This window comes from Echeneis naucrates, chromosome 21, assembly GCF_900963305.1.
Source record: "Echeneis naucrates chromosome 21, fEcheNa1.1, whole genome shotgun sequence".
NCBI classification, from domain to species: Eukaryota; Metazoa; Chordata; class Actinopteri; order Carangiformes; family Echeneidae; genus Echeneis; species Echeneis naucrates.
In genome coordinates this window covers 17,384,132-17,453,564 of record NC_042531.1, presented here as the reverse complement: position 1 = coordinate 17,453,564, position 69,433 = coordinate 17,384,132, and the positions used below count along the sequence as shown (strand labels likewise).

Below are 69,433 nucleotides of genomic sequence, written 5' to 3'. Positions count from 1 at the left end.
AATCTTAAGATGGTCATATTTGAGTTTTCAGATTTTTCTTAGTGGTCAGTAGAGCTTGCCAAGAGGCAAGGACTTCTTTTCACAGGTCAGATTAGGACATCTCAAAATGAGGCATGTTTGCTAAACCAGTGGAAACAAATAGTTTCTTTAAATCATTTGCAATTTGTTCATCACTGCCTAAATTACCAAAAGAGGGAATTTAAAGGTCTCATATATTACTTGAATATTTTATTTATTATAACAAATAAATAAATAAATAAATCTGAATATTTTATTTGAATCAAATGACTTATTTAGTTACTTGCCACAAAAAATATCACTTTTAAATTGCTGTTTTTCTTGTGTTTCTATAATCAGGGAAACAAGCCCTGAGCAAGCCTCAGCTGAAAGAGAATCTGTCCACGTAAACACCAGCTGGTAATAACACACCCGCACAAAGTGTCACACATACACCAAACAAACAGGAAATACCAGCTATGAAGTGAGTGCCAACAGTAAGTATTTCATGTGACTAATGTTTTTCTCTAGCATTAACACAAGAAGATTATTCATCTGCAGGGTGGGAGAGTGAAAAAGAAACTATGTTACAGCCTGATTTAACACTTCAGTGATAAACTCTGGTAAAATATTTTCTTCAATCTCAATCCACACATTCCTCCACAGAGGGAAGAGTTCTTCAAAAGAACTAAACGTGCTGAGCTTTATATGTAACAGAATACAAATGAAATCTCCATAGCACGTGTGGAATGCCCAGCAATAACGAACGAACAGGTTCTGTTAGGAGAGGGGCTGGATGACTGCATAACAAAGATCAAAGATCACAATCTGTCATTGCAAGGTCATTCCCAGGTTCCAATGACAGAAAGCAAACGATCATACCAATTTCTGTCTTCTTTTCTTTCAAAAGTGACATATGTTTTCATCCCAATTTCTTATCTTACCCGTGCTTCCTTTGAGTGTTTCCCATGTTTATGATGGTCTTGGATCTCTTTGTGGTCTTTCTGGAGTAAGGCACAAAAATACACAACACATTTATTAATCCACATTGCATCATCTGCTCTGAGGGGCAACAGCCCCTGATAGAAACAACTTACTGGTAGGTTTGAGGCGTTGTCCAAATACACCGCAAGCATGGCACAAGCAAGGCCATCTGCAGACTGGGTGGGAGTGAAGACAGAGGAATACAAGTCACACAACCGAGTAATAGCAACTCAGTCAGACACAAGAGTGAGCCACATTTAAGAATGCTGCCAAGGAGACTCAAGATGAGTAACGTTCTAATGTTGGAGCATAAAAAGTGGTGTGCAAAAATATGGAGTTAAGCAACATCGGGGCAAATGCACCTGTCTCAGTAAGCTGGGGTCAGCCTGAAGAGAAAACCACTGGAGCTTCAGATGAACTTCGCCATTCTGGACCCCTTCGAGAGGAAACCACTATAAAAGAGAGAGATTCCTCTATTAACACAAGTTTCATATGAAGACTATTTTGATGAAGAAATGGTGAAAATGGTTCCAAATATCTTAAAATCTTCAAGTTTTCTTTTCCCCATTCTTGAAATTTGACGTATGCAAAGTCTCTATTCATTTGAGACTGTGCATACATGATAACTTTATATGCACTGGATAAAACCTCACCTGATCAATCTCTTTCTCTCTCTTCACCTCGCCAAAATCAAGGTGATACCTAACACATAATGAAATGTGATGATTTTGGCAGTTTCTCAGCACTAACACAATAATATTATAAACCACCACCAGCAAATTACAGCAAATTTAGCAAACTCATAAATTCAAAGGTTCAATTTATTTTTTTTTTTATAACAAATGAGAAAAATACAGTTGCCCACATAGGTTAGAGAAGTAGGATGATTCTACAAAATACAAGAAATCTGAGATCATGTTGTTAGCACATATCTAGTCAGAAAATCAAATCTTTGTTGGATTTTGTTTTGTTTTTTTTTTCTACACAAAACATTCATGTTAAAAGAAACTGCTTTAACCACCATGCTGGACAAACTGTAAAATCACTATCACTTTGTTAAAATTTGCAGTTTAATTTTTATCACTTGCTTCTTAGGTAATAAAATCTAATAGTAGTTAAATAGGAATGAAGCCAGAAACTGTATTAATAAATTTTTGATGAAAAGGCTTTTGGTTTTGTTATAAAGTGCCAGGATGAGATATGTGTTTGAAGGTAGTAAGGATGAAATATGCTGTGATGGTATGGAATAAGTGATGGAATTATATTACTGAATATTATAGTATACTGAATACAAAATGCATTAATCCATTAATTTACTCACCCGCCAAGGAAATCATCTTTATCTGTGTCCTCATCATATAGTTCAACCTCCAACTCTTGCCCCGGAGCCTCATGAACAACAAACTGTAAACAGATAGATGCTTAGGTCCATGCTTAGGTCATGCCCATTCCCGATTTAGCAGACTGAATTTTAAAATTCAATGAATAGCTTTAGAAGATTTTACATAATAAACATGATTTGGGTGAGAATCGCACCTGAAATTGTAGGAAAGTGTCAACTACTGAATGACCTTAGCATTCAAACAATGTGTTGCAGTGATTTTCTGTGCAATCTGTGACAGAATGTATTTGCTTTTCATAAACAAGGAAAAGAGGCATTACATTTTAAGTATGTCTGTTTCCCAGAGAAGAACAGGCTTCATACTTGAACATGATGCATATTAAGTTAAGCCAGGAGGTTTAAGAAATTTAAATTCCCAAAGTGGGTTAAAGTCGTAATAATTAATTAAAGTAGTAATTATATTATTAAATCCAAAGCATAAAATGAGTATAAATGAGTATAAATAAATGCAGGAGTACCTCGTACACTTCATTCCATTTCGGATCCAAACTCTCTTTGATGGTCTTGCTTTTAACATTTCGGTTGCCAACTCTGAGTTTTGCATAGGGATCCGATTTGCCTTTCACCAATCCCATCATGTATGTGTCTTTAGCCAACAGGTCTTTGGCCTCCAGCAAGTGGACCCTGACCACACCCTGCCGATTTGAGAAGGGGAGTAGGATTTAAACTCTCACATGAAAAATAAATGTATGCAAGACAAAAGTTAATACAATCAAGGAAACTGCATAAAATGGAAACACTAAAGCATGTCTTGCTTACACGAGGCAGAGGAAACCTCATCTGGTCCACTTTGACCTGGTCTATGAGTGGGAAACACATGCGGTTGGGCAAGACCATGAGTGAGGAAATGATGTCTATGATGGTCTCCTCCGACAGCGAACTGGAGGGGACAAGAGAGTTTTACAGCATTTACAGATAAGTAAACAGCAAAAGGATCATTTAGACTGTTAATACCATCAAACAAAATAGTCAGGAGTTGTGGAGGATTTTTATGGAAACTAACCTGAAGGCAGGACTGTCCAAAAGGTTGGTCATGCCAGTCCAGTTAATTTCTAGGGTCTAGAAATTATTATTGACTATTTTTAGTTATTCATAGTGTATTAGCAAATAATGGCACAAGTTTCACAAAGAGATACTGCAAATATCCAAGGCACACTCACTGGGGGCCGAATGAAAAAAATGGTGACTCCTCCCACAAGCGGTACTTGACCAATGAGAGGCTCCAAAATGACCCTCAGCATGCCCTTGAGCTGGAAAATTCAACACAGTTTGCAAAAGAAGTGAACACACAAATGTGATGACGACGACAAGAGAGAACATAAAAACCCAGTCCTTACCTTAAGCCCTTTGACACCAGCTACGATTGGTGCGTTCACCTCGGCATCTATGTCTACATCACCATCATAACTGCAATGTAAAGAGTAATTGTAACAGAAGGATGACTATAGAGGGGAAGCACCCTCTGGGACATTGTTCACATCGCACTTGCAATAAAAAGACAAAAACGCATTTGACAATTGATCACAACTTCAGCTTTGAAGAGAAAAATGTAAAAAAAAAACAAAAAAAAAAAAAAACCAACCAGATGTTCATGTCCAGAATCACCTCCTTCTGATCCGCTTCTTGGGTGTAAGCTCTCATCCCAGTGATCCTAGGAGGCTGGGATTAGAGAAAAAAAAAAAATTTAAAAACTTTCTTAAATGAGACACTAAACATTAAATTTATGAGACCAAGTTGTCTACCAACAGTAGATCATATGTATGTGTTTTGTGAATGAATCATGCACACAGTCTAATAAATTGGCACCATTTTCGTAATCAGGAGGATTTAAATGGCCTCGTCAATAGATTGAGTGTGTAAATAAGTCATGGAGGACAAATGTAAATAGCAGGAAGTCCAACTAACTATGTGTCCAAAGTGGACTTTGGTGAAAGTGAACATCTTCAGTGCAGGGCTGGATTGTCTGACAGCTGGCTGGATGTTTTCTTTGAGGAGCTTTTCCATGAACATCCCAAAGAAAGGCCAGGCCTGCTGCAACACCTGAGCACATGGCAAAAAAAAGAGCGTGTAAGAGCAGCTCAGTCCCACACCTTGATCAAACAGCAAATAAATCCATTCAATTATTGCAAAGGATATAATCCTCCAAAAAAATAAAGGTCTCTGCACGCTGTTTTTTAAAGGCACAGTGCTAGTCAGACCCAGATAATATAATAAACAATCATAAGGGATTAAGGCCATGTGTATAAAGATATGATATCCACACCCAGCATCATCCCAAAAGAAATTAGGATGACATTTTTATTTTTATACAGAAAAACATCTTACCTTGTTAACCCAGTCAACTTTCTCAACATCAGGGAAATGGACCTGGGGGAGAAAGCATGACAGTTCAACTAAAAGTGAGTCTATTTTTGTTGGTGAGCAATAACCACAGAGCTTGACTTGTTTGTGTTTACATGGCACAGCTGGATTTTTGATTGCTAATCATCCTTCATGCATATTGTACAATGTCTTTGAAATTACTTACACACACACACACACCAGTTAAATTTACTCTGTTTCACTTCTACTGTATAAGTTGCATTCCTGCTCCCTGCTACTCCCTTCTGAATTCCCATGAGTCACTGAGTGGGTGTGGTGTAGACCAACAGCACATTTGGCTAGCTGGGCCCATTTCACTTCGGGTATAAGAGGTCCAGCCCAAGTCTGGCATGTCATGCAAATCAAGTACAGAGGTTGTCAAAGACCCTGTATGTGAGCAGATGCCCTGCAGGGCAAATATCTTTTCAGGATGTTTTGCACAATTTGTTTAGGTTAATCTGCAAACATTTGCAGGTTAACATATTATGTAAGGGGTCACATCAATATGTTGGATATTTATTAAAAAACAAAAAAACAAAAGTACAATCACTGGCACAGATTTTGTCAGGCCCAAAGTTGATGCTGTTGGCACAGCAGTCCAGCACATCACTAATACATTATGTTAGGGATCACACCCAGGGCTGGGTCCTCCTGTGGGGCTCAGCTGAAAGCCTGTCCTGAGCACCCAGCTGAAACGTAGGTGTCACCCATGAGCACAGCACTCACCCATGAAGCCATCTGAAGAGCGCTCTTCAGCTCCCGGTTGATCACGGTGTCCTCGTTGTCCACGAAGTCGATGGCGGTTCCGATCCGGTGGTCTTTAAACTGCCGGTTCTTCCTCCACCAGGTGACCATCACCAGGCACAGCAGCACCCAGCTGATACTGAGGCCCCAGTAGCCCGTCAGGTAGACGGGGTAGCAGAGGAAGGCGGCTCTCCCGCAGTAGATGACGAACTCCATGATGATGCGGTTGACAGCGGAGGAGCTCAGCTGCTCCGAGCTGCCCCCGAGCCCCGCTCCCTCCGCCGGCCCGCCGGGATGCGCTCGTCCGGTGAATGCCATTGGGTCGAACTATCCCCGGGACCCGGAACCCCCAAAAAAGAAAAGCCAACAAACAAAACGAAACGCGTGTTTGGAAAAAACAAACAAACAAACAAAAAAAAAAAGAATCTGTAAAAGACGGCCGCGGGAACAGATTTAGGTTTTGCTTATCGCAGCGCGCGGAGGCCTATCTCCCACAGCCGCGATAACTTCCGCGTTTAAAGCTTCCCAAACACAGGTAGACACACCTGCACCCTGCGGAATTCCACCCTAAACATGAATGCGATGGAAAGCCGCAGAGCTGTAAGCATGGCAGATACCAGGAAGAGCGCAGTTTGGTGGAACAGCAGCCATGCTACATGTTCTCCGGCAGTATTTATGAAAAAAGCTTCATTGTGATTGTGGATTCCCGCAACTTTGGGCCTGATATAATCTTGGTCAGTTGTTGTAGTTTTGTTTGTTTGCCTCTTTTATAAGTATAATGTTCACATTTATGAGCCACTGCCAGTGACCTACAACTGATGGAATAAATAAATAAATGAGCTTCATCCAAGACAGTAGACTTCATGCTGGCTGACTGACCACAAGATGGCAGCATTTTAACACTGTCTGCAGCTTAATTAAACGTGAAGTCAAACTTACAGATTTTATTACAGTGTGTCATGACAATGTTTTTATTTTTCAAGTGTTTTTGTTGCTTATTTATATCTTGGCTGGGGATAATTATGCGATTGAATGATAATGCAATGATTATATAACAGGGAGGACTTACCTACCTATCCAGATAGATGGATAGGAAGGACTCCTGTTTAGCTTTGTGGTGGCTGTTGCTCACTGTTAAAGTTAATGTTCCACAATGATAGAAAATATAAGTATCGTAACTTTAATGTTAACTTACCAAGCATTTGAAGAACTCCAAGTCTTTCATTGTTTACATATAGCAGGCATCAGAGCATTGCCTTTGTAAAAACAGTCTGCAGTATGGTGTTTAAGTCAATTTAGATGTCATGTTGGATTGTTGTAAAATACTTCTCCATCCACAAGGCCTCTTTTCAACAACCTGGTACTGAGAAAGGATATCATTTACATGGTTGAGGTGTTAGGAACCCTGGTTGAGCTATGCCGAGCATCAAAAAGTGCCCAGATGATCTGGTTTTGTTGCGGTCTGAAGCAAGAGGCAATTTGGGGTTGGCATTTTATCTCATTTGGTGCTGAATCAGCTTGAAATTAAATCCTTCTGTTATCTTTACCCAGAACTGCAACTCTTTTTAGTCTTGGAAACAGGAGGGAGACATACAGGATGTATGTACTTGTAATGCAGTACGACCTGCAGGCAAAGCCAGAGAAGCCAGCAAAGGTAACGTGACTGTATTTTCCTGTTGTTTCTGTTTTATTGTGTTTGGACATGTTGAGCAAAAATTCTCGCAAACAAATGAACACCAATATCACACTTTCATAAGTGCAAAGGGCTCAATGTTTATTATTTAACCAGCTCTGAGTTCTGAGGAAACAATAACACAAATCTCATCTTATATGTTATTTAAAATGAAATTGTAAAGGTATCGTACAAATAACTGTATTTATTTATTTTTGCCAACATTTAACTTAAAGTAAAGTTGAGAATCTTCCCTGTATTCATTCATGGAGAAAAAAAGGTTTTTTTATACATTAATCTGTTTATAGTATATTTTTGCACCTTCTTTTAGAAAAAACACAAGAAACTTGTGCGACAAGTTAAAACGTGATGTAAGGTGTTAAGATTTGTTCAAGAAAAAAATGTTATGTTACACAAACAAATTGCATATAAAGAAAACCGTTAACACATTATTGTGCTTGCATTAACTTTCATTTGTAAAGCCTTTGTAATTGCAGCATCAATTTACTTCCAATGCTCCTTTCAAAACTAAAAGTGTTTGACCGGATTGACAAGTGCATACTTTGACTATCACATGATTTCCTGGCAGAAAGCTGGTAATTTCCTCAGCCTCTAAAATCTGCGTTTAATGTTCCATAAATGTACAGGTAGAAAGCTCTGTTTTTTCTCTTCTTTGCACTGCTGAATTTGCTTCTGCATGACCATACCGTGGTCTTTCAACAACATTTTCAAGGCTCTATATAAGTCTGATTACTGACTCTTGTGATCATTACTAGTTGCTTTATTTATTTTTTATTTATTTATCTATTGCCCATTCTGACTATATGCTAAATATTAACTTGTTGATAAGCAATAAACATGAACTATTAAATTTGAGAAAGTGGCCTGAAATTTCGATTTTACCTCGATAGACAGTTTGATCACTTGAATGTTATCAGATATTCAGGACAAGCCTGGCTGTCATGGAAGATAACAAACATACTGGGTGCAGCCATCTTGTCCACGACACTATCGTACTTGTGCACGGACACAGCACCCTTAGCCGGGGGAACGATCATGTTTTGTTGTCCAGTGGTAAAATCTCCAGTTAACACCCGGCACAGATACATGAACTTCTCACCATTTGGATTTGGCTTGGAGTAGGTATTACTGGCAGAGTAGTTTGCATGGACAGCAAAGTATGTTCCATTACCATAACAAGCCGCTAGAAATGAAACAACAGCATAAAGTTATTTAGTTCATCTTAAATAAACATTTTAAAATATGCTTGATTGTGGTGTAAAAATCAACAATAAACATTCCAAGGAATGTGATGTGTCACTCAGGAGTTCAGGTCTCACCATTCTTTCCTGCATAACTCCTGTTGAAGCCATAATGATTGATGTCAGTCACAGTCGTGTGGCAAGTGCCATGGAAGAGACGTTTTTCGTTGTTTTGATGGCCATTTCTTTGATCCATCTCGCGCTTCTTGACTTGTAGGGTCTTCCATAAAGTTGGGTTCTGGATTCTCTCAATCTAAGAAGGGAAAGGACACATTTAACTGCAGTAGGAACAAAGCAGCTGAATCATTGCATGGAGGTGAAGGATGCTAGTGACTTCTTGGTCAACCTTCTAATCTAGTAACATGCAGTAACCGGACTTAAAACATCATGCATGATATACAGAGCATCTTATATGTGGACTACCTTAGTAATGGTCATTTTGCACGACTGCTGGAACAGATTCTGGACTTCAGTGTACTCTGCTGTTCCCGCCTGGATAGTAACGGGATGACAAATGGTTTTGGCTGGCATGGGTTCCCAATGCTCAGGGATATCTTCATCTAATAGCAAAATAACCAATTTAGTTTTTATGGTAACATTTTAGAAAAGGTTAGAAAAGCAGAACTTTTGAAAAGCAAAAAGTCTCCATCTAAAAGTAGAATACCTTTTAGCTTGTCAATTCTTTTTATCTGTAGGGTACGTCCTTGGCTGTCAGAGGCCGGACCACTTGGCATTGTGACGGTGTAGTGGTGACCCAGGACTTTGATTTTCACACTTGCTTCCCTCTGTTCCAGTGCTTGCTCTAGGTGGAAGTTGGTCATTGAATCAAAGGATTGAAACTGATGTCCTTGCTGTTGGTACTGCCATTCTGCCACCGTGTCTGTCAACTCCACTTTCTTCTTTAGTTCTTTCACTTCCCTCGCCTTTTTCAGCATGCCATGGATCTCCTTGGTGGCTTTCAGAACATCCTTGCTGATTCCTTCAATGGTAATTGAGGCTTTACTATTGATGTTCTCAGTCCTAATACTCACGCCTATGGTCTTCTGGATGTCAGCTATGCACTTGCGGTCAGCATCAGTTAAGCAAAGGATGGTGTCATCTGAAAGAATGTTGGTTTCTATCTCTTTAGATATCAGGTCATTAATCCACTGCTTGGCTGAGTCTACTTTAGCTTGTGTGTCACTACAGATGTAGAAGCAAGTTGGTTCTGTTTCCAGAGCCTCAATGACAAAATCTTCCACTTTCTGAGGCTTGTCATCAGTGTCACCACCGAAATAAAAGAGTGCTGCAAACACAAATTCCAATCTTTAAATTAGGATTTAAACATTCAAAGCTGATCATGGATATGTAAACCAAATTGAATTCTCTTTTAGTTACTTACATTTAATTTTGGTACCAAGGCCTCCCCAGAACCCAGCGTTAACCTTAGCCTCAGTTCTTTCTCTTCTCTGCATACTGTTGTAGAATTCTTTCAGCATTGGTGGTTGGAAAATAACTATCCGAACTTTCTTCAGGGGAGCTAAGGGGTACTGCCTAAGCACATCAATCACAGCATCCAACATAGCATCTGCCACCTGCCCTGCCTGAACGTTGCCTTGACCTATAATGGAAAAGCATACATTACAAATTTGCAATAACTGGCATCTATAGGAGGGAACAAAAGCATCAGAAAGTAAAAGCTTGTCAAAACACACCAAACAAGCTATCTGGGTAGTGATCATTATTTTTGAAACGAAGGGCTTGCAGATTATTGTGTGAGAAAGAAGATTTGACATATAATGAACTCACCTGTGCCAATGGCAGGGAATGAGACAGAAGTGAATGAGTTTTTCACACACATTTGGAGAGCCTCCTTTACTTCCTTATTGATTTTAATTGGATCTGTCTGCCCAGTCAGATGGAGGATCTTCTTACACTGCAGGTTACCTGGCTGGGTCATTATCATACCTGGGTGGGGCTGGGCACCTAAAGGTAAGACAGTAGATTTGAATGATTTTTAAGCACACGTTTATGCACACTGTGGTCACACATCTCATGGTTTACTAATCTAGTGTTATGGTGGGCATCACAAAACTTGGCTGATCGCTATACTGTGTTATACGCTTACAGAAGACGGGTTAATGAAAATAAAAACATTTTTAAATAACTAAGAAAAAAAGTTAAAATGTTTTCATACCAAGGGTTTGGCACTCTGTTTCAACAGCCTGACCAGCTGCATCCAGAATAGCCTTTGATACTCCTAGAGAGAGAAAGATGAAATATAGCATATATGGTATTGAATAACTAACACAATAACTGAAGGCCATGATTACCGGGGACAAATTTTTGTGTAAATATTGATGTTAAACAGATTCTATATGTTGAGTATATTGCCTTGTTGTTACTTTTTAAGTGTTAGGGTTAGTCCTATATATATATACATCCTCTATATAGCATAAGATTTATACCCACATCTAAATATAAAAATGATCTAGAATTAAAGCTTCAATTATAATCAAACTTCATAAATATTCTAGTTCTCACTATGACTTACCTGATTTCAGAGAAAAGCTTTCATTGGAGGAGTTGACAATAACATCAGTTGTCTCCTTTGTTATGTCCCCTGTGACCACCTGTATATCCACACTTCCCATTTTGGTTTCATGCATTCCTGAGCTAGAGACAACTTTGGAGAAGGGACCTTGTGGCAGCAGACAAAAGTAAAGGGTTAGCAGCAATCCTGCAATGCACTGAATAAAGCTTTTTTCCCCAAATGTTTGTTAAATTGCCAGGCAGCACAGTGGCATAGTGGTTAGTGCTGCCCCACAATTAGAAGGTTGCAGGTTCCCGGCCTGGGGCCTTTCTGTGTGGAGTCTGCATGTTCTCCCCGTGCCTGTGTGGGTACTCTGGTTCCCTCCCACCGTCCAAAGACATCATGTTTGGGTTAAATGGTGACTTTAAATTGTCTGTAGGTCTGAGTGTGAGTGTGAGTGGTTGTTGGTCTCTGTCTGTCTCTGTGTGTTGGCCCTGTGATGGACTGGTGACCTGTCCTGGGTGTACCCCGCCCTCACCCAGTGTGAGCTGGGATAGTATAATTTCATAATTGCTGAGACCTCTAATATTTAGCACACTACATTTTTTGGTTACGCTTTTTATGGTTAACATTTATTTAGTAATGTTTTGGGAGCAACTGTTTCAGAAACACAGCATTACATTGAAATTGAACAGAAAAATCCTGTGTACCTTGACTTTGTGGGGCTATTGCATCAACTGAGGCATTGGGGAACTTCTTCTTAAATTCATCAATGAAAACCTGTTGACAGAATTAAAAGGGATATCTTCTTCCAAAGCACATTCAACAAATAGGAATGTTACATAAATAAAAACAAACTGGTGGATTATCATGTTAATAATTGATACTGCCGGTTGATATTGCTGATTTGTCATTAAGTTCATTTCCACTCTGAAAAACAAAAACAGACAAGCTTCCTTAGTTGCCTTACCTGGATTGTCTGTGCATCTCCGGAGTAAAGGATGATAGCAACCGTTTTCAGGTTCTTAGGCAGTTTCTTACTGCTAAATGATGAGATTTCATTCAGCATCAATGAGGCCACCTGGTCTTTTGGAAATCCTAGGTTCCCAGTGCCGATAGCAGGGAAAGAAATGGAAGTCATACCGGTATCTTCTGCCTTATCCAAGCAGTCCTTGAAAATTGCACCCAAGATCTTTAAGGAAAAACATAAATGCTATTAATGTTAAGGTGTTAGATTAGGGATTTTTTTTCTGGAAGAAGGTTTATGGCTATGACATGATGTGAAGTTTAACACTTCTCAGAGTGACCTCTGGTTCGGGAAGCAGTAAAGTAGCTTTGATTAGAATTCAATTTTGGTTAGCGATCTTTGACTTCCACTACTACAGCAATGGTTTGCAATGTATATAGGCTGTAGCTACGGCTTCAATGATCCTTCCTTTAAGTCCATATTGATCCATTATCCTCTGCAAAATGACAACAAGACATGATCCTGTGACATTAAAACAGCTGAAAGCAATTTATGTCATTAAAACTATATAATATCCCATGATTAGCCAATGTTAAACGTATATTTGTAAGTACAGTCCTTATGGTGCACTTATTTGAACAACTACTCATCAGTTAAGACTTACAGCAAGAGCTACAGTTTACCTTTTCAGATGCGCCTTGTCCTTTGTCCCAGTGAGGTGCAACTGCATGAAAGACGTGCTTGCTCTTCAGATTACAGCCCTCGGTGACAATGATCTCACCGACATTTGCACTGGCATTCATTGCATTTACAAGCTGCTGAAGTTTGGGTCCAGCCACCTTCAGAATGGCATTTGAAACTGCTCCTTTGTTCAGGACAAGATCTTCAAACACGGTATTCACCGTCACATCCGTCTAAGATTGTGTTGAACAAGAATCAGTTAGAAAATAATCATTTAAACCCCCAACCTCATATTATGAAAATGATCTAGAGTTGGGGGATGGGTTAGTAGTTATTGCTATGTACTCTAGTCCTCTTCAGTCCCTTTTTAATTTAATTTTAAATTTTTTGGTATTTGTGAAAGATATTAAAATCAGAATTACCATGGCATTCTCGATTTGTCCTGTGGTAAGAATGATCTCCAAGCCCTCTTTGGTCTTCACTTGACCCAGGCAGTTTGTGCCTGATCCAGCAGATGTATCTTGTTTCACAGGATGTGTGGGGTCTTTTACAGAAGTCTGTTGAGAATGGCTGATACCATGATTTCCAAACTCTTGCCTGACAGCTCTCTCCATGGCCTGTACAGCAGCGCCCTCATTGTCAACCAAATGGATCTTCTTCAGAATGTTGTCCTCACAATCCTCATCAAGGTATTCTTTTACCGCTTTGATGATGGTTACAGCACACATATTCAGATCAAAGCCTTTGTTTTTGCTTATGGTAGGCAGGGCCACAGAAATGCAGCCGCACTTTTCGGCAACTTTCAAGCTTTCTTTAACAGCTTTTTTCAGCTGTGCCTGAGCCCTCTGGGATTTATTTAGATCAAAAGTGGGTCCCACGACATGGATAACTTTCTTGCAACAAAGTTTTCCCCGTGCATCAGTTATGACACACTCCCCGGTCTTGAGCTGTCCTTGTGAGCTAATTATTCTGTCACAATCATCCTGGAACTGAGGACCAGCAGCATTCAAAAGTGCTTGTCCAAGACCCCCGCTATGTTTCAAGTCAGGACTAGATGAATTGACAACTGCATGCACTGGGTAACTGCACATATCCGCCTCGCAAACAGCTATTTCTACTCCATAAGCTGTCTGAAGCTGATACACCGGTTTAGATCCTTGTCCATGAGAAAAGTAACTGTTACTTCCACTGCTCTCATCAAGCATTTGGACCACGCATTCGGTATTGTTTAACAGAGAGGAAAAATACATGCTTCCGTTATTCTTGAAGAGCTTCTTCACTCCAGTCTTGGAAACTTTGAATTTTTCAAAGAAGAGAGAATTAACCAAGTCTTCAAACACAATTTTGCAATTTGCAACATCAACTCTAGACCCACTGAGACAAATGGCTTCGTTTTTGTAAGACACTGCCACTTGCTCTGAAAAACTTGGGTTGCATTTTTTAATGTATTCAACTATGGCATTGGACTTCACGACCAGAACTTCTTCAACTTGAGCATTCTGCTTCAAGTATTCCTCAAGCTCTCTGCTAACTTTCATGACAGTATCCTGGTGGCCAGAAACTACAACTTGCTGACCAGTGATGCAGATTCGAAGTCTCCTACAGGACTTACTGTTGGCATCTTCTAACTGACTGACCAGATGTTGCCAATCTGGTTTCTCTATGACATTACTATCTTCAACATCAATGTACTGAGACTTTAGCAGCTTTCCCAGGTGATCTTCAGCATCATTCAGGTCACTATCTGAAACCGCAACGAGCTGCACCCTCAGAGCACTGATTTCAAACGCTGCATTTTTTCCACTAGATATGAGGAGGGTTTTTGTAAGCTCCTCTTGTTCTTCACCCTTCAACATGTCAATCACAAAATCATCTAATTCTAATACCCGCCGCTTTAATGAAAGTACTGCTTCGCATATCATTTTGTTTGCTGACAGTATCTCTTCACTTAAGCCAGTAAATGTAATATCTGAACTGTCTTTCCTTGATGACATTTTGAGTTCTGGGTACACACAAAGCAGCTTATCCAGAAGACCATCTTGTTGCAGAATGTGCAAAATAGATGGTGATACTTTGATCACTTGGGTTTTGCTCAATTGCTCCCTCTTCACATTTTTGACAATCTTCTGTACAACCCCATGAAGAGTTTGCTCAAGGCTGTTGACATCATCCACAAGACCAACAACTGATAAGACACCACTGGCTTTGTCAAGCACGACAGCCACATCTTTATTTTGTAGTGTCTGTCTGATGTTCTCTTGAGACTTTTCCCAAACCTCTTGCTCTAGCTGAAAGGTAAGGGATTTGAATTTTGACACAGCCTGTGCAAAGGCTGTCTTCACAGTGTTGTCCCACTCTTTGATGATGGCTTTTGCATCCTTTTGCTTAAGTAGTGAAGACATGGGGCTCAAGCACACAGGAGACACGCCCAGGTTTACATTACAGAAGTGTTTAGCTAAATCACTTTGAATGCTCTCTGCTGCCAACTGATTGTCGTTTAGGTATCTCCAGAGGACACAGTCAATGGATTCTAAGATAGCAGCAGGGAGTTTAAGTGAAGGCTTGTCTTTGCCATAGAGGGCAATTCCCAAAGATGCACAGAAAGGGTAAACTCTGATCTCTTTTTGTTTGATGTGATGTTTCTTCTTCATCATTTTCTGAACATCTATGGAAAAATAGAATAATTGTCAAATTATCAAATGTAATAACAAGTACAGGAATATTTAGAAACTTTCCTACCTTTATGGTCTTTAAAGGTGATGACAGCAGATTGTTCCACTTCATTCACCACAATATTCTCCACATCCCCCCCTTCTTTCTCAAAATACATTTGGAGGACATCTTCATTCAAATTTTGTATGTCTTCAACTACAATTTGCTCTGTGAGTTCCAGAGGCCGTACCGATAACCCCTTATTTTTGAACATCCTGTTTTGTGCACATCTTGTCACAAAGTATGTGCTTTCTGTGGGACAGTGATAAAAAAAGATTATGGTAGTTAGACTTATCATAACACAAATAGGAAAAATACTTTCTATGGATTAAATACATTTAAAAGACTTGTAGACTCATATGGTGTATTTGGATGAAAAATACCAAATCTGAACTTTAAATAATTTGCTCACAAGACAAATCCAGCAAGTCCTTTTAAAACTAATAGGTGACAGACCTTATGATAGCTGCTTGTAAGATTCTATTGTTTGTGCACAGTGGATCCATAGAGTAAATCTGATAATCAAATGGGTTTTTATGCATAATTTCTTCATGCTAAAAAGAACTAGAGGTATGGAAATTATATTTGGATACATCCTTGATTGTTGGAAGGTTGTACCTTTTTGTAACTATTATGCATGACACAGTAAAACACAGTGCAAGTATACCTTTACTGCTCTGGAATGTAACCACAGCCGATGACATGCCTGGAATGATTTGCAAAGTGAAGGTGGATGAAGAGTCTTTTAAAACATTCTCCACCAGCATCTCCAAAAACTCCTGGGTAAGCGTTGCTTGAATATTTCCTAAGACAGCCGAAGTTGAGCAAAGCTCTTCATCTGCTGAATGATCATCTCTGCCTTTTGCTTCGGTCTTGGCTTCAGCTGCAGCTGTCACTTCATCATTATTTGACAGCTGATTGTTCACTGCAACCTCCGCTGTTAACACATGATGAAGTGACTTAACACAAATGTACTAATAAAGTTAGCTCACGTGAACCCATGAGAATGTATTAATCAGTTTAAAAAAAACACCAATTCTTACTCTATATGTTTGACTTACAAAACATAATACTTACAATTCTTTTTGAGTTCGTCAGATGGAATTTCCTGTATGGAATAAAAAAAAAAATAGTTTTACCGTCAGGATTTTCTATTGTTTGGCATCTTTTCTGACCAGTTCCACTTGGCACAATTTCCTAAATGTCACTGAATAGGAACTATGAGTATTTGGTTCAACTTTGCACAAAAATACGTCTTGCCCTCCTTGCTTAGACCTCCGAAACATTCAAACAGCAGGAAGTGAAAGTATAAGAGAGTAAAATCACAGCAGACAGCACCACCTCAAGTTCATGATGCATCACAAGGCAAAGGGCAAAGCCTTCCTGAGGCCAGTTAATATACAGCTGAATCACTCGGGCTGGAACTAAGGCCTACAGATGGACGGGAGGGTTACTGAGTCCACAGAAAATGGGAAATTGGCCCTAATGTGTGAAAACATATTTCTTCGTGAGCTTAAAGAAACATTCACAAACACATGTACGTGTATAACAGCCGACAGCCTCTCACCTGTGCCGCTCTCTCCTCCGGCAGCGAGCGGACTGTCGTCTTCAAAACGCCTTTGTCCAAGTGGATCTGATGCGTCTGTTTGGCCAACACGTTTTGTTGGTCTGCGAGAGAGAAATTTGAGGCAAAAACAGTCGATAATAACGGGGTTAGCTTTACTTTTTGTTTCTCACCGACACAGCACTGGCCGAGTTTATGGGGGGGGGGTGGACTTACCCTCCTCTCTGCGGAAGCGCAGCACCGCTGTCCTGCTGCCATTTTCATACTCAACGTCACAGTCGCCACCGCCAGACTTCTTACTCTGAAAGTATTTGACTAACTTGTTTCTCAACCTCGGGATGTTGTTCTCTTCGAACTCCACGAGCAGAGCATACGAATACGCGTCCGCCATGGCCGCTGTGCCGTCCACTTCTGTCCCGTCTTACTTTCACTTTTGTTTCTTTGGAAATGGAACGGATGCGACGTTTGGTCCGACGAAGAGCCATAAACTGCTCATGTTAAAGTGAAAGGGGAACACCGCTGAGGACATGGACACTGGTTACCTTGGTGATCATACGAAAGACAAATAAAAACCAATCTGCTTGAGAGACGTTGGGAAGTTCAGGAGAGCCCGCCCTCTTTCCCTTACTTTCGCTTTCTGTTCTCCCGTACTTCCCAGCTGCGACTCAGTGAGTATCCCGACATTTCTGCTCCATATTGTTGTTTTTTTTAGTGTGTGAAGTTCCAGCTAGGCTTTTCAGAGACACAAAGTTGACTTTGCGGCTGAGCTTACATCCAGCTGTTTATGTTGCTGTCTCGCGGGCTTCAGGTTAGTCTCGCGCAGGTATACAACAGCGATAAAAAAATGGCGCTTCAGTTTACTTCGAAATTAAAACTACAATCTATAGCAGTCAAAAGGAAAGTATCAACAGCGAAACAGACACACTCTCAGTTAAATGTCTGTCAAACAAATTGATGCATGATGTTCCGCGTAACAAATGCTGCAATGATCATGCACAGAAATTAACTTAAAGTTTAACAACAGCTCCCTTGAGAAGCAGCGAACTGTTCACATTAAGGGTCTGTATCTCCCTCTACTGGTCCAGTAAGGAAACAGCACTTTATCCAGCATATGTACTGGAGAGTTCACGGCAGGTTACTTTATTTTTTTAAGTTTCTTATCGGGTATTTTCCCAACGCCTCTAGTTGCAGAACCCAGCCAATTCGATCAAATTTATTCGAGTCTTAAATATTAAAAGAAGAATGTATTTAGTTTTTTTTTTTTTTTCTTTGTTGAAAAAAGTCAAATCACAGCCCTTTTACTAAATGCAGTCTATCCAAGTTTTCTTAATGGTCCCAGTTTCAACTTGAGAAATTAATTATTGGATTTTATATATATATATATTTACACAACTGCCCACTTTTGTTGTTTTTCACATATTCAGGCCACAATAATTTTTATAACACATGATGGTGTATTCATTTCTTTTTGTATCTTTTCTTGATCCATTTCAAAACTCAACAGGTGTATTAATAGTGTTTGAAGTGCTTTAACAACCCCCGTAACCTTTGCATGATTTATTTTCTTCCCTTGAATGTTTCCACAGAGCTGTTTAGCAACCATGGCTGGTCACTTTGATTATCCTCTTTATGGGCCTTCAGTCAACATTGTGAAGAAATGTGGAGCTGTTCTGAGTGAAGTCCTTCAACACAAATTTGGATGTGTGGCCATCATTGAAGGTGTGGATTTTCAAAGGGATCTGAGGGCACAGCAGAAAAGGCCAACCATTGTCCCACAGCAAAGGTTTGCTACTTGGTTGCGTTCCGGTGTTAAGGTGTCCGTATGGAAGGCTGATCTCACCAGTTTCCAAGCAGATGCTGTTGTGAATGCTGCAAATGTCAGTCTTAAGCATTATGGGGGCCTTGCCCAAGCTCTGTCTGAGACTGGTGGTCCTCTTATCCAAAGAGAGAGTAATGATTACATCGGACAGAATGGAATTCTGAATACAGGAGATGCTATTGTCCTTGATGCTGGATTGCTGCCATATAAGAAGATAATTCATGCTGTGGGTCCAGAACTGTCATTCCAAACAAGCCCTGATATTTCACTTGCTGAGCAACTGTTGAAGAGAACTATCCGAAGCATTCTTGACAGGGTTCAGGAGTACAGACTGAAGACAGTCGCCATTCCTGCTATAAGCTCAGGACTATTCCACTTCCCCCTGCCTCTATGTGCAACTACCATAGTGTCGACTGTGAAAAACTACTATGAAAGTCTCTCTCAAACACATCTTCCGGAAGAAATCCTCCTTGTGAACAATGACGAGCCTTCAGTTTGGGAAATGGAAAGGGCTTGTAAACAGATATTGACCTCCCAATTGCCCTATACTTACAGTCAGGCAGCGGTTGGCAAAACCTCAAGGCCTCCTCTCAAGATGGGAAACGTGCTACTGATTCTGAAGAAGGGTAAAATTGAGGATCAGTGGGTAAGGATCAGAGTGGTGGGCTATTTAAGACATTTTAGTGTAAATTGTTGCTTGTTTGGAGATTTAACATTTAGCTAAACGACATGCTAGCAAGTGAAGAATTTGTGTGTGTTTGTGTGGATGTACTTACCTCCAATAAGTTATTGTTCTTGCATGTTTAGGTCTTCTGAACATAAACCAATTGGCTATCATCTTCTTGACCCTTTTTTATTTAACATTCATGTTCTTGTATTCTCTCAGACAGATGTCATTGTAAACACGACAGGGACAGACAGAAATTTACATTTGGGGAAAGTCTCAATGGCGTTGCTGGAGAAAGCTGGTGATAGACTCCAAAAGGCAGTTTATGATGCCCATCTACAAGGAAAGATAATCATCACAAATGGCTACTCCCTGCACTGTAAAGAGGTGTACCACACTTTTTGCACAGATGTCTCAGAGAAACATCTACATAAGGTACATTATGGGTTTATGTCTTATTGGACATTTCATAAAAATAGTAGAAAATATATTATTGTTACTATTATATAATAGCCATTGTCTTATATAACTACATGTGTAAATTACCTGATATTATATTCATTATGTCATCTGTTAAAAATATATTGCATCGCAATTACAAAAGAGTTGAATATGTCTTAAGGGTATCAAAAGAGCATTGCAGCCTGTGATAGATCCAAATGAAAAGTAGAAGAACTGAAAGATTAGAATGCATAGAGTGCTACTGGGGAAAAGATATTAATATATTGTGTATACATTTTTAAGGACTTTTAAAGACTTTTCTTTGGCTTCTCATTTATTTTTTACAGAACCTCTTTCAATCAGTACTGGAATGCTTAAAGATGGCAGCTGCACAAAAACACAAGTCCATTGCCTTTCCTGCCATCGGCACGGGTTTCAAGTTCCAGAAAGAAGAAGCTGCGCAGATCATGTCAAATGCTGTGGCTCACTTTGCCCAAAACTGCCAAACTCCAATGGAAGTTCATTTCATCATAACTGACAACGACACCTTTAAGGTTATATTGCAAAATTGCTGTCATGAAATCCGAATAGTATTACCATACTTATCATATCAAATGAAGGTAGTATGAAATAAAAACTGCTTGACAGCTGCAACAGAATGAATTAACCATTATAGAAAGACAACCTAAAATATCCTGAAGAAAAAAAAAAGTTTAACTGAGAAAATGAGGGTTGCTATTGAGCACACTAAAAAGATTATAAAAGATTAACATGTAATAATGAGTGACTTTTAAGATGACACTCTCTTGATCTTAATTATGGTGGCATAAGTTGGTTGTGCAAATCAGCTGAAGAAAGACTATATCAAGGAAATGTAATTTATGCTTTGTGAAGTGTCTCATAGAAAAGAAAAAAAAAGTGTCTTCTCTTTACAGGCTTTTGAGAAACAAATGGTAACTCTCCAGCAAAAAGCATCTCATTCCAGCTTCACACAAGGTAATAACACATTTCTATTAATTCTTAATATAGGTTCAACTTCAACACTCCTCATTGAAGTACTTGAAGTAAAGATCTATTGAGAGAATCGAAAGAGTCAACTTTTGATCGTTTTGTTCCCACCGACTTTTGTTGTAGTTACATTATTCCATCCATCCATCTTCTACTGCTTTTCCGTTTTCGGGTCGTGGGGGGCACTGGAGCCAATCTCAACTCACACTTGATGAGGGTGGGGTCACCCTGGACAGGTCACCAGTCCATCACAGGGCCAACACACAGAGACAGACAGAGACCAACAACCACTCACACTCACACTCAGACCTACAACTTAGAGTCACCAGTTAACCCAAACATGATGTCTTTGGATGGTGGGAGGAAACTGGAGTGGTTTCATTGTTCTGGTCTGAATATATAATTATAAGCACCAGCAGTCCTAAAAAAAGAAAGAAACAAACAAACAAAACAAAAATGGAGCTGTTGTCAGCTGCAGATCCGGTAAGGTTTTCAAAGAAGAATAATGAACTTGCACATTTTCAGTGTACAAAAAAATGATGTTGAAATCTCCCTTTCCAATTGAATGACTTCCAGTAATCAAAAAAGTAAGAATAACAGAAAAAAGGTAAGGAAATATTCATTAAAATAAACCTCACGCATACAAGGTGGGTATCTGGACAAATTGCGACCAATTTCATAAACTTGGAATTTGGTATGAGGCTCCATTTTAAAATTGTGCAAGTTGTCTGTACAGTGTGTAAAAAATAAACAGATCAGTCCTTAAAAATGAATATGACAAAAACATTACCTTAGCTAATATGCATACAACTCTAAAATAACTAAAAATGAATGCATACATTTCTGAAATTGCCGTAGGAAAAAACGAAAGATAATGTAGGAAAGCAATTGTAAAAATGATTTTACTGTGCAGCTACATGTTAACTACCCCTGTAGGTAAAAATATTGGAAATAATAGAAATAGTGATCCTAAAGTGTGGCCGTCATTGTTGTCTCCTCCAGCAGGCCTTGAGCCACCAGATGAGTCTCGTGAAAGGAAGCCTGCCACTCCACAGATCACACTGACAGGCTACTCTGATGAAACAATCAAAGAGGCTGAGAGATGGATCAGTGGCCTCCTCAACTCCTCTGGCACCATCACTATTCGCAACAACTTCATCCTGCACTTTGGCCAGCGAGAATTCCTTGAGCTGTCCGGTCTAAACAAAAATGTTTCCATTGAGGAGACTTTCAGGAAAGGTCATGCTGAAATGAATTTAATGGGAACACCTGAAGACACTGTGTTAGCTGGTTTGCACGTGGAGGCGATGCTCTGCAACATACAGAAGGAATTCATCAAAGAAGAAGCGTCTTCCTTGGGTCTAATGTCAACCAAGAATGTGTCTTTCAGAAGAAAGAGAGTTGATCACTCCAGCCCGGTGTTCTCAGATAGATACTGTGAATTCAAAAAGGAGGGGCTGTGGCTTGTGAAGGTAAAGTATATACCTTCAAAATCACAACTGTATTTGCTTCAAGTGCCTTCTGTGTCACCTCAACTTGACCCTGACATTATTCTATTCAGATGGAAACGGTTGAAAACCCATCACTGGAGACAGTGTTTAAACTCAAGAAGAAGCAGCTAAATGACTGCACTTCTAAACACATGCTTCAGCGCATACCAGCACAGTTCTGTGATGTGGTTAGCCATATTGGATTCCACGTTGAGTATGCACCACCTGCAGGTATGAGATATTAAAAGTAATGTAAACACATGAACACATCATTTTTTGGATCTTATGATTGGAATAGCAAGAGGGGACAATGGAAGATGAACATAATGTAATTATTTTCTTCTCCATACAGACCCAGCATATGGAGAGGGCATTTACTTTGCTGGCACAGTGGCCGCAGCCATGAAAGTGTGGGAGAAGCAGAATGAGGAGTATCTGTACTTTGTAGAAGCAGAGGTGCTGACAGGAAACTCTGCCCCTGGTAAACCTGGTCTCATCCTGCCACCTAGCAGGGGGAGCGACCCTTTCAAGATGTACGACAGTGTGCACGGAGGAGTTAATGTCTCTGTCATATTTAGTGGTTATCAGGCTATGCCCAAGTGCATTTTCACCTGCAAGATGCAATGAATGACCTCCTCATTCTCAGCTATGTGTTGAATTCTACAGTTAAATTACAAATGTAGCGATGCTTCCAGTGCTGTTAGAGAAAATTGGACAGATGCACATTAGCTTTTTGTAAAACAAGTTGAAGTCAACGGAATGAACATACATTTATATCAAGAAATTGTTTGCTTTATGTCTTGAAATCATATAAAGAAGTTTGTCTTTCCTGTAGCAGCTTTGTAAGTTCAATTATTTTATGGGTGATTTATATTTAATCTACGTAGCAGCGGCTGTAGGACCAGAAAAAGCACAACAGATTAACAGATGTAACAGATTTTTTTTTTGTTTGTTTGTTTTTTTTTACTTCTGATTATTTGTTGTGACATAATACAATGTATTCAATATCAATAAAGTATCATATGTCACCAGTAATTATATACTTTCAGAAAAATGTCTAATTATCACACGTTATTATAAAGAGATATACATGAATGTCACAAATACAGAATCATAACCTGATTGTAAAATACTCAAGAATAATGGCAATGATTGTCTAATCAGACTTAATGGGCTTGGGACAGAGCTGCAGGACAGATACAGTGTGTTTGGGTTGATTGAGCAATTAAAAAAAAAAATAAATCATTCATTGTCTTTTGTTATTGTAAATTTGACATTTATTTCAACTCAAGAAAACACTTAAGAAAAAGTTTCATTTATATTTAAGGGTCCTTTCAGGGAGCTCAACAACAAAACCTAACCAGCTACACAGTTTTAATTAAATTTGAATAGAATTTACATTATACAAATGTAGTATAATCGTAAAGAAACTGAAATAGGTATATAAATAGAACACTCTTACACACTACATATAAAATACATTAACTCAAGTGTTTTATTCTAAATGATACAGTAGCACAACTGTTAACCAGTTAGATAACCAATCTTAATAGAATGAAAGTTTGACTCTGTTCTTGGAAATAGCTTGAACAAAAAGAAAAAAAATTAACTCATGATCTATTATGCAGCTTTTACTGTCGGTAACAGTTTCATCTAAAGTCATCAGCAGATCAAGATTTCCACACACTCAACAGGGTCTCCAACATATCACCAAGCAAAGTCTCTCAGTTTTGTGTATGACTAATTACTGGTGTGACATCTGAATAATTGTCTACGTTAGCAGTAACAGCCATTAAATTGCAGACGTGAAGCCTGGGCTGTTATGACACATCTACAACAGTTCACTAAACGCTTAATACACACTACTGATCTTGCTCACCTGGCTGAATCCATCAACCAAAGACAATTTAAGACATCAACACTGGACAGAACAAAGATCACCCCTGAGCAGTGCACACTGGAATAATGCTAAATTCAAGGAATAATTTTGGATTTAAGCTTCTTATTTAAATAAAATAGAAGACAATGAGCATGAATCAAAGGGAGAACAGGATGGGTCTGGGGTCAAGTTAGCTGTCACATGGCACCTCATTCTCCAAAATAAGAATAACCATCATACATTTTATTTACACTGTGCTTCTAACAATGTTCAAAGACATACTACAGGAGGCAATGACAATAAATGGAGCTTATCTGTAGCAGAAAACCAGCTGTTCATGATAATGACCAGAGGGCAAACTGAGCCTGGTCAAATGAAAAAACTATGGCACATTTGGCCTTCCAGGATTGATAACCTAACCAAATGTTATCATATAAAGTACCATTTTACAACTGAAAAAAAGTTCTTCAAAGTATGAAATTACTTTACACAATAAACAACTTTTCATCTAAAACAGCCCAGACAGTATGTCCTGTCTATAACTGCCAAAGTATTAGTCACAGCTTTTACCAATATTGCTATTCAACCCACTGCTGCAAATATTTGTGTCATTTGGTCCCTGACTCCAACGGCTTAAAATGGCATTGACAGTCACACAGATTACCAGACCTTCTGCTTCCATACAAATGTAAACACAATTGTACAGTCACTCTGTGCATTCAGCTATCTCTGTACCATCCACGAGCAATGTGTGAATGATCCCGTCTCGTCTCTTACCACTGCTCACCGCTTTCACACAGCAGTTGTGGTCTCCGAGTGTGAAATGTGTCTCTGTACCATCATCCACAAACTCCCCCTGCAGGCATAAGTCAAGACAAATGTAAGGGGAAAGAAGCCAATCATTCAATTTTATATTGGCAACTTTGCATGCAGGAAACTGTAAAGCGACAAGATTTCTTTGGCTTTGTACCCACAAAAGAGGTAGGGTTTGGTACATTTATCAGTTGAGACTTCTTAAATTAATTTGTGCATCCTTTTATTATATGGCAACAGATTGTATACACATTAAAAACATATGACTGGTATGTTACTCACTGCTGTTTCAATCTTTTGTCCATTACACCACACATCCATAGTATCTTTCTCTACAAGAAAGGAAACGCATGGGATCAATGAAATATCCAACAGTGCTTGTGGTGTGAACACTTACTTAACAAGTTGTCTGTTCAAAAACTAAAAAGCAAAATTACAAGATTTTAATTTGAGCACATACAGAAGAAAACAGGTATTTCTGATTTTTATTCTAAAATTGATCAAATCTCTCGTTATTATTTCACTGGGGAATTTGCTTTGCAGTATTTCAGGTCTTAAAAATGCAACTGGATTTGAAAGATGGATTTTTCTTTTGGTGGTGTAAGTCATTTCTTTGTTTTTCCTTTTTAAAGGCACAAAGCTTGTAACAGTATGTCACAGAAAACTAAACATGTATAAATTAACGTGGATAAAAACTTCTGGGTGTAATTATCTACATTTGTCTAGTTAGCTGTTTCAGATTATTTTTTGGTCTTTATATTTTATTTGGTAATACATACAAAATGACATATCCATTTTTTACAAGGATGGTTGGAGAAAGATTCTGTAAAGCTCTGTAATTTTTTTTTTCATGACAGCGAAGTGGTCTTCAATACATTTAGCAGCAATTTCTTGGTCTGATGTTATGGCTCAAAGTTATAGAGCATCATACTGCAATATGTGCTGCACATGCTTCAAGTGGTTTGCCGTCTGATCAACTGGAAGCAGTGTTGGTATAAGAAGGATTTACTTGCCCTGGGGCTTGAAGCAGTTAAATAGCTTAGCTCTGAGGTCAGACATAATATTAGTAGGTAAGAGGCAGGACTCACAGAGTTCTTAATAACAATCCACTATCTATCCCGACTGATTAAGGCAGATTTACTTTTACTGTGCTGAGACTGATTCATTTGCACCATTGGATGGAAAGCAATTCTAACAATAAGATGTTTTGATAACGAGGTGATCAGGACAGTTGGTGAATAACATATAAACAGGGGAACTCACCCAGGACCACCCTGCAGTCAGTGCCGTCCAAGTTGAGAACCCAGGTGCTGGTGACTTTTGATCTGTTCTCCATGTACTTCTTCAAGCTCTTCCCGTTGATCTCCAGAGTGTACTCATAGGCAAAACCACTGACCGCATCGATATTGATGGTAGCTTTAGTGTCTGATTTTCCCACGTTGAATGTTTCCTTCCCCACAAGTTTGAACATCCAGTCCCGTCGCAGAATCTCCTTTGGTTTGAGACCGGAAATGAACATTCGTCGACTGTGAATCACAAGTGTTTTATAAAAGCTAAACGCCATAACTTTCGGATCAGGACCCGTACCTTTCCATCAACGTAAATGACTCTCTTTCCAGTGGTCGTGCCATGTTCAAACTCTATCCTGTGGACCCCATCACTCAGTGCCACCTCCCACACGCCAGCAAGATCGCTGGACATCGTACCTTCCGAGAAATCTGCTGGACAAGAACAACAAACCAACTAGCGCACTGCCAATGCACTAGCATTGTTAACGGCTACTGTTAGCTAACGGACCGGGATAACTGCATTCGGTTCACAAGTGGAATCTGAGACGGCGTCCCTGTCTCACAGCCCACTTCTACTTTTAGGTACGGCTGCCCCAAAGTCAGCAATGAGCACAAAGTGTCCAAACTTTAACTGGCACAGTGACAGAAAGGTGGCTAACCTATACAGAGTAAGCGGTCGCTGTTGCTACCAATGCAACCTCCGGTGCCGGGCACCCGCGTTCGGTCGTAGTCGGTCATTTGTGAACTCCATATCATATCAAGTACACCTGTTTCGACGTCGTTTCAAAACACCGCTCTATTACTTGCCCTTCAGCAACAAAAGTGGGAGTTTACTTTGAAAAGCTAACCGACACATTACTGCCTAAATCCTGCTGTTACCGCTAACGTTACCTTCTCTGCTGGGAACACAACCTTAAAACCGCCACGGGAGCACTGTCCGTCGTGGCGCATCGGGATTACCTGAACGGTCCTGAAGTGAGCGCTCTAGCTGCGTGGACCGGCCGCTTCAGACACGCACTGCTCAAAAGCCTAGCTGCGGCTATGCTGTTGCCACGGTAACACACTATCCGCCTACGTAGGCAGCAGGGCAGAGATGACGTCTCGGAGGGTCACGTGGTGCAGAAAGGAGAAAATGAACCAGCGGGCAGCACGGCGGCTTATTGGTCAGGCCGCGGGTTCCTTCTCTGCCTGCACGGGTTTCCTCCGCTTTCCTCCGCTTTCCTCCAACCGCCCAAAAGCATACCGGTTAGGTTAACTGGTAACTCTGATCAATCAAAGATACATAAGAAGAAAAGAGAGGAAATGCAAACACCAAGAAACAATCCACAATCTAATCCTTTCTTTTTGGTTATGGGGAGATGTCTGGCTGCTGCATTTGGAGCAAACTGTAATCTATGTAGACCTTGTTGGTTCAAACATGCATAAAGAGAGTTACAGTAGGCATAACTGGTGGAAATAAAAGCATGCATGACAGTTTCTAGATTTCTCCTACATAAAATTGGAGTAGTCTTGGAGAGTCTCCTGAACTGCATGAGCTCTTACTGGAACTTGTTTATTGTCTCTCGCAGGGGAAAAATTTCTTCGATTGGGGAGCTGCTGCATATGAAACACAATAAATAAAGTAAAACAGATGAAAGCAACCATTCAACCACATGAATGTAAAAATACACTACACCTTACATAACATTTAATTGCTGAGTACCCTCAAGTACCCGCTGCTCTTCTGCCTGCAAAGCTGCAGTTTGGTCACCAGGTGCACTGTTCACTTTCTCATGTTAAAAAGGTCTTTCTAAATAAATCTATCACTGGATTTACTCAAATTTTTATTTTCTGAATTGAACTCCGGTCTCAATTTTATGAAAGCAGCTTGTTGGTCTATTCTAACAAGTTTTTTAATTCACTAACTGAAGAATTTGGTGTGGGCCTGGGAGAGGGCTATCTATCTATCTATCTATCCATCAATTTTTCTATCTAACTATCTTTATTGCTTCTTGGCTTGACCTTTGATTACCAAGGTTCATTCATAATCTTTCAGTCTAGGCCAACATTTGCAGTCACAATGCCAAAATCGTGCTTTCTGAGGTCGCTATATCTTTGACCTCTCACCACCTAAATGTAACCAGTTCAGCAACAATCGCTAATTCAATAATATGTCTCCGGCTCTGGTCAGTGTTGTAACATAAATATCAAACACAACTTATTCAAGAAAAGGGAATTGTCTGATTGCAAAGTTCCCTTACATTTAATAAGGTTTATTGTTTGTGCTTTTTTTTTAACGAAAAAATAAATTGAACTACCATCATATTAGATATTCAGGGAATGGTAAGGAATGTAAAAACACTATTCACAGTTAAAAATCTTTAATTGTTATGTGTTCAAATTGATAGTCTTGATACAAAGTATTGGGGTTGAGTTGAGAATGAAGTAATTAAATGTATAAAAAAAATAAGGAATGGGAAAAAAGATGAATTGACACATGGTTTAGGTTTAAGGATTTATTGTTTGCCAAACACATTATAAGCCACATTAGAGACTGAAAATAGTGGAGCTATGTCTGCAAAGTATTAGCGATACATAAGAGGTGTGGAGAAGTATTTAATAAAAAGGAAAAATGACAAAAAACTTAACACCCAATTTAAAAGTGGCTCACATTTGGCTTTTGAATGAAAAGAGTTTTGCATCAGAAAAAGATTGCAGGAGACTGTATGGGGAAATCGTCCTTGTCATTTTGTTTTGCAACTTCTGCAGAGGTTACCAAGAAGCCACATTTTGCCTTGTTCTCGTTTAACTGAGCTACATTGCCACCCACACAAGTTCACATTAAACTCGCACATGTTCTACCTATGCATACTGCAGACATTTAAGTAGTAAACATGTACAGCAATTACAGAATTCCAATAATAACATATAATTCTATTTTGTTTGTTTGGACAGACTACAGAGAGCTGTTGCAAGGTCATCAGGTTATCAAAAAAGAACAAAGAAGTAGGCAGTAGCTTGAGAAGAGATAACTGATTTCACAACCCTTCCTGTTTAATATTTGAAGCTGCAAGAAAGATCTTCTTCTCAATACTGTCTCACCTGACAGTACTGAAAATCAATCCTCCGATTCAAAGACCTACAAAATTTGTAGGTGATGCTGGAGTCCTGCCCGAAATCTCTAAGAAAACGAGAATGTAAAGAAGCAACACCATTAAATGACTTAGAGGGCAGTATTTGTCTGGGTAAAAAAAAAATGTAAAATCTACATAACCAATGATGAAATTGCAACAAGGCATCAGTCTCACAAGCACACTAATTATTTTTCACAATGATGCATTGAATCAAACAACACTAAGAGGAGCCCCTTACATGTAAAAAAGCTGGGATGGAGGAAGAAGTGCAGAAGACACAAAGAAACCCTTACTCCTGAATTTTGATAATCAAGCAAATACATTTATTTTTCACTTCGAATTTCATTTTACTTTGTATATAATATGCCTCAGTACTACATTGTTGGTGGCTCTTTCACCATCCTCTGCACTTTCCTCTTTTAGTCAATTGCAAAGATAAATCAAAATGGCCCCCACCCAAGCCTGTAAATAATCATCCATATGGAGTTACAGTATTTAAATTGTAACAGAGGTGTTTCTGGATCTGATGCTGCTTGTACTGTTGACAGAGCCTTTCCTGTGAGCCATCAGGACCCTCTTGCTGATGAGGTTGTGTTTGTAAAGGGCTGTGAGCAGCTGGTTGCGGAACTTCTCCCCAATGAAGGCGTAGAGCACTGGATTTACTGCACAGTGCACAAAGGCCAAAACCTTGGTCACATTCAACATCATCTCCACTCTGTACCGGGTATCACACTGTCCATGTAATTCACCTTGCAGGAGTGTGTCTATCAATACAGTAATGTTGTGAGGCAGCCAGCATAGAATGAAAGCCAAAACCACTGCCAGGATGACGCGCATGGCCTTGTGCTTATGTTGATTTTTACAGTGAAACAGCGTCACCACAGTCCAGCCATAGCAAACACACATCACCAACAATGGCAGAAAAAAGCCCATTGTGTGGCGCAGAACACGCAGGCCGACACGCCAGTGTTCAATGCTTTCACCTGTTAGGTTTTCATAGCAGATGTTTTGATGAAGATCCCGAGCATGAATGCTCTCCCTCTGAATTGCCACAGGTAAGGACAGGACTCCAGCCACCAGCCACACCACACCACACACCACTTTGACCAATAAGTGGTGGGAAGACAGGACACGTGCAGCTCTAACAATGGCAAAGTAACGGTCCACACTGATGCACGCAAGCAGGAAGACACCACTGTATACCGATGCCTCCTGAAAGCCTGATAAGAGTTTGCACATGAAGTTGCCAAAGATCCAACCTGAAAAAGCATCAATGGCCCAGAATGGAAGAGTAAAACTGAACAGGAGATCAGCCATAGCCAGGTGCATCAAGTAGATATCTGTGCTGGTTCTGCCTTTGTTCATACAGCAAACCACATAGACAACAACACTATTGCCTAGCATGCTGACAACAAACACAATGATTAAGGTAGTGGTCAAGCCCAGGCCACTAAATCCAGGCACATGTACACTGCAAGGAGGAGTTGGTTTTCCATTATCTTCAGGAATTGTAGAATTGTAAATTAAATTGAAGAGTTGCTCATCAAACGTGAATTCCTCCATATCTTTCTGCAGATGAATAAAAAGAACAAAAATTTTAATACACCATAGAATAACACTTAAAAATGCACAAATTATGCAAATAACCCAGTCTTTATTTTTCTAAAGCTTTGTTCTCAGACTGTATGTAAAGATAGGCATAGATTCAGTGACTGAGAGGTTTCTGAGGAGCACCTCTGAAGCACATGGACTGATTAGCTGTCGCCATCTTGGAAGTACATTCCAAATTTCTGGCAAATCCAAAGATTGACAAAGAAGAAGGGTGCATGTGCGGCTGGAACCCACCCATTACTCAGAATGACAGACCCTCAATAATGCGAAAAGATTTTTTTACTTTAATTAATACTAAGTGGGGAATATATACAGTTTCAGTCGCCTTATATGTGTAATGAAAGAGATAAATAGCAAAAGAGACCAAAGCTCTGTTTGTAAACAGAGGAGATTTTGGTTGGACCACAGCTTCCTCAGTGCCAATCATTCCCATCACGTCTCATATACACCATCTTGGTCAGGTTTAATCATTTTAGAGTTGATGAAAAACAAAACCCCTCTGCAAAAGAGCCTCTTACACAGTTTACAAACTACTGTTTTAATCGAAATTCACTTAAAATCCTCACTTAAAATAACAGACTTGCATCTGGCTTTTTCATGCAAGTAAATATTGTGCATACACTGACACTAAAATTTACTTTTTTTAGCCTTACATGCCCTGGTGCATTGCATTGACCTTTATAATAAATTTGCATTAAAAATGGAAAATCAGTTCAATACCTTACCTGATACTCCTGACCTGTTCGAACCACGCAATTCAAAACAAGATGAAAAGTTGTAACTTAATCTTCTTGTCTTTGGACCCAAGTTTTTCAAAAAACTCTGAAAAAAAGGTATCAAAAGGTATCTGCTGGGTCCCTTGGTAAGACTACAGAGTGATGTGACTAATACTAGATAAGTGAAATATATTGCTTCAGGGGAAGTAGATGAACCACAGATAATATCTGTCTTGAACAACCTGCATCAATAAGAAAGTTTCTACAGCAGGTGTCATCTCTGTAAAAATCAATTGTGGTGTCAGACAGGATGATGGATGTAACAGGATGTTAATAGGTTGAACCTGCAGAACAAAGCTGATATTGTTCAAATAAAAAAAATTGTTCACACTCCTTGTATGTTATGTGCAGCTATGAAATAAAGAATTAATGAGTGAATGACCAGCTATCCCAATTCAGCTTTTCATGTATTTTGAGCTAAAATCAATGTTTCAGATAGCGCAACTGGGAAAATTAGGGCTTTCTTAGGGCAGTCTTTTTTGTTCTTTAATTATATTTGCTTTCCCACCCATACATTATCCTAAACATGACTGACACCTATAAGGCTAAAAACCAGTGACATTAGTAAGTGTGGGCAGCACACAATTTGCATGTTCTCCCCGTGTCTGTGTGGGTTTCCTCCCACCGTCCAAAGACATCATGTTTGGGTCAACTGGTGACTCTAAATTGTCTGTAGGTGTGAGTGTGAGTGTGAGTGGTTGTTGGTCTCTGTCTGTCTCTGTGTGTTGGCCCTGTGATGGACTGGTGACCTGTCCAGGGTGACCCCCGCCCTCATCCAGAGTGAGCTGAGATCGGCTCCAGCAGCCCCCAGATAAGAAGATGAATGAATGCATTCATTAACAAGTGTCCATCTGCTGTTTACTGATCATATGAAATATATTTCATGATCCAATTTTTTTTTTTTTTATTTTCATGGCAACATTTGTGGTCATTGTCTGTACTTAAAATAAATGTAACAGTAGGTCTAAGTTGATTTAAGTTGTGAAATGGCATACTTGTCATTTGTTGTAACTTGTACTTTTCTTGTAACTTTATTTTTTTTTTTCCACAGGAAATAGCTGTTTTTGATTCTTTGTCCAGAAGGAGGCAGTAGCTGTCTTCAGCTCTGTCTTATGTTCACAGCTGTTTGTGGAACATACTGATGTTGGTAAGAAAATGTTAAAACGATCTCATTTTAATTTCGTATGTTGCATTTGAAAAGAACAGATTCAGGGGAAGCCCGCCAGTTTTTCTCTCAAGTACAGTTACTGTAGCTACTCATTTTGTGAAATCAGCTGGATATGTATTCTGAGGCCCTGACTGGAGATTTTTAAAATGTGTGAAAATAAGTCTAAATGGTTATCTTGGTCTGAGTGTTAGACTTCAGATTTTCCTCAGAAAGCCTGTATACCCATTGAGGGGTTGCAGGGTTTAAAGTTAAGTTGTATAGGCAACAGAGGTCGCATGAAAGAGTCTTTTCAGATGCATTATAGTTAGTTAGGCTACAATGTTCATGGAGCTCAACTTGCACCAAAGACGATAGTCAGGACATCTCTAGTATCAGGCTTTTCTTTTTTTTTTGCCTAGAGTGAGCAAACCTATTTCAGAAAATATAAAGAAAAATAAGTAAATCAATGAAATGCGTTCATTGAATCTATAATTAAATAGTACTTTCTTTGGCATTATTGATTTTTGTCCTATTTATCAAACGCACCCTAGATTTTTGAGACAGACTTTTCATCATGTGATTTCCGTCTTCGTCGATGAGACCATGTTTCCTTCAATCTATGGGACTGACACAAACAAGAGAAGAGGAATGTAGGCACCTCCCACCACAGATGTGAAACTGTTTGGCTGACATTCAACCATGAGACACACTCACTGGTGGAGCTCGGTGTCCCCAAACCACCCATCTACCTGCTCGCAGTACCTGCAAGAGGGACAAGCTTCCAAATATAATTCTGCCATGGCAGACTTTTTTCCATCTCTCAGACCACAGGCTGAGCTAATTTAGTAAATTTTAAGATTAAAGATCAGACAAAAAGCAAATGTCATTCCTTGTCTCCTCAGCCATCCCACGTGCTGAAGTTACCCAATACAAAGAGTGTTTGAACAGTAATGCCTCTTAAATACCTTAAAAATACCTTAAAACAATAACAAATCTTGGTTGTTTCTGGAGGAAAAACAAGTCACATTCTGAAAGTTCTGGGTGACAAAATGGTTAAACTTGTGAACCTTTCTTTAGTAATACATTTCTGAAAAAATGTTTTCCCCAGTGTGGATATAAAGTGTTGCTCTAAGGAAAGGAGAAAACAAGGCTTCTCTCAGTTCCATTCAACAACCAGTTAAAGTTTCCAGGCATTTCTTGTCACAGTAACTTTATTTATACAAACACGCACACACACACACACACACACACACACACACACACACACACACACACACACACACACATACGCACACTTATTGCTTATTAAATGTGTGTCATACTTTGAGCTAATGTCATACTTTCAGAATAAATCCACAACCACAAAACCACAAAAAAAGAAAAAAAAAGCTAAACAAAACCAAAGGTTTTATTACAAATGTTAATCCAATCTACAAGGCAGTCAATCTGCCTTCTACTGTTTGAAATGGGAGTCCCAAGCATAATCTGTTTGCTTTAGTTCATGTGTGTTTGATGACTGGAGATTATCTTGTGGACATTCCACTGGTGGGTCCTGTCTATTTAACTTGGTTGTGGTGGTGGGGAGGTGCAGTAGAAGAAAACAGTAGCTAAGATTCACTCCTGTTTATCAGCAAAGATCTTTATTGTTGTGACAGTGACTACTCCCTTTAGCCTGCTCTGCCTTACATTTGAAACTCAGGTCATCAACTGGATTTAAACAAATTCAGAACTGAACCAGTGACAAACTTCCTTCAAAAATGATTGTCTGTCATTTTTAGTTCCTTAATGTATTTTTTCTGACACTGAAGTGCTGCTAAATAGTGTTTTTTTTCAAAGTACTTTTTATGCCTATATACTCCTAAGTCCAGATTGGGAACATGTACAAGTAGGAGTACCTTTTCCAAAATTATATCTGTATCCTTGAAAGTCTAAAAATTCTGACTTAGCACCTTTGCTAATTTTTTTTTTACTGTTGAAAAAGTTGTAACCACATTTGTCTTCTTGACTGTTGCACAGGATGTTTTTCTCTACTAACATAGCCTGTTTACAAAAGTGTGCTTCATGTGATGATCCTGGATTTGATTGGTGGGCCTGGGGCCTTTCTGTGAGGAGCTTGCATGTTCTCCCTCTGTCTGCGGATCCTACAGCTTCCTCTCATAGTCCAAAGACATGAGGGTTTCAATTAACTGGTGACTCTAAATTGCCCTAAAACCTGAGTGTGAGTGTGATTGGTTGTTTGTCTCAGTTTGTCCCCCAATGACAACCCCATTGGGAATGGCTCGAGCCCACTGCGACCCTGACACATAAAAAAGTTTATGGGTCGAAGGGACGGATAGATATTTCATGGGACTCTATGTTAGCCTAATTCTTTGGAAGTACAGAATATGTCTCGAATTCAAAACAAAGGGAGTTTTATGTTTAAAAGGCTTGTGTTAATAGCATGTTGCAAAATAATTTTTTGTGCACAGACAATTAATGATCTGCTGATACAAAAAGGAAGTTCTTTGCCTGTGAGCTTGCCTTGCCTGGCACTTGCAACTGTAAGACGCTACATAATTAAGAAATCAAAGTGAACTCAAACGACCAAATCATGTGATCTGACTAATTATGGAGGGGAAAAAAGGCAAATTCGTAGTGAAATAGTTTTGGTGTTTCAATTCAATGTAGTCTTATGTAATTTTCTAATCATAGTTTTTTCTGTTTCTGTTTTCAGTTTTTACCCTTATCTTATATCTTATATGGATATGTAGCAAAGTAGTTAACATTACATAAATAAGCAGTGCCAGTGAACTCAAGCTTTTTCTCAGTAGGCTTTATAGGGAAAATATGTTTGATTTATGTGTATGGGGACACAAAATCCAAACTCTGTTTCATTCACTGGTAGGCGTGTCTACTGTTCTTCACACAAGGAGCCACAGGCTGTGAGCTGGACTTTCAGATTCATATTATGTTCAGAAGATTCATAAAAAAAGACCCAACCACAGTACAGACAGTCCAAAACCAAGGTCAACCACTGTGTCATTTAGGATATTTTCAACCATTCCAGTCGAGTTTAAAATGGCATGCCTGCTGTCTCACTAAGCTGAAAGGAGCCATGGAAATGTTTTGCAAAGCCACACACTAGTGGTGTTCTTTTTTCTTTTGGTGAGAACCAAAAAAAGGTCGATCTTTGAGTGATTGAGAAAGACTGTGGATATCTGAGTTTTTCCAGCAAGTTTAAAGTAAGTTCAAAGCAAGTTTTGAGTGCCATTTACCTTAAAGGATTGGCTCCAGCACCCCCTGGAGTGGTAGAATATGAATGAATGAACAAATGAATGGTACATTCCATGACGCATAGAGTTGCAGTCATTCTAATAAATGTGTTATCTCCTTAACAACAACATTCTATTGAGGTCTTTTTTTCTGGTAACTTCTGAAAAACATAAGCCCAATGTTTAATATAAACTTAGTTTTGGTCTTCACAATCGCCAGAGGAATATTTTCAGCTTCTTATCTTCTAAATGTTCCAATATGTTCACTTGCAAGTTGCTAAATTTACCTGTCTGCTGTCTGCTTTACAGGAAGTATAGACAGCTCGCTGCTGGAGTCTGAATCTGTGGGCCACACGTCACTTCCAGGACCGATGAGAACATGACTATGATCAACCAACTTGATACATCACTTGTTCCATATTTAGTACTACAAATATTCTGTAATTTAATCAACTTAAAATAAAGTATGTGTACAAAGACTGGAATACAAATACAGAGCAGGCACAACTCAACTAATATTGAAAAACAAACATCGTTTCTAAATGCTCAAGGTAATGTCAGCACAGACAAGTTCAAAACATGTTGCCAGATGGGAAATGTTGACGTATCATACCAGTGGCTTAAAATAATTGTATTTTGAGGAACAGTTTCATGCATTCTGATGTGGCTCAAAACCATCTTTTTCAATAACACATTATCCCAACGTTTATCACAGCTTATAATCTTATATTACCTTTAAATAATCTATGAGAACGGTTGAAAAAAGTGTCTTATGCCGGACAGCGCCTTTACATCTGGGGACTGTATAATGAGCCCCTGGCTTGCACTGAACTACCAATAAAACCCCATCAGTCATACTTTACTATCTTCCATGTTAATTTTGTTGAATCATCATGTATCAAAGTCCTGCCTCATAAATATTATTTTAAACAAGCATAATAAGTATATGCAGGATCCCTAGTCTAATTGTGTCATTGATTTAATTTAATCCTGAAATGAAGGAGACAAATCATAGTGCATTGTTGTTTCAATTATTTCTCATACATTGTACTGAAGCAAAATTATTGTACAAATGCAATAATTATTGTATGTCTGGAAACGCTGAGTTCAAGTGTAGCAACAGTATTTGATTTGCTCAAAAACACTGCTAAATGTAGTGGAGTGGAGATTTTTGACTCTATGAGGAGCTAAAGGCGCTAATGGAGCTAAAATCTGAAAACCTAATCTGGAGCACTGAAATTGATGCTGTGAGCAATAAAATTATTATTTCACAAATATGTTTATGCCAATGATATATTAGCAAACTTTTTTTCACCCTTCACTGTCAACTTTGTTGTGATCAGAAGTAAAATGAACCTCCATAGAGGTTTTATGAAAAGGCACAGCTGAGGCTTCATGTGTATGAAGACATTTGTCAAACTCAAAGTCAAAACAAGCAGGTTAGGTAATGTGTGAAGGCAGGAGTGTCAGTGTTTGAAAACGGTGTGGCTTGTAACTGATTAAGGATGATGAGGTTGCGTTAGAATATGTCTAATTCACCCTAGGGACCATAATCAAGGGAGGGCCCCACCCGAGATGATTATTTTAGGTGGGGTTATTATCAGAAGTCAATGAACTGAGTACACAAATCAATCCATCAAATCAATCACATCAATCAAGGCAAATAAGACATTTTTGCATTCTCAGTGAGCTGAAAATATTGTTTGCCTATGGATAAGTAGATTATGTTAAAAAATGATCTTTTACAGAGCACGTCATCCAAGTGGTTGGCTTTTTTGTTTCCCAGAGAATAAATCATTGGCATAATAGATTTGAGTAAATCCCATAAGGCAACGGTCCAATATGCCAGAGGACACGGACAAAGGAAACGACCATCTGACAAAGGCCGCGATCTACTCTGTGACCTGGAAGCTTGCACTTTCTATATCCAGTTTAACCAGTTCAACCTACTTCAGCATAGCCCTAGATCATAAACCAAATATTGGTCTTTTATGACAACAACAAGCATTGGAGTATAAACCAGGCATAATAAATGTGCTGGGCCTGCCCTAACCCTGTTTACACAGGTCCTGGATATACAGTGAATCAGTGGTTGAACGTCCTTCATGTCCTCCATGTCATCAATTGGGGAGTCAACAGCCCTATTTGTTCTCAGTACTCATGTGGTTGATGACGTGAGTGAGTGAGGGGACGATAGCGAGAGAACCGAGAACTTGTACTGGAGCGAAATTCTCAAAAGATGTATTGTGTCTCATTAATTGCAAAAATTCATTTTTATATTTTACTTTTACTTTGAAAGTACATTTCAGAGCCTGTGCTTTCTTACTTTGACTTGAGTAGAGGAGTTGAATCAGTACTTTTACTAGAGTAATCTTTTATACGTGTATCTCTACTTCTACTTAAGTACAGAATATGAATATTTTTGCCACCTCTGATGAGCGGACATATGCACTGCTGGAAAAACAGCCTTTGTCTCAGCCCCAAGCTTTCTTATGTAACTGCCAATCCTTATTGCACCACAATGAAGGCTGAAGAAAACATGATTGATCCCCTTGAAAAAGTGTTGGGATATGCTATCACACTATTAAAATTTTCAGACTGGCAGGAACTAATGCTTTCGGACAAAGGCTGGACAAACGAGATACTGACAGCACTGGAATCATCCACAAAGAGCCATTAATACACCTGTTTACCTCCTAGTCTAGACAAAGTGTTGCAAACTGTGCATTAAACTTAATTCGTCAGCTTGTCAAGATCTGTCTTGAGTTGTGTAAAGTAATGCCAGTACTTGCCTATGATATCCTCTCTTCAACTGAAGTTAGCATGCAAGCAAGGTGAGCCATTCTCTCTGATAGCGAGCAACTATAGTCTTCTCTGCACTGAAGACCAAAGATAGCTGAACCTGTTGAGCGCCACGTCTGCTCTCTGCACAAATGATACAGAAATTTACAGTAGCAGCAGGAGTAGCAAATAGCAACTGTTGGCAAACAGTTTTGTAATTTATGCATCAAGCAGTTGGACAGGTGAACATTAGCAGTGTAGCTGCAGTGTGGATTTCAAAATGCCGTGCTCTTCACCATGAATGATGATCTGTTTTACATTGTCACTCCATACATTGTGACTATGAAATGATAAATTATTATTACTTTCAACAATCTTTATTGTAAAATGCTATGACTGCAGTGGTTGCAAAATGAAGTCAGATTGCATTGAAATCCATGTGAAAATGGCTGTACTTGATTCATTAGCTGAGTAAATATTCTGATGAGTTTATGGGCTTTTTCTCTAGTTCTCTAAGTCAGATTTCTTTCATGGTGGTCCCTCTCAGAGGAAAATAGACCACAAAGCAGGCTATGGCTACAGTGTGATTGATAGAATGTACCACACAATCAGGAGAGATTACAGAGCAGATCAGATCCAGCCCTCACTCCTCTTCACATCCACTTTTTCCTCCTAATATGGTGCCTTTGGGTTTCAAAACAATAAGAGGGTGATGGGTCAAATTACAAACTGGAAGCTCAAAATAAAGGCTACAGCCTAGATATTTTGTTTCGATATAGTCGATTGTTTGGGTGATTTTGATAAAAATGCCAACATTTCAGTTAAATCACAGAGAGCTTGTAGGTTTTTTCCCTTAAAAGTGCATGAACCATTAATCTGTTGAAATATCCCCTCGGTTGTCATGGGTCAGGGTATTTAATCAGCTATTAAACACCAGACATTTATTTGAGTTATGCAAATATCTTTCAGGTAGGTCCTCCTCGTCATATGTTACTGGAGTGAAAGAGCCCAAAGTTTCTCATAGATTTTTATACACTTACATTACCAGTAAACTGTTCGGGGATTAGAAACTTAAAGGACAGTGAAGAGTCTATTCTAGCAGTCATTGTTGATACTTTCATGGCTCACCAGGCAAACAAGCCTGTTTCCTTCTCTTTAAAACCCTCCAGCTGTTTTATTACTTCACCAGAAAAAAAATAAGCATTTATAAATTCTTACAGAAGAGACACAGCTGTTACTATAAATCTATTATGCTTATATGGGAGATAGAGCAATGACTGGTTCAACTAAAAACATTTGGAGCCATTTTGCCAGCTGCTGCAACTCGGTATGCTGACGATGCTCAGAAAAAAAAGTCTGAACTCTTGTGAAACTGGTTCAGCTGCAGGGTCATTTTTCACATTGTGGCCTCTTGTGCCAAACCGCCTGGCCCTCCCTTTGTCTGTGAACCAGAAGTGACAGGAGAAGCTCTTCAATACCAGAGCTAGAGCACCGTGGTCATTGTCATTAAACAGTATTTGTTCAATGAGAGGGATGAGGTCAACCTAGTGAGTTGACTAGTTGACTAATTAGATTTGAAGAGATATTGTAATGTAATTTGGAGGAAAACAAATTATTTGCGTATTGCTAATCTGACTGTTAAGTATACTTTGAGCACTAACACACATATAAGACCCAACCAAAGATGCTTCGCATTATCACAATTCCATTTATAAGTTTAAGATCAGACTTTTGTTTTTGAAGTCTTCAAAGTTTGAGGCTTGTTTGGTTGATATATATTTTACTTAGAAATTACTCCTCAAAGTACAGAAGAGATTCAGATTCAGATTTAGAAAACTTAAATAATGCTAAGAAGGGCAATTTATTGTCAGTTACAGTTTACTGTATATTCGCACTCAGCATCTAAAATGTTGCATGTCAAAGACACAGTTAAGTACACTAACAGGTATACAGAGGTTGGTGAAATAGAATAAATTAGCCTTGTCATTAAAAATGTAAAATAAAATGGCTACTGTCTAAGTTTAAAAACCCGAAAGAGGAATTATTAAAAGATTTGGAGTAGCGGTTGGTTCTCCACAAAGGTGCATGATTACAGTGGTCTGAAGGCACTAGCTTGAAATCTCTCCACATGGCATGAAGAGGTGAGCTACAGCTGGTGATATAGTTTTTACATGTTGCATCCATCATTTTATGAAATGATATATTCACATAAGGACACACTCCTCTCATAACAGAAGAATTATGACTAAGGCTGGGCATGCTTTAGCCATCGTAGTAAAGGCAGGAAGGAAAATCAATATAGAGTGCAGTATTGCATTTTACTGTGCTCTAATGTAAAACTAAATAATTATAAGGCACATTGATGACATTTTTCATTTCGTTTTAGTCACAGAAAATGGCTGTGCACTTGATGGACTGTTAACATTTTAGGCCTGCAAGCATACAGTGATGAAGCCAATGCTCCAATTGTGGAATTAACACTATGGAAAATGATTATGAAGGACCAGGCAGACAGACACCAAGGAACACAGGTTTTGAAAAACAGGGCATTTATTTACCCAAAATGAATAAAAATTATACTCTACATAAGAGTACAAAATATACAAAACTCAATAAACTTATCTAACAGTAAGTAAAATGAAATGATCTCCCCAGGAGCAGCCACAGTTGGTCCCTTCCAGGATTCAGGACAGCTGGACCAACTGGATCCTCTATTGTCTCTGCCACACCCCCAAACTAGGAGGCAGCATGCTGTAAAGATAACAGAGTAAATAAATAGGACACACACTCGTACTGACAAAATAACTACAGTGTGCAGCTGCAGACCAGAAACAATGCTGTACACTAATAAAACTGTGAGTATGATGTAGAAACTTTAACCTATGTGACTTATTTCATCTGTAAGTTTTCACACTGAATTTATCCTTTCCAACAAATAAGACATGAAATTAAAAAAGAAGTTTCACCAACTTCTCCACAGCATCTACCACTGCCATCTTAAAGCAGAGGTTTCAGGAACTCTCACACTCATGTGCTTCTCTTTGCATTTCATTGTTCCAACTTCTCTGCTGAGATGAACCATTTGCATGTTATTATGTTTGTCTCTTTACATCCAGCTGTCTTCATTTTCATGTTTAAAATGACAATAGGATGATAATGAGAGGTTAGCAGCAGTACCGTAGTAGTGTATTACTGTGAGAAGTACCAGACCCTGAATATTCCTTCTTTTTTCTCTCGGCCTTTTGTCTGATGCTGTGAACTGTTTCAAATGTGCATATGTAAAGTTGGTCAAATACACACAACTTCCAACACTTTTGAGGGCTGTTGCACATGGATGGCACATTTTGCATCATGAATCTTTCTCTTGACTTTTCAGTGAAGTTTTATTTTAGTCACAGAAAAACTTGGTGCACCTGATTGTGTGTCAGCGTTCAAAGCCCACAGACATTCTTTGATGAAGCCAAAGCTCCTACTGTGGAATCAACACTATGGAAAATGACCATTTTACTTCAGAATTACTGCCTCCACTTTATTATACTTTCAGGCAAGATGGGAAGACAGTGGATCCTAGAAGAATCTGGTGTAGGTTCTTTAATATCTTAAGTGGTGGTTGCTTTCATTCCACATATATGTTCAGGCCAGTAAAGTGCCTTTACACTGAATTTACCTTTTCCCACAAATAAGATGCGAAAGTAAAAAAGAAACATATTGAAACTTGTCTTGTAGATAAATGAGATACTAGTATGATGATCATCCATAGCTTTATGTTTTGTTTGTTTCAGATTTTTGATTGTTTAGATTTTGTTTATTCTTTGCCTTAACCAATTGTTTGCTGTCAGGTATTGCACATAGATGACACATTTTGCAACAGTCATCTTTCTCTTGAATTGTGGTCAATGTTTGTCATGGTTTTTCAACGGTTTTGGCCATGAGGATTGTGTGTATGCGTAATACATTCTGTCCTGCCAGCACATCAACCAGCCCTTCAGTCTCCCAAAAGTCCAACTTTGACCTAGTGCACAAAAAGAGGCTGTGGGACCGAAAACCTCTTATTTCATGACATCACCACTGAGACACGAGAGGGCAGGGCCAGATGGAATAAACACATGTGCAGGGACAAGAACCATGGCCAAGCTACCCACACGAGTGTAGGGCCATACCACTCCTCAGCCCAACTCCAGTTTTGAAACATATCGCTTCTTGTCAGTTCCTCAGTTACTAGATTTTGAAAACACAGCCTGAGATGATGGGTGATTACAACCATTCCAGATTGATCTTCATACACAAGACAAGGACTCTAAAGTGAACTGAATTCAAAAGTGTGGTTCAGACATCATTCTGTATTTTTAGCACTGCCCACCCACAAATCATTTTTTCCCCTGCAGACTCTTGCCATTTTTGATAGATTGGCGCATTTTACCATCATTCAGGGGAGAGGTACTGTACATACTGAAACAATGGTGATCTTAGCAGTTTTACTCACCACCATAATTCCTCTCTGTCCAACTTCCCTCTTAGCGAGTGAAGAACGACTGCCAAGTCATCTATGCATTTACGACTCTTTGGAGCAGTCATGCTGACATCACCGGAGCAGTGTGTTTATAGCAAAAAACGCATAGGAGTTTACCAGTCTGACTTAAAGACAATTTCGTTTGCGCATTTGTTTGATGCCTAGACCATGAAAGAATGTGAATACATTTAATTCTTTTGGGAGAAATATGCTGCTTTGTATTGACATAATGGCTGGCTGGTTTTATTGACGGGGCAGAGGATTGGGTGTCACTGGGTTTGAAAAGTGAGAGCAAGGGGAAAGCATGCCTGGGTGAGTACAGAGTTACAAAAGCTCCAAACCAGATGTGGGCAGCTGAAAAGTTGAGTTGCACGTGGAGTGGGAGGTTATACTCCCATACATGCATCACTGGAGTCAAAAACATAACATCTATTTCTCACTTTTCCCTGGTATTTAATCTTGGATGAAATTTATCCAATTATTTTTGGGCAGATAAAAATACATATGAAATTTACACCACTGCAAGATGAAAGGGAAAACAAAGAAGTTTAAAACAAGTTTTATGAGTGCTTAAACTGAAATCTAAGGAAGGGGTTTTCTGCTCTGAGACGCAACCCTAACCCTAAACAGTCGGGCCAGGGAGCAGCAGATCACAAAGGCCATCCTTTTCAACCACATTTCCTGTGCCTTGAAGTCTGTCTTTCTCATCTTCTGAAAGTAAAATCTTGGCTTGTTTGCCTAATTTGTGTTTTCTTCTAGGATTTGAGGATTGTTTCCTCAGTCGTGTGTGAAGCTCTTGGTGACATAAAGGCAAAAACAAAACAGCTCAAAACAAATGCAGTTGCTTTGTAAGACTTTACATCCAGGGATAGTACTGATGTGAAAACGTATGTAATTGTCTGAATAACCTGATTATGTTGTTTTTGGTTTTTTGCTTTCAATGGTGGTGGTCTCTGAACATGTAAGGAAAAACCCATTTAGCTGCTGCAGCTACTGGGAGAAAGTCAAACATGTCCTCACTACAAGCTGAGCTGGAAAGGTCAGCTATAGTGCTGATGAAAAAAAATGTCTGAGAGAAAGTTGCGGTGTTCACATTGCAAACTAATCAAAAACGATGGATGGTCACAGCAGTGACTTGTCAGTGAGGTTTTAGTACAGCAAGATTGGGCCAGGTTCAAGATGACTGCAGGGTGTATATGTGATTTTATACTGTCTGCATTGGCATCTCCACTGTACTGCTGAACCAGCCCAATGTAGAACTGAATTAAGATCCAGAGACCCTGTAAAAATGCACTTAAAGAATGAACTTTCTGCAGCCTGGCCTTAGGTCAGAACAAGAATGTGGATTACTTGGATCTCTAATTGTGTAATCAGACAACATATTTCCTAATGACCAGGACACTCTTAGGGAGTAATTGCAGCAAATGGCCAATATTGCTTTCACTCACATTTTGACATTTAAGTAACATTTCAACACATACTGTCAACATATATTAACAAACAACAATATACAAATAGACTAAGTAGATGTCCCTGTTCCTGTGTTTTAAATTTAGCCAAAGTGATATCTCATCATTTCCTGTAACAAAAATACAAATGTTGTCGACACAGACCTAAGGCGCCTGTTTTGTTAAGAAGACACACACAAGCTGTTGTATAAAAGCAGAACCTGGTACAGATAATCATCTCTGAGACCCACCATCACTTCGCCCAGCCCCCTGATACCCTCACCACCATCTGCTTCGGGGGTGGGGCGGTGTGTTTCCATGGAAACTCTGTACCCCTCCTCCCAATAAGCACTGGGGCTTCTATTGTGTGTCCCACGTGCAGTCTGCTCCAACTGTAACCCAACCATGCTTCTGAGGGGTGCTGGTGTTAACTGCATGACAGAGGGGTTTTGTAACAGGGTCTGCACTCTTAGACAAGATGAAGTATCCATTGCCCACTGTCACATTGTGATATAAGGGCAGTGTAACAGACAGGATGCGTCTCAGAATTGCGGCACTTTAAAACCCAGACACCATGGCTACACAAAAAACCTCACAAGAAACCTCTTCATTGAGAGTTTCAGGCCCCCTCCCCCATGAAAAACAAGGTGACCTTGCAAATTACGCCTGCCCACCCCCTTCAAACCTGACCCAGGCCCCCCCTCTGTTAACTGTCCCTGAAGTGGAGTGACAGGCAGGAAAAAGCTATAAACTGGCAAGTAAGCAACAGTTAACCGGAAGACAACAATTCAGAGACTGCAGAGTGAAAAGTGCAGAAGGATACAAAATCCCTATGTATCTAAAATGAAGACTAGTTTAATAGACAAAACACTTAGACTTATAGACAGTTTAATACAACATTTCTAAGTAACTTTAGTTGGCATTGAGCATTGTGTTCAAAAATGCATGTCCTTGGTCTGGAAATGTTTCTGGCACCAGTTTCAATTAAAACTCGAGGGTTGCAATGCAGTCTGGACAGGGAAAACTGGAGCCTTTTGGAAACAAAGATGTCATCACACCTGGTCACTCTTTGATTGGATCTTGTCGGTCTCGCCTACCAACTATTCAGTCTTGCTGACCTTACTGTCTTTGCTAGCCGCTGTTCAAAGAAGTTCTATTTGTAGACACTGTGTACTTGCTTTCCTTGCTTGAGGTGTTTTCTGTAACTAATCAGCTGAATAGAAGTTGGAGTTGGCAATTTACTTTCTGTTCCAAGCATTTTGGTGTGTCAATGCTGATGCAGATCTATTCTGAAACAGAGATAAAATGTTATGACTAGACTATGATTATCTGCTCGTTGCTGTTTTTGTCCAGTTTTGTCAGTTGTATGTCAATATGGGAAACAATCCCTGTCCACGATCATTCATTCACAAACAACAATGTATGAGGCAGTGTAAACAGAGGGCAGACTGTTTACTCTGCTGTTGGTCAGGTGCAGAAAATGCTTCAAATAAGAGAGTAGGAAAGGCAGTAGTGTTTCACAATTTACAGTGGAAGTGTCAGCTGCAAGCTCAGCGATGCTTCTTTTCTGTTATCCATGCTGGTTTCTCAACTGATAGTCAAGTCATTGGGAAAGCACTTTGAAACTCTGGAGTGATGTGGACAGCAGGGGAAAAAAGTTGAATTAATGATAGCATTCTCAAACTAAAACGCAGTTGGAGACAAAGCCATTTCATTATTTGCGCAACATATTGGACTTGAAGTCTGATAACTGCGTATTGACAGCTGAACAGTTAAGCCTTTCTGCATATTTTACTGTCCATGACCTTTTATTATGCCATGATTTAGGCCTTTGTGAGATCACATTGTCCAAAACCCATCTCCAACAAGTTCGATCCTTCTTTATCTGTTACATTGCGGTGTTGAGTTGAAGTCAAAGTTACTCACCAGACCTGAGGCAGAACCTTATTAGGTTTTATTTGGGATGCACAGACTCTTAAACATCACACAGATGGAAAGTATTAGTCTTGCTGGCTGGAGACTGAACTCCAGCTGTTGTACTGTGAATTAAAATATAACAGTGTGGTTGAGGTTTACCACTGAACTTAATTGCTTTCTGTCCTGTGAATACCTGCCAAAAACCATACAAGTGCTTGTAAATTTGCTACCTGAACAATGAAAAAGGTTGAATATTGATGGTTGTGTTTATTAATTACCTAAGGATAGAAAGCAGGCATGGGGGCAGATAAATAAAGGAGAATAATAATGAAAATTTTCATAACTATGGCCTAGGCTACAACAGAGATGGGTTCCTTTTTGAGCCACAGCGAGGACAGGGCTGGTCATTTGTCTCAAGTCGTCTTGAACGGTTGCCAGGTTAACCTTGTGCTAATGCAATTTAATAAAATGAGTTGAACCCTTGTCCTATTTGGCAGAGAGAGTGCCTCAAGAATGCAAGTTAAAAGATTAAAACCAGCAGGAGCATGCAGCAAGCATTTCTGAACCCTAATGGGACTGTAGCTAACTTCTCAGTCTGTGTGTTTCATATCCTTTGTAAAGATGGTACCCATACACAGAGAAACACGCTCACAGCTGTCAGAGACTGAGCTCTTGAGTGTGAGCCATACATTTTTTTTTTCCCATCTTCATAACCTTCTCAAAGATTTTAGATTCTCTAGCTGACCAAATATCTGGCTGTGACTACCAGAAAGGGAACATTATGACATTCCCTGTAAAAATTGCACAAGCACAAAACCAGATGTAGACGTCAAAAGGGTGGCCCATGTATGGATATGTGTGTGTGTGTGAGTGTCAAACATCAAAAAGCTATGATTCACAATGGGTGCTGCTCTGTAGCAAACAGGAGGGCAACTCTTGAGCAAAGCCCTTTCACCTCTGTAGAAATATTAAATTTCATAATCACATCTGTGGAGCTGTGTGAGAACAACATCTTTGTCATAAGCAGCCACGGAAAACAAGTCTAGACATTTCGGTGGTAAAAGAAAACGTGTACATCAAGAAAGTATGTTGGGCAGCTGAGCACAAAGACAATAACAAATGAGTAGCTTATGATATTTTCATGTCTTTAATTGGGAAATCACGGAAACCTGAGCCAGCAGCTTTTACTTAGACTCTTTGCTGACGTCTGTCTTAATCCATCACACATCACTGCATGCTGGTTCAACATGGACAGAGACAGAGAAACTGTGTATCATTCATAAAATGCATCTTTTTAACGTGTATAGTGTCACAACAGTTTGAATTGTGGCAATTCTGTGTATCCATGCAGTGCTGACCACACTGTGGTTACCAAAATAAAGGCAGTAAAAACACAGGCTTGGTTTCAACAGGCTCACAGAAGATGAGTTATGGAAAATCTTAGCTCTTGGAAACATATATCTGATGTTTAACCTCAGTGTGCATTCTTCATTGTAAACACGCAGCCTCAGAAGCCAGCCAGTATACTTTGTATAACTGCAGAATCAGCGTGCAAATACACTAATTTACTGTGTTAGCAGTGAGAGAACTAATGTCAGTCTTGAGGAGACGTGGCTGGTCGGCAATGAGAGGTCTGCAGATTGTTTTTCTCTGTCATTTGATTTAAGCAGAGCAACCCCACATTAAACCTAATGAATAAAAGCATGCTGGTGGATCACAATAGAGCTTAGCTCCTCACCGAGAAGGGGGAAGGGCATTGCATTCCTCTACTCACCTCCCGTTTGCAGCGATTATTAAATAATGACCAATTTCAACATGCTTTTACCCACCATCTCATGAGAACCACAGTGCCTGGTCTTCATGGTGCAATTAACGAGAAATGTGTGAAAGTAGAGCAGATATGCTTTGTCTGCATTTCTGTTTGGAGAGGAGGGTATGGGCGATGAAGGCTGGCATTTTCAGGAGAAGGACAATGTGATCATTCAATATGACTGACTACCTCAGGAGACTGATTCTGAGTGGATGCCTGCGATATATTAAATCTGGGTGCTCGCACATATCTCATTTAACTGACTTCTCTGGGGAAAGTGCAGCGTAAGCCTACTGAAAATGCAGCTGCTTAAAGGAAATTTCACCTTTGACTGCATGTAAGGCTAACAGCACAGTGCAGATGGTAGATGGTAGATTACTCCCCCAGAACAACAAGTGCTGAGGTAAACACAAGTGACCATCCACTTTGTGATTCATGACACAAGCTGGCCAGGGACATAAATCAGTTTTAAATAGCATACACCAGGTCTACAAATAACGGGTAATATTGGGGGGCTGTTTCTTCAAAGAGATGCTGAGATGGGGGGATGGGGTGTTAAGGAAATACATGTGCTGCTCTTGCCAAAGAAATGTGACAGGGAGGAAGGAGCCCTGCAATGGCAACAACTTCCGAACATCTGCATCAGCAGGAAGAAGGGCTTTGTATGTTGCTGCACATATCCCCAGCAGAAAGGTCTGAAGGTGACAGGGTTCATCCTGAGAGACCACACGCGCGCACACACACACACACACACACAGTGGCTGCTCTTATCTGTAGATCACCTGCTGCTTCATGCATTGTGACCAGATAGCACCTGCAGGTTGGAGCACGGTGCACACAGCTATTTTTTGTGCTTGCTCTTTCTGTAAGTATTAAATGATTTTCATTGTTAGTGGAAGTGAATGTGTATTATTCCCGAGCAAGGCATAGTGGATTTCCAGCAGCTTCGTGTGTACACAATCACAGACTTCCCATTAAAACGAACGTGTGTTTTTCCCTGTGAGGGCCCAGTGCTGTGGCAGATCTCAGTGTTTTTCTGTCTGGGGGTCCGAGGGTAAAGTTATGGGTGAAAGAAAAAACGAGGATTGCATCAGGAATGCAGGCTGTTGATGGTTTTGCTCCAGTGTGCGTAGACAGGGGGTGGGGTGCCCGGCTGAAAACTGGGAGGAGAAAAGGAGGGGGGGGATTTGGGAATATTCTTTGTCCTCAGCCCGCAGTACAGCACGCAGCCCGGAGAAGAACGCAAGCTCCTCACGGGAAAGAGCACGGCAACAACGGGAAAAAAGCCCTGGATGGCTTGATGTTACAGCCTGAGAGGTGGGCCGCGGTCTTATAATCAACACAACGCGAAGGAAAGGCGCTCGAAAACAACGACAGAGGAGCCAACATCACAACTGAAGGTAAAAAAAAAAAAAAAAATCCCACGCAGGCGACGCGTGGCAGCATCCCGCACACAGCAGAGCCGTGCTAACAATGGCCGGCCCGGCTCAAGTTTGGGTTTTTTTTTTGTTTATCCCTCCAACTTTTCTCCCAGCAGTTCTAACAGCTTGTGCTCACCAAGGCGGTGTCGGCTCGCTTATTGTTCAGCCGCCGACGGAAGTTTTGGGCGCACAGGCTGAACGGAGCACGCAAATTGGTTGCGTCCGTGTGGAAACGATGCTAACTTGCGGGACGCCGGCGTGAACGGCACCGCGTGCCGAAACGGCTCTGTCGGGTCCGCGCGGTGTTTGGGATGGGGAGGGAAGTCCAGACTATGGCGATGGAGGGACCCCCCCCCCCCGCCATAAGCCGGAGAACAGGAGGGTGAACGGAACCCCTCAGTGGCGGTTAAACAGAGATGACCTGAGGCAGCTCCGTGGTGACGTCCACCTCCTAACCACGAGGAATGCAATGAGATTAGATTTAAGTGATCATTTTTAATGAAGATGATGTGATTCAGCAGATGCAGGCCCACGCTGACTCCTCTGTCTGCTTCACTTCCAGAAATAGTGAATAGTGAATTTTTTCCCCTGGTGTCACCACCACTGCTCGCTGAGCTCCCTCCACTTGGACTCTGATGCTGGTTATTATTTTTTTCCTTCCCAAGCTCAGAGCCTCTCAGGTTCAGGGTTTTAGGATATGGGAGTGAAAGGCGTATCTGGCTTCCCAGATGTGGGAGCCACAAAAGCCCCTGTGTTCTGCTGGGTTGGTGCTGAGACTCAGCTGCTTTAGTTTGTTCCTAACATGGAAGGCATGCCATGTTTTAAGAAATCCTCCACACAGAGCAAGGCTGAAATCAATGTGATGCAGGTTTTAGATGTATGACATGGGAGGCATACAGAGCCAATGAGCAAGTTTAACGAGTTTGTGTGTATCTGATCAACGTAGGATCATTTTTGATAAAAATAGAACCCACAAGCTTAATTTTGTTCACATGGCGTATGTTTAATAGGCTGAGATGTCAGATTATTGAAGTTCTCAAAATACCAGTGAACTCCAGAAAAAAGAGATGCCTCAATTACACTTTAAAAAGATTTAAAACACGGACGTTCACAGCATCAGCAGGCCTTTTGTATGTGCAGTCTTTCTTGAATAGATGTTATCAGCTCATTTGCTGACTAAAATCCCCTTCCAGGCTGATATTGGGTTGTGGTAACCTGTGATCAAATACACACACACTCGAAGCCTGCTGCTTATTTATTTATTTTATTTTTTTAAGTTTAGAAATGGTTGTTTGTCATCAAATGGCAAAAATTATGTCCTTCTCTGACAGGTCAAACTTAAACAGACTTTGTTTGTGTATTCCAACAACATGACTGTGCAGAGGGGGAAAAGACAATATTTAAATTACACTTTCCAACTGTCAGATTAGCTCTAGTCTAGCTTTGTGTGGGAGTCTGACAGTTTTTACATTTTTTTTATCAAGTATGACACACACTCCCAGACTCCTGCATGTAATGCAGCAGTTTTCCATGGACACTGATATCATCTCTGATGTTGGCTTGGGGCAACTTCTAACTGCGAAACAAAAGTAGCAACACTTTTCTCTGCTAGACAAAAAAGCAATGTATTGGTCATTTTAGATAACCAAAGATGACAGTAGTGATAGTAAAATATAACTGAGATAAAACTCTCTGGTAGCTCATGAACTTTGATTTTCCTCTCTTTAATGCAATTGGTGATAAATTTAAATCATCAGTTAGGAAACTTAAATTTCCTTTGGGATTAATAAAGTATTCGTCTATTTCATGCATTCATTTCATTGCGTTTTCAAAAACACAGACCTCCACTGAGTAAAGCTGTATCAGTCTGACTACCTTAATGTGCAAATGTCACTTTTTTTCAGGTGAAGTTGTTTCATGCAGGATACAGCTGCATAAAGCCAGCTTCTGCAGAAACCACACATAAGCTCCAATGTCAGTTGCAGCCACTGAGCAGTATACACTAGAATTGTCAACAGTAAATAAATAGAGGCAACTATGTTGAAGGTATTTATTGGAAAAACAAACTGATTTGAACTGCACTGTAAAATACGACCAGGATCAACAGTATAGCAGAGCTCACAGTCTGTATGTTTTATCTGTGTAAACAGACACTCACAGGGAGACAATGACTAAAAGTCAATGAGATCCTCAAAGTCTCAGATGAACCACTGAGTCATGAAGACTGAGTTTTCTCTTGTAGCAGATGATTCATTAGGTTGTTCATTTATACATGAATCGCTGTTGAACAATGAAAACTTGAGCTTCATTTTAACCCTGTATTTACTGAGTGTCATACAAGCACAACATCAAAGGTGATACCTGAGCCAAACCCAACACAAAGGGCTCTTATTAAGCACCCATGCCTGAGCACTTCCAGGGTGATGTTATGTTTAGAGGCCTCTCAGGAATAGTTATGAGATCTTTGGACAGTATTTTTGCCTAGTTTGATCTATTTCAGTTAAAAATTTTGAATCGTTACATTTAATTCAGCTAAGTAGAGGTATATTTTCCGGCTGAGTATAAGTAACTGAATACAAAGGGGGTGGGTTCAACTCAGCATACTGTCTCATATCCTCACATATGGCCATAAGCAGCGTGAAGTGGGTGTCAATGTTGAACTGTCGTTTTTGGAAAGTTGCAGAAATGGGAGGACTAAAATGCCCCTCATACAGCAGATGGTTTGGAGGTTTGGGTTGGGTTGATTTGAAAAGCAGCTCTAGAATACTCTTCCCTTGTGTTTTAGTGCTTTTTAGTTAAATTATGCCACTGCAATAACTGTCCCTCATATTTACAGAGCACATTCCTTAGACTTTGTAGACAGTGCTTGAGTAAGTTGGCGGCTGTTTTCAGAATGATTATCTTTAACACCCAGCCTACCAAATACTGTTCTTTTTTTTGACCTGTCACACTCTGAATGTCATCTTTTACCATCTTTATCACTGTTTAAGTATGTTCCATGACATCTTTTGCTGCCAAATCACGATAAAAAGGCAATGCAATCAACTGGGAAAGTTGATTTGACATGATCTTTTCTAAGTCAAAATGAATAGTTTTTCAGCTAGGTGATACAGGCATGGTACAGTTAAAAGTGGTGGATAATTTCTCAGCAGAGTTATGAAGTTGGTCTCAGTGTGACAGCACTCACTTTGCAGACACCTAGGATAATGAACCACGTGGCATGCTATCAACGCGAGTGTGATTTGGGCTTAAAGTCTCATTAGATATTTCAATAGAAGTCAAGTGTTTGCTGGAATCCTCATAAATGTGGATATAATTTTAATTGCTGTTTTCTAATGTAATGTTGCCAATTGTACCAGTGACCCCAAGGAGAACACGTCTTCCCTAACATGTATAGAGATTCTATCAGGGATCTTCTGCTGAGCCTGCCCCATCTTAACGTTGAGGGTTGGCGTGAGATGTCACTGGGAGAAAGTGGAGCTCTAGCACCACCTTGTGACAGTCCTTTGCAATAATATGGGGACTGCAAACGAAAAGATTTCTAAACCAGGATCATGGTGTTTCCAGTTTACGTCAAATAAGTCCATCAAACAGCATTCCTGGCCTCAACCAACTAGGCTATTGTAATAGAGCCATATCCATTTTACCAAATGTCTGATTGAGATTGTTTTTATTGACTGAATCTTATCTGTAGTATGTTTCCTATGGGCAGTGACTACTTGTGTAAAAACAATATCCAACTCAAATTTTTATGTTCCGCACAGGTTTGAGAGGCTCCCTCCTGTATCACCGTCAAGATGAGCTGGAGCTTCCTCACACGACTTCTGGATGAGATTTCCAATCACTCCACCTTTGTGGGCAAAATCTGGCTCACCCTCCTCATTGTCTTCCGTATCGTGTTGACAGCAGTCGGGGGCGAATCAATCTACTACGATGAACAGAGTAAATTTGTGTGTAACACTCAGCAACCTGGTTGTGAAAATGTGTGCTATGATGCCTTTGCACCACTGTCTCACATTCGTTTTTGGGTCTTCCAAGTAATTATGATCACCACCCCCACTATCATGTATCTTGGCTTTGCTATGCACAAGATCGCCCGCATGGAGGATGATGACTATCGGCCCCGGGGCAGGAAGAGAATGCCTATAGTGAGTCGTGGCACCAACCGGGACTATGAGGAAGCGGAGGATAATGGGGAGGAGGACCCCATGATCCTAGAGGAGATTGAGCCAGAAAAAGAAAAAGAAGTTGTGGAGAAGCCCAGCAAAAAGCATGATGGACGGCGTCGCATCAAGAGAGACGGCCTGATGAAGGTCTATGTGTTTCAGCTGCTATCACGTGCCATCTTTGAGGTGTCATTCCTCTTTGGACAGTACATCCTTTATGGACTGGAAGTGGCACCATCGTATGTATGCACACGCTCGCCTTGCCCTCACACAGTGGATTGCTTTGTCTCGCGCCCTACAGAGAAAACGATCTTCCTGCTCATTATGTATGCTGTCAGCGCCTTGTGTCTGCTCTTCACTTTGCTGGAGATCATTCACCTCGGCATCAGCGGTATTCGTGACTGCTTCTGTGCACCTCGGTCTCGGACCCCCACCCCCCGTCACCCAGCACTGGCCAGCCAGAGGTCTTCCATCTGCCGCCAGCCATCTGCGCCTCCGGGCTACCACACAGCTCTGAAGAAGGACCCATCAGGAAAAATGGGCTTCAGGGATAACCTGGGAGACTCAGGCCGCGAGTCGTTTGGGGATGAAGCTTCATCGCGGGAGCTGGAGAGGCTGCGCAGACACCTGAAACTGGCCCAGCAGCATTTGGACATGGCTTACCAGAATGAGGAGAACAGCCCATCACGCAGCAGCAGCCCGGAGTCCAATGGCACAGCAGTTGAACAGAACAGACTAAACTTTGCCCAGGAGAAGCAAAGCGGTACATGTGACAAAGGTGACACTAATGTATATGCTTTAAAATATTCCTTTTATTTTATTTAGCTTTTGTCTTTTGATAAATAGTGAACTTAACGCCAACTAACATCCACACGATCCTTCTGTTAACAGGTCTCCGTGCGTAGGTTGTCGTCATCCGATCTCATCAGGACCAGTAAGCGCACATGAGGGAATCAACCGAGGAGTGTGAGTGAGTGTGTGTGTGTGTGTGTGTGTGTGTATGCGCGCATGTGTGCGAGTATCAGAATGAATTTGCTTGAGGTGGATGAAGTCAGCCCAAGCCTTCCAGTGTTATGGCCAGCTGTGGTCGAGCATTGAGTTGAACGAGGAGGAGAATGGTTGTCTCAACCCAGCAATACTTGAGATGCCAGCCTGTCTGAAGATCCAAAGTGCTTATAAACTACCGTAGTGCAACCAGAACGGTTAAGGTTACCTTGTACTTCTCCCTCAGGGCAGCTATTCTTTTCTTGCTATTTTTTTTTTTTTTTTATTATGAGACTTAGTTATTAGTTGTTTTTTGAGTTTCTTCTTTGTCAGAAGTTCAGTGAATGCATCTCAAGTTTGCCTTTGACCTAAACTGGAAGTTCATTTTATGGTATTTTGTAAAGGTAAGCCCACGCCAATGACATTGCAAAAAAAAAAATAAATAAATAATAAAAATAGAAACTGCGCTCCAAACTGTAAGGGTTGAATCTTGTCACTTGAGGAATGCATGAGTGTTTGTAGATGCAAAAAAAGGTTTTCAGAGAAGAAAGGTACTGGATTTATTGTCATGCTGAGTTATTGTCAGACTTCATGGTGTTTTCATACAAAGATTATTTCAAGTGTGTCACATAAATATATATATTTTTTTCTTCCACAATGTTGGCACTGGACCAGTCAACATACCCAAGTCTGGTTTCTGGTATAGTAACTGGAACACATTTGGGGCGCCTTTGTCCAAAGGAATAAACAAACCTGGATAATGCTTGAAAAACATGTAACTCTTGATATTGTCTTGTATTGTTTTAAACTTGTATTTGATACTGTTGTTTATTTTTGTATTAGTTTAGAGTATAGTGATTTGGAAAAGAGGCTCTTTTCACTGTGGCCAACATTTGCTTGTTTGAATAATTGTTATCAAGAAAAATGACATTTAAGACTGCGTAAACTCCTCAAAGCCTGATTCGATCCATAAACTCGTCCATTCTGGAAAAACACTTTAGTAAAACAAATTTCTAATTTTCTTTCTTCTTGTACATTTTTTTTTCCTTACATTTATTTCCAATACTCAGTGGTTTGCTTTAATGGGCATGCACCATTTTTGACCAAAATATGCTTCTTTTTTTTCTCCAATATGAACCAGAAATGTACTGTAAGGATTTTCTCATTTTCCATATCTTAAAGTGCTGAGTTTTGGATTTGCTATGACTGCTCTGGTGTCTCAATGAAGGTTGTAAGTGATGTTATCATTTCAATGTGAATTGAGTGGCTTGGATACACTCGGTAAGATGCCATCTTTTGTATTCAGAATCATACCCACAGTGCCATTAGTGCCAACTCAAATATTCTCATCTCAGCTTATTTTTGACCAATGCTTTTTGTACTTTTTATACTTTTGTATCGATAGTACTTTGTGGTTAGTTTTTAAAATAAAAATTTTCCAACAAATGCCAGTTTTCACAGGGTTTCTGTCTCCTTTAATAATTAGCTTAAAATTTCCAGTTCCAATTGTTTAATTTTTCTGTTCATTAGTGTTTTGAAAATGTTCAATTAAATGTATATATTTCTATATAACTTAGAGGCCTAGTAGCATAGCATTTAAGGACCTCAAACCCATTACCCTCATTGGGAAGGTCTTTCCATTTCAGTTAAAAATGTAACAGTCTTCATCAAGTTGTTCACACTAATAGGCCTTTTTTCTAAAGGCTGTGCTAAATTGCGGAAAATGAGTGCATTTTTTAGTTTAGCTGGCTATATGATCTGTGCCATGATTCAGACTTGTGTGTTATATCAACCCAAAACAACACATCTTTGCACAGGTTGTTACAGGTACACTGGTGTATGTGCAGCAACAAACATGGTTACTGCATTTTGACTTTGGGTGTTGTCGGCTGAGCACCACAGTAGCGTTCACAACCTAATATATGTTGACAGTCTTTAAAGTTAGAAGATTAGTATCCTCAGAGCCATTTCTAGTGACGATAAGATATTTCAACATAGCAACAGCAATAATGCAAAACCACAGTTCCAGTTCAATATTTATGTTTGTAAAAGTACAACCTCCAAATCCGTGCCAGAAATGAACTTTTCTTTCCTTTCTACATGATGAAATTCAGCATCCTGGCACAGATTGATGATTAATCAGAAAATGCTTAGTGTCGTTATTGTGCAAGACACCATATACCACTTCTGACGTTCCAGCATTTCAGGTATGGTGAAATATATTGCTTCACAAAGCAAGTGCAGATAGCTGTCATTGTATTTTAAGATACTGCTAACACTCAAAACTTCATATCCGGTCTTATAATGGAGGGGAAGAAGATGCTGATATGTTTGACATCTCTGCATTTATATCAAATCATGAAATGAGGCACATTATGAGGCCCACGGAATTTTAGTTTTATGTTATGGGAGATTTTCTGAGGAGAATTTGGAATGAATAGGGATGACAGCCAAAATGAATATCTTATTTAAAAAGCCTGTCCCTGCAGGCACTGCAGTGGTTGTTTACTGTGTTTGGCAAATGTTCACACGAGTAATGGAGGCTATAAAAAACCCTAAGAAATCTGGAAAGAATATCCATAACCTGCTGGTATTAAAAAGTGAAAAGTTGCTCTTTGACCATGTGTTGCAACCAGACCATTCTCTTTAGCTCTTAAATGTCATTGTCCAACAATAGCAATGATAAACATTTTTTTTAAATGACAGAAAACAGAATAACCATAAGAAGAAAAAAACACATATGAAATTCCATGTATTACTGGGGATCTAGCAAATTTGATACGTGAGCCTTCAGAACAGCTGAATATGGTCTATAATTAAATGAAATTCTAAAAATGTGTTCAATCATACCCTTAGGAGAAGATATACAATTCCCCAAGCCATGAATGTCTAAAAAAAGAAGGTGCTTCTATGAAGATGGAGCTCAACATTTACTGGTACAGTTATGGATTTATGTAAAACTCTTATTGAATGCAATCAAAATTTCATCTTCATGTCGACAGTGTTGACGCTAATTTTCTTATTTTTTTTTCTTGCCATAACAATAAGAAGGGATGAACAAACAACTCCAAGTACTGCAACAATCAGCAGAGCAAATGTGGTGTTCAGCCCGACCTCAGCTTCAGTGGCAGAGAGTTTCATCCCCAGGAATATCACAGTGTCATCAATGATCGGTGCGCTCGTTCCTGCAGGAAAGACACAGAAGTTTTCAGAATTCTTTTTAAACAGATTGCCATATAGCAGCTGTACCTCTATCATTATGTTTTTAAAGAAATGCTTATCTGCCCGGTGTTAGTGAGTCAATCAATACTACAGTTGTGATGCGCTGTTTAGTGTGAAAAAACAGAGGACTGTTAGCATTAGGTTTAGCATAAAGAGCGGAATCATGAGCAAACAGCTAGTCTGGCTCTGTCCAGAGGGATCAAAACTCACATATCAGCATCTCTAAAGCTTGCTGACATGCTATGGCTATTGTCTAATGCAGAACAGAATAGGATTTTACTGCCGTTGCATTGCCAAGTAAACAACAGAATTACAAAAAAACCTCCCTGTAGTGCAAATGGACAATATAAAAAAATAAAGCCAATATAAAACTGTAATAATTTAGAGGTAGACATTCACTGTAAACCAAAAACGTTCACTCAGTCTAAGTAATTGCACACAGTGTAGTTTGCAATTGCACAAAAAAAGCTGCACCACTGCTATAATGCAGAGTTCAGAGTTCTGGCGGCCCATTGGTGCTGTTTGTCTGTCTGATGGGAGCAGGTTAAAAAGATTTTAACCCAGGAGGGAGCTGGCTCCAGAGATCCTCTCTGTTCTGCTTAGGCAGAGGAGGCTGGCAACGTTCTCCATCGGGGGCAGAGGGCAGCCGAAGCTCTGCAGAGCCTTGCTGTCTGCAGCCGAGCAGACTCTAAACTGCTAAACAGCCAGGTTTCAAATGGCGGCTGTATTTTGTCCTTGAGCAAAGAGAGACAGACTCTTCTATCACTTTCTCATGCTAAGTTAAATGTCTAGCCCCAGCAGCACCCTGTATTGTATTTTACATAATGGACTCAAATGATGATTTCTGAGCTTACTGTACATTTGAGTTCCTCACACTTATCAGTCAAGACAGGCATCAGATCATCTGCTTCTGTTTACCTTCAGGTTCAGGGTTCAGACACTCATGGGGCCCTGAGGAGGGGTCAGGGAATCCGTTGCAGCTGATGATGTTGGAGTAGACGGCAACAGAGGTCTTGGCCACTCGAGAAAGTTTGGGGTCTGATCGATTGACGTAGAAAAGGCCAAATCTCTCTGAAAAGCCAGTGGCCCATTCTAGATTGTCCATCAGCGACCAAGCTGTGTAACCCAAGATATTCACGTCATCTAGCAAGTAAGCTGGAAGGAAAGAAATGAACAGATTTGGAATACAAGTGTACACATTTAATTTACTGTCAAATTGTTGGTAACTGTCTCTCCAAGCCCGACCTGATCCTAAGTAACATCACATGGAACTTGTACTTTGATACCTTTGAGCACCTGGTTGATGTACTTTTCATAGTAATAGCTCCTGTGAACATCATTTAAGTCAATAGGCCCTCGCTCTGAGATGCCGTTCTCGGTGATAATTATTGGTGGATTTCCATACTCCTCCTTGATGAAGTTCAAAATTCTCCGGAATCCAAATGGTGAGACCTTCAGCCAGGATGAGCCTGAATCCAGCCAGGTACGATCAGCAATTGTCCCCGCACCCCTGTGATAATTAAAGCAGTTCAAATACATGATATACTTGTCATCTTCTACCGCTTATCCACTTCCAGCTCACACTGAGTGAGGGCAGGGCCAACACACACAGACAACCACTGACACAAGCTAGAGTCACCAGTTAACCCAAACATGATGTCTTTGAACAGTGAGAGGAAACCCTCACAGGCACGGGGAGAACATGCAAACTTCACACAGAAAGTTAGGGTTAGGGTTATTATAATACAGTGCTGTGCTCACCTGTCAGCATCATAGTGTTGAAGTTTTCCATAATCCACAGGGAATGCCAGGACAGTGGTGTAATGGTTGAAGCCAAAGTAATCATAGGTACCTTTAACTCTCTTAATCTCTTCAGGGGAAAACTCAGGCAGCCTAAAGAAAATAAAGTGAAAAGTTTAATGCACCATTGGTTACACACATTTGCTTGTGACAGCAAAATGAAAACACTTGCTCGTTGGTAATTGTAGGTATTACCTATAATAATGGCTCAATTAAAAACAACTGCATAGTAAAAAACTTTATATGCTAGATATTGCTTTATTCCATTATTTACAATTCAGAATTAAATGTGGGGTCTTTAAATACCGAGATTTTGGCAGACCGTAAGCCAAGCTCCGCTCTCGAACGATTGTCTTCATCATGTCACTGTAGTCTCCATTAAATATTGGATGGGCAAACCAGCCAATATAGAACTGCACAAAGAGAAATACATCAGCAATTAGACAGTACAATTATTTAAAATATATGTAAATGATTAAATCAAAGTTCCAACAGAAAAATGGTCTATAAATTAGAAAACCAGTAAAACTTAATTAAAAAAAAAAAAGGTACCTCCACTACCCGCCTAGCAGCATCAATGTCCTCCTGCTTGTGGGGATTTCTGGGTTCTGACCAGTCAGAGTTGATGGTGATGGAGATGATTCCTTTTTGTTTGGCCCGATATTTGTCATTGTATAGGTGCCAGGCCTCAGCATGAGCTTTCAGCAGATTATGGCCCACAATGTACGGCAGAGTGCCAGGTCGGAAACTGATCCCTGGACACACAAAAGTAAAACGTAATTTTTCTTCTTTTTAGCTACATGCCTTTTGTCATTGTACATAAGATCTAGAAGATCAAATGTATGTTTTTAATTCAATCACAAATTACGATGAGCAGCTCTCTTGTTCAACTGTGCTGGAAAAACATTGACTTCATACCAGTTTCTGAGTCGAAGCCAAAGGCAGACGTTGTATGTGTGAGGAGTCATACCTGGGGCAGCTGCTCCATAGCCATGGCCTACATTGGCTATATTGTATGGCTCATTAATGGTGATCCAAAATTTCACTTTGTGGCCAAGACGGCTAAAGATGAGGTCAGCATAATCCCGAAATTTGTCAATAATCGTTTCATTCTCCCAGCCCTTAGTATTTTGCAGCGCTTGTGGAAGGTCCCAGTGATAAAGAGTGATCTGAAAGCAACGAAACAACAATAAAGATCTAACAATTGTATACATTTCTCTACAGCAAGCATTTTTTGAGATGCTGTCAAGAAGAATTTGAGTTTTACATGCGGTTGGATGTTTGCAGCAAGCAGTGCATCCACCAGTCTGTGGTAGTAGTTCAGTCCAGCCTCATTGATCTGCTTGGTGGTGCCATCCGGAAGTACCCTTGGCCAGGATATGGAGAAACGATAATGGGTCACTTTAAGTTGCTTCAATAAAGCAACATCCTCCTCTATTTTATTGTAGCTGTCACAGGCTATGTCGCCATTATCATCATTGAATACTCGGAGAGGCGTGTGAGCAAATGTGTCCCAGATGCTGAGCCCTTTTCCATCTGCCCTCCATCCGCCTTCAATCTGAAAACAGTGCGTGCGAGACAGAGGTTGAAGTGCAGAAAAACAGAGTAAGAAATTAACCCCCAATTCCCTGAAATGGCATTAATAAAAGGGCTTAATCTAAACAGCTCACCTGGTACGATGCTGTAGCTGTACTCCAAATGAAATCTTTGCAGAAATGACCATAAATCATCTTCTCATCCTCTGGCATAGGAAAACCATTGTTCTTTATGACTTGGTAGTAGAAATGAGCCGAGTACTTCGGTGTTCTTGGCAGGTTTGGGTTGGTGAAGTCCACATGGTGAAAACCAAATCCAACTTTATACCCATTAAGCCACTCAAAGGAATCCATGAGAGATGTTGCTATGTATCCTTTCACATTCACACCATCCAGATTATGAGCTGCAAATAAATATTAGATTGATTACATTAAAAATCTGAAATTCTAAACAACCATGATAATAATAAATTATATACATAAAAATCTAATGTCAATGTACCTTTGAGAGCCTCATCAACGTAGGTCTTGTAATAGAACACTCTAGCCGAGTCATCATAAGTTGTCTTAGTATCTGTAGCTACTCCATTCTCAGTAATATAAATTTCTGGATCTCCGTACTCCTCTTTGATCCAGCTGAGGAGTCTTCTCAAGCCCCATGCTACAGCTCTCTGGTTTTTGATGGCAGTAGTTGGTGAATCACCTTCCTCTGTTTCTGACAGATCTCTGTCATATTCATAAGACTCGGGTGTGAGCCTCAAAGTAGCGTGGTGTACAATCTTTGTGGTGTAGTGATTTATACAGAACACGTCCGCCGTTCCCCTGATAAAGCTCTTTTCTTCTTCATTGAAGGAAGGTAATCTTGACTCTGAGAGAGTTTGGAGTTCACTTTTGTTTCCAACTTGCCACTTCATTGCATCAGGATAGTCGCCATTCTTGAAAATGGGGTGTGCAAACCAGCCTAGTTGGAACTGCAGAGCACGGTCAGCAGCCATCAATTCTCTGGGAACGTTAACATCTTTAGGTTCAACCCAATCAGCATTTAGGGCAATGGATACTAGACCACCTTGAGATTTGCGATACTTATCATCATATGTGTGATACGCTTTGGCATGAGCTTTGATCAGATTGTGTGCAACTCTGTATGGTGCAGTTCCTGGATTTTTAACATTTGGTGGAAACTGTCCAAGTCCATATCCTGACCATGCAATTGTTTGAGGCTGGTTGAAGGTCATCCAAAATTTCACTCTGTCTCCAAAAGTGGAAAAGCAGAAGTCACAAAATTCATTGAAAATATTAATCGTGTCTGCGTTTTCCCATCCACCGAGGTCCTGCAAAGCTTGAGGGAGGTCCCAGTAATAGAGGGTCACCATGGGGGTAATGTTGTATGCCACGAGGCCATCAAGGAGTCTGTTGTAGTAGTCAACACCTTTCTGGTTCAGCGAGGTATGCCGACCATCAGGAAAGATCCTGGACCAGGACAGAGAGAATCTGTACGACTTCACCCTCAGAGCCCGCAGCATGTAGAGGTCTTCATCAACTCTGTGATAGCTGTCACAGGACACATTCCCATCGGCATTACCAGGAATACTGGTAGAATTATGGGTGAATGTATCCCAGATGCTTGGCATCTTCCCATCTGCATTCCAACCACCTTCAATCTGGTAAGCTGATGATGAAACTCCCCAACTGAAGCCTTGTGGGAAGGAACCATAGTGGTAGAGTTTTCTCTCAAACTTGTTTTGGTTTGAAAATTTCTTCCAGACATTTGAAGCCTGTGATGGAACAGTGGAAGGCGACATTGGCGAAAATCTATTTGACCTCACATTTTGTCCTTCTGGTGAATTAAACATCTGCTTTTTGGAAGCAAATCCATTTTTCTCAATTATTTGAGAGTAAAAGTATGCAGACTGCTTTGGAGTCCTGGGTCTGTCAGGCAGGTCAAAGTCTACATGGTGGAGTCCAAACTGTTGACTGTAGCCTTGTGGGCCTTCAAAACCATCCATGAGTGACTGGACAGTAAACCGCTGCACATTTACTCCATCCAAGTGCATAGCTGTTGAGAAAATAAAAAGTATTTCATGTCATCTACTACGATGTCTTGCTATAATATATAATCAGCTATTTGCAGGGTACAAGATGCACACAGTATTTGTTATTTTCATTAAAACAACTCCCACCAGCATACCTTTCAGGGCCTCATTCATGTAACTCTCCATGTAGAGGATTCTGCTAGTGTCATTAAAAGGGTCCCCACTGTGCTCAGTCGGCATCCCATTCCCAGTAATGTAAATCGGCACTTTGGTGCCTTTCAAATATTCTGTGGAAATGTACTTTAAAAGTCTTCGGAGACCCCATGGTGCTGAATATATCCAGTCAGAGGCTGTAGAGGACCACGATGGGTCCACATGTGCCTGGAAGTCACCGACCCCCTGTGGACCAGGGGTGCAGCCTCCATCACTGCTGTTGACCAACCGGGAGGTGTAGTGATTTAACCCGAAAAAGTCAGCCGCTCCCAGAATCCTCTTTTTCTCTTCAGGAGTGAAAGCCGGCAGCCTTGCTGGCTCAGAGTGGGGACACTCTTTTCTCTTCTCCTCCACTTGAGTCTTCAGTGTTGCAGGATAATCTCCATCTACAAAAATGGGATGTGCAAACCAGCCCAGCATGAACTGCAGGTAGCGATCAGCAGCTGCCATGTCTTCAGGCCTGGAAACGTTTCTGGGCTCTGCCCAGTCAGAGTTCAATGCGATGCCCACTTTCCCTCCTTGTTTCGTGCGGTGCTTATCATTGTAGACATGCCAGGCCTCAGTATGAGACTTGATTATATTGTGAGTGACCTGAAGGGACAAAAAATACTGAGTGCATCAGAGTGACAATGAAACAGAGCATATACATTAGAGAAAAAGTATTACTCTCACCTGATAGGATGCAACCACATAGTCTTTTACTCCAGGGGGATGCTCTCCGGTGCCATAGCCAGCATGGCTCACCACCCAAGGGCTACTGAATGTGTTCCAGGTCTTGACCCTGTCTCCAAACCTGGAGAAGCAGAAATCTGCATAGTCCTTGAAGGCTTCAACAATGGAAGTGTTGGTCCATCCGCCGTAGTCCTGAAGTGCCTGAGGCAGATCCCAGTGGTAGAGAGTGACAACAGGTTGAACCCCAGATTCAATGAGTGCATTGATGAGCTTGTCATAATAGAGAGCCCCCTGCTCTGATTGGCTGTTTCTGTGGCCTGAGGGGAAAATACGAGCCCAGGAGATGGAAAACTGGTAGGTGTTGACATTAAGGCCTCTCAGGAGATAGACGTCATAATCCACCTTGTGGAAGCTGTCACAAGCTAGATCAGCTGTCTGATTCGCAAAGGCCAGGCCTTTATGACCAAAGCGGTCCCAAATGGTCTCTCCCTTCCCACCTTCTGCCCAGCCACCCTCAACCTTAAAGGACTCGCTGGAGGTGGCCCACTGGAAGTCAGCAGGGAAGGATTCTTTGAGGAAAAGGTCTCGCTCTATTGTGGTTTGGGTCTCAAACTCATCCCACACACTCTGGTAGCTGTTTCTGGACCCAACTGGCCCTTTTTGGTCTGGAATGCTGTCATTTATGGAGAAAAGAAGGTCATAAAATAAAAATCTGCAAAACTCAAAGCAATATACAGGTGCATTTTTTAATCAAGACAACCTCCCACCTGACTCTCACATCCTGCATGTCCAGTTCACCAAAAATGTCCTTCATGTCACATCCAATGATATTCAAGTCATTGTTGTTCAGAACTGCAGCAGGAGTTACACACATACATATTAATATATATACTATAATGGGATGTCACCAATGACAGCAGCCAGAACCAAACCAGTATCGCCAACAAGTACCTTGTTTATGTGGCACATGCTCTGCCCGCATTGTCACAGGTGCCTTAATTGTCTATTTTTATCTTTTTAATATTTGAAACATCACCTAAATGCATAATTTAGGCTCCAAATGATTTTAAACAGCTTATCAAACTTTCTTTTTTTTTTTTTTTTATATGACGTCCTAATTGAAATGTTTTTTGTGTTTGTTTTTTAAACAATATCTATGGAACCAGGACAGACTGAGTAATTACATTTCATTGTGCTGTTTGATACCAGAACTCATAAAAAGAAAACCATGTCCAAGGATTGTGCTTCACCATGCACATTATTTCCTTGTAAAACTTTATTGATCCACAGCAACAACAATTTCCAAAAATCACTACCCCGTGATAACACTCAGAAGACAATAAACCTTAATGATTATTGTACTGTAAATGTTTACATTATTACAATTTACAACAAGATAGTCTTGACTATCTTCAGTCTTTATCATTTTCATTGGTCATTGAAAACATCATAATAACACAAGAAGTGTTATTTTTGCGTCGGTTTCCACCTTAAGCACAATACGTTTGTTCTAGCTAGAATTTATTTGAATGAAGATGCCTCAAAACAGTGATCTATGTCATGTGTGTGTAAAAGATATTCTGTCACATACTTTTGGTGTCTGTGTCTGATTATATTGATTAAGAGATCAGTAAAGATATGCTGTATGGCATTACCTTGCAGGAAATTGCCTAGGAGCTGGTAATGACTGTAGGAACAATCATGAAGAGTTGTGTTGTATATCAGGATAGGCAGGTTCCCACTGGCCATCTGAAACATAGCATAGCATAGCATGCATGTGGTTGCAGTGTGATAGCCATACAATCTATGAAATGCAGAGTGTAAGGAAACACCGAGATGTTCCCTATACCTTTACAGCCCTCAGCTCCTCTGCAAAGTTTGATGTGGAGGCACAGTTATATTCGATGTGAACTGACAAGAAATCCATCTGTTCCGAACAAAACATACAACATAGTTTGTCATAACTGTTGTGCACATTCGCAAATTGTCAACACATTGTCTCAACAGCTAAAAGCATTTGTAAAAAAAAAACAAAAAACAAAATGTGCCATTTTGGTTTTTTTTTGTGCACAGGGTGGCAGAGTCGGGAATATGTAGCTGACACATGATGATCAAGCAGTTATTGTTCAACCTTCACAGGCACATCTGTACCAAGAGGAAGCTTGACAGGTTGACTGACCTGAGCAATTTGGCTCCAACAGTAAAACTGTGCAGAACAGTGACCCAATCATACAAGCAGCAGCTATTTGGCAGTACCATCTAAACAATACTAAGTGCCTGAAGATGGACACTTTGATTTGGTGGATATGTAGTGGAATAATCACACCAACAGGCTGATTCTCTTCTTATAGTGTTTCAACCTCAACCTCAACCTCTCAACAAATGGAGAAAACGCTCAAATTAAGAAAGCGTAATCAGATTTACCCAAATATAGCCAAAAGATGTTGCCCGACTATGAGCGCTTGTTTTTCTTGCCAATCTTAAGCTTTATTTCAATTCACTCACAGAGGAAGTTCAAAATCACATTACATCTTAATCACATTACATTTCATTACATCTAGAAAAAATACTGATACAATTTTTTCAATAACATTTTTAAAGCCATGCTTATTGCAAATTTACTATTTTAAAATGTGGCTTAGGTTTGATGTCTGACTCATTTCACCCATGGGAAGGGGGAATTTCAAAAATCATGTACAGATGGGAACAGATGATGTGTCTTACTGTTGTTGAAGCTTTAATCTCAGAGATGAGAGCCACATCTGTAGCTTTCAGGCCAACTGATATACGTCGCCCTGTGGACATACAAGTATAAAGACGTGACATCATTGAAAGACCACATGTGGCAAACTGGGACTGCTTTTATCTTGGCAACCTTTTTCTTTTATTGATCTCACCTGGACTGATCATTAACATGATAATCTACACATACAATCTGAGCTCACATGCTTATAGGGTGAAGGGTTTCAGTGTCAGCTGATTATAAAGCAATAAGGATTCTCAAATAACATTGAAAATGCAGTTTCAGTCTTATTATATCAATAATTGCTTACCATTTCAACGTAATTCTCTTTCTATTTCACTATTATATACTATCATATATTACATTAATGACTACATATATATTTTTCGACGTAAGTAACAAATTACCTAAACTGAAATTAAAAATTCATTTGATATGTATTTAATCCCCTCCATTGTTGGTTTGACCCACCTTTTTCAGGAAACCATTGATGGTAAAGCCTGTAAATGTTCATGTTGAGTCGGAGGACATTTTTCACAAGGCTGGCATCTCCAGACTTCAATTCAAGCAAAACACTGTCCAAGTCCCTCAGCGTCACCCAGGAGTGTGCCAGTGCTCCAAACTCCTGAAAGACAAACTCTGCGTACTGCTGAAACATGTCCAGCAGCTCATGGCTCTCCCAGCCTCCATACCTTGATCGCAGTGCATCTGGCACTGTGGACCCGTGAAGAATAACCAGAGGCTGAAGGCCGACCCTCTGGAGCTGTCTCAGCAGGCTCCGGTAACAGGTAACCACAGCCTGCTGCGGCTGACTTGGGAGACCTGTAGGGAGAAGTTGATCCCATGAAAGCAGCACCTTGAAGTGGGTGACCCCTCTGCTCTTGAGGTACTCAAAGTGCTGTCTGGAACCAGGAGGGATGGGCTCACTGCAGCCAAAAGCGTCATACACGTTGCCCTTGTTTTTCAAGGGCTCTGCAAGAAGCATGAAATCCTCCTTTCCATTCATCCCCCTGCCCTGGCAATCAGACACATGTAAGACATACACACACACAACCCACAACAGGTGCTTCATTGTGGCTGGAAAACGAAGGACTGATATTATCCCCCAATAGCCAAGCTCTTTAAATCAATTGTGTTATTGCATCGTTACACAATTGAGATCAATATCATATCTTAGTGGTGCAGTTTGTGGTGTTTTATTGCAGCAGTGTGATAGTCAGAAAGACTCTGGACTCACATGTCAGGAAATTACTGCACCATCACCCTCTGTGTGTGTTTGAAGGCTAGGATGTATTCAATTTTATTTATTTATTTATTTGGTTTTCAGCAAGCAGGTAAAGCAGGAACTGACATTTCAGATTCAGCAGACATTGATATTTTAATGTGCATGCTGCTGGAAGGGGAACATTATACATCAAGCATGCAGGTAGAAGACATCACTGATTTATCTGGGACAGACTGTCTCACTCATATTCACATTTGCATTTTGATTTGCATCTGTACAGTTAAGGAGAAATCAGTGTCAGCTGACAAGACTTCTTCCCTCTTTAAATATTCAAGATTTAATGACGAGTAAGAGTTTGATCATAGTCGCACATCTCATTTTACATTTCTAACATTTGCTTTTCCAGTGTGATTAAAATAATCAGTTTAGCTTCAGTGACCACAACCTGATGGAAATGTGAATTATCTGCTTCTAACTGACATAAGGAGGAATTCTTTTCCTCTGAGATTGAGAGGTGGTTTACTTTACCTTTCAGTGATACTCCCATGAGACTGGTGGAGAAAATCAAAGATTTGAGGATGACCAGAAGACGATGCATATGAATAGACAGAGGGAAGAGTTTTATTCCTATTCTATCATTGTCCAAAACATCTGCAATGATTTCAGTGCTGTAATATTGATATTTGGAAACCTTGGCATTATAAATGTCTTCTGTAAAATATGTAGTGTTTTTAATTGTAATAATAATTTATTTTTAATTATTAATTAGATTATTAATTATTAATATATTC

The 69,433-nt window shown here is 40.0% G+C and overlaps 7 protein-coding genes across 10 annotated transcripts in view; 2 read left to right on the top strand and 5 right to left on the bottom strand.

Moving 5' to 3' along the window:
* esyt3 (extended synaptotagmin-like protein 3) overlaps positions 1-6,008 on the bottom strand; it is a 10,540-nt gene extending 4,532 nt beyond the window's left edge. Inside the window, exons 1-14 of the mRNA XM_029530957.1 lie at positions 5,471-6,008; positions 4,709-4,750; positions 4,289-4,423; positions 3,966-4,042; positions 3,721-3,790; positions 3,544-3,633; positions 3,387-3,442; positions 3,143-3,263; positions 2,842-3,018; positions 2,303-2,385; positions 1,635-1,683; positions 1,344-1,433; positions 1,095-1,157; positions 942-1,001 (exon numbers count right to left, since the gene is read on the bottom strand). Coding sequence (XP_029386817.1) covers positions 942-1,001; positions 1,095-1,157; positions 1,344-1,433; positions 1,635-1,683; positions 2,303-2,385; positions 2,842-3,018; positions 3,143-3,263; positions 3,387-3,442; positions 3,544-3,633; positions 3,721-3,790; positions 3,966-4,042; positions 4,289-4,423; positions 4,709-4,750; positions 5,471-5,806 — 1,449 coding nt within the window. The 5' untranslated portion in view covers positions 5,807-6,008. The remainder of the gene's footprint in view (positions 1-941; positions 1,002-1,094; positions 1,158-1,343; positions 1,434-1,634; positions 1,684-2,302; positions 2,386-2,841; positions 3,019-3,142; positions 3,264-3,386; positions 3,443-3,543; positions 3,634-3,720; positions 3,791-3,965; positions 4,043-4,288; positions 4,424-4,708; positions 4,751-5,470) is intronic.
* Positions 6,009-7,186: 1,178 nt separating this feature from the next.
* Positions 7,187-17,818, bottom strand: parp14rs1 (poly(ADP-ribose) polymerase family member 14-related sequence 1). Its single transcript, XM_029529966.1, has 17 exons — positions 17,075-17,818; positions 16,862-16,962; positions 16,372-16,402; positions 15,962-16,231; positions 15,322-15,546; positions 13,005-15,247; positions 12,585-12,815; positions 11,905-12,126; positions 11,645-11,714; positions 10,956-11,102; positions 10,599-10,661; positions 10,211-10,387; positions 9,804-10,022; positions 9,087-9,707; positions 8,846-8,982; positions 8,501-8,675; positions 7,187-8,364 (listed from the first exon to the last, which is right to left on the bottom strand). Exons 1-17 carry the CDS (start codon positions 17,247-17,249, stop codon positions 8,081-8,083), a joined length of 5,391 nt encoding a protein of 1,796 aa, XP_029385826.1. The 5' UTR covers positions 17,250-17,818; the 3' UTR covers positions 7,187-8,080.
* On the top strand, positions 17,099-23,533 carry parp9 (poly(ADP-ribose) polymerase family member 9). 3 transcript variants are annotated; one of them, XM_029529969.1, is made up of 8 exons: positions 17,099-17,526; positions 18,445-19,323; positions 19,564-19,779; positions 20,133-20,339; positions 20,721-20,781; positions 21,796-22,265; positions 22,355-22,514; positions 22,636-23,530. In XM_029529969.1, exons 2-8 carry the CDS (start codon positions 18,460-18,462, stop codon positions 22,908-22,910), a joined length of 2,253 nt encoding a protein of 750 aa, XP_029385829.1. In that variant the 5' UTR covers positions 17,099-17,526; positions 18,445-18,459; the 3' UTR covers positions 22,911-23,530. The 3 variants fall into 3 exon arrangements, with proteins under 3 accessions (XP_029385829.1, XP_029385828.1, XP_029385827.1); XM_029529968.1 differs by lacking the exon at positions 17,099-17,526 and adding an exon at positions 17,558-17,666 and having other exon boundaries at positions 21,799-22,265; positions 22,636-23,533; XM_029529967.1 differs by lacking the exon at positions 17,099-17,526 and adding an exon at positions 17,560-17,666 and having other exon boundaries at positions 22,636-23,531.
* Positions 23,534-23,538: 5 nt separating this feature from the next.
* Positions 23,539-27,319, bottom strand: faima (Fas apoptotic inhibitory molecule a). Of its 2 annotated transcripts, none has more exons than XM_029529970.1 (5): positions 27,225-27,319; positions 26,563-26,693; positions 26,239-26,467; positions 25,258-25,307; positions 23,539-25,018 (listed from the first exon to the last, which is right to left on the bottom strand). In XM_029529970.1, exons 2-5 carry the CDS (start codon positions 26,674-26,676, stop codon positions 24,869-24,871), a joined length of 543 nt encoding a protein of 180 aa, XP_029385830.1. In that variant the 5' UTR covers positions 26,677-26,693; positions 27,225-27,319; the 3' UTR covers positions 23,539-24,868. The 2 variants fall into 2 exon arrangements, with proteins under 2 accessions (XP_029385830.1, XP_029385831.1); XM_029529971.1 differs by having other exon boundaries at positions 27,156-27,284.
* Positions 27,320-28,758: 1,439 nt separating this feature from the next.
* cxcr2 (chemokine (C-X-C motif) receptor 2) lies at positions 28,759-31,957 on the bottom strand. Its single transcript, XM_029530658.1, has 2 exons — positions 31,714-31,957; positions 28,759-30,946 (listed from the first exon to the last, which is right to left on the bottom strand). The coding sequence occupies exon 2, from the start codon at positions 30,938-30,940 to the stop codon at positions 29,873-29,875; it is 1,068 nt and encodes a 355-aa protein (XP_029386518.1). The 5' UTR covers positions 30,941-30,946; positions 31,714-31,957; the 3' UTR covers positions 28,759-29,872.
* A 17,884-nt stretch (positions 31,958-49,841) lies between these two features.
* Positions 49,842-56,633, top strand: gjc4b (gap junction protein gamma 4b). Its single transcript, XM_029530287.1, has 3 exons — positions 49,842-50,028; positions 53,814-54,993; positions 55,107-56,633. Exons 2-3 carry the CDS (start codon positions 53,847-53,849, stop codon positions 55,118-55,120), a joined length of 1,161 nt encoding a protein of 386 aa, XP_029386147.1. The 5' UTR covers positions 49,842-50,028; positions 53,814-53,846; the 3' UTR covers positions 55,121-56,633.
* A 1,542-nt stretch (positions 56,634-58,175) lies between these two features.
* Positions 58,176-68,423, bottom strand: LOC115062230 (lactase-phlorizin hydrolase). Its single transcript, XM_029530860.1, has 17 exons — positions 67,889-68,423; positions 67,399-67,469; positions 66,524-66,601; positions 66,330-66,423; positions 65,442-65,526; positions 64,675-65,347; positions 63,945-64,593; positions 62,259-63,812; positions 61,892-62,160; positions 61,489-61,779; positions 61,192-61,390; positions 60,774-60,976; positions 60,528-60,634; positions 60,183-60,314; positions 59,708-59,931; positions 59,340-59,576; positions 58,176-58,384 (listed from the first exon to the last, which is right to left on the bottom strand). The coding sequence occupies exons 1-17, from the start codon at positions 68,421-68,423 to the stop codon at positions 58,176-58,178; spliced, it is 5,610 nt and encodes a 1,869-aa protein (XP_029386720.1).
* Positions 68,424-69,433: the final 1,010 nt, after the last annotated feature.

What these genes read in the sequence shown, in the direction of transcription:
- faima (XM_029529970.1), bottom strand. Translation starts at nt 26,676, where the DNA reads ATGTCCAGCGATCTTGCTGGCGTGTGGGAGGTGGCACTGAGTGATGGG. An exon ending in TCATTTACGTTGATGGAAAG is followed by an intron (nt 26,468 to 26,562) that starts GTACGGGTCCTG and finishes CTCAAACCAAAG; the next exon opens with GAGATTCTGCGACGGGACTG. An exon ending in GACAAAAGATTGAAACAGCA is followed by an intron (nt 25,019 to 25,257) that starts GTGAGTAACATA and finishes TTATGCCTGCAG; the next exon opens with GGGGAGTTTGTGGATGATGG.
- parp9 (XM_029529967.1), top strand. Translation starts at nt 17,643, where the DNA reads ATGTTGCTGTCTCGCGGGCTTCAG. An exon ending in GTAAAATTGAGGATCAGTGG is followed by an intron (nt 19,324 to 19,563) that starts GTAAGGATCAGA and finishes GTATTCTCTCAG; the next exon opens with ACAGATGTCATTGTAAACAC. An exon ending in AGGGGCTGTGGCTTGTGAAG is followed by an intron (nt 22,266 to 22,354) that starts GTAAAGTATATA and finishes TATTCTATTCAG; the next exon opens with ATGGAAACGGTTGAAAACCC.
- gjc4b (XM_029530287.1), top strand. Translation starts at nt 53,847, where the DNA reads ATGAGCTGGAGCTTCCTCACACGACTTCTGGATGAGATTTCCAATCAC.
- parp14rs1 (XM_029529966.1), bottom strand. Translation starts at nt 17,249, where the DNA reads ATGGCGGACGCGTATTCGTATGCTCTGCTCGTGGAGTTCGAAGAGAAC. An exon ending in GCGCTTCCGCAGAGAGGAGG is followed by an intron (nt 16,963 to 17,074) that starts GTAAGTCCACCC and finishes TCTCTCTCGCAG; the next exon opens with ACCAACAAAACGTGTTGGCC. An exon ending in GACAAATCGAGAATGCCATG is followed by an intron (nt 12,816 to 13,004) that starts GTAATTCTGATT and finishes ACACAATCTTAG; the next exon opens with ACGGATGTGACGGTGAATAC.
- cxcr2 (XM_029530658.1), bottom strand. Translation starts at nt 30,940, where the DNA reads ATGGAGGAATTCACGTTTGATGAGCAACTCTTCAATTTAATTTACAAT.
- LOC115062230 (XM_029530860.1), bottom strand. Translation starts at nt 68,423, where the DNA reads ATGAATGGAAAGGAGGATTTCATGCTTCTTGCAGAGCCCTTGAAAAAC. An exon ending in CCTAGGCAATTTCCTGCAAG is followed by an intron (nt 65,527 to 66,329) that starts GTAATGCCATAC and finishes CTCCTGCTGCAG; the next exon opens with TTCTGAACAACAATGACTTG. An exon ending in TCTGAACCCTGAACCTGAAG is followed by an intron (nt 58,385 to 59,339) that starts GTAAACAGAAGC and finishes TCTTTCCTGCAG; the next exon opens with GAACGAGCGCACCGATCATT.